Raw genomic sequence first — 66,049 nt, forward strand, 5'->3', positions numbered from 1 at the left:
ATAGACAGGGGGTGAGCGCACCTCTGCCTCTCGTTGGCAAAGGCCCTCCGATGCCAAAGTTAGTATCACGTACTAGCAGTCAAACCCTAATTATCAGTAGGAAAGCAAGAATGCAAAGTATTGCGTACATTTTACCTCTAGGCTTACTCTGTTTTATATAGACATTCGGATGCTTGGCGCCCAAGCATCCCCATTGCCATAGGATTCCCAACTCGTATAGGAAACCCAGGATATCAAGGATTCTCGTTTCCTTTATCAGTTTAATAGAAAGGAGTCCTTTTAGGATTCTTTTTCCTTTACTGGCCGGACATCCCATTCTCATTGGGTATCTTTCCCAGATCCTATATTCCTGGAATCTTATTCCTTAACGGAATACCATTTTTTCTGGATTCTTCCAGAATGTTCCCCATGCTCCAACAATTGATTGGAGTTCTTTCCTTGTTCGGCGATCTCGTTGCCGAACAAACTACCTGGACCAAGGACTTCACATGTAACTTGGTCCAAACGTAATCAGAATGTCTCTTATCTGCCGAACAGATAGTTTACACCAGTGACTTGTCATGTCATTGGCCTTTATTTAGCCGAACAGATTGCATGGACCAAGGACTTCCCATATCATTGGTCCATATCGCTGTTCTTCATACTGCCCGGCGATAAGTCCAGTCGTATTCACTACGTGCTCCCAAACATCACGTGTTCGGCAACTAAATGTATGTACTCAGGAATACCTCCCTACAGGAGGGTTGTTGTCCCACCCAATCGGTATACGTTCTTGAGAGAATCTTATGATATGATCCCTGAAGAACTACATGCTGAACCCTACAACTACAATGAGGAACTAGAAGATAAAGATGCGGAATTTTGGCAAAAGGCTGTGAAATCTGTATTCCTTAATGAAAATATGGATGAACGCATCCACATAATGGAACCGGATGAATTCATAGCAAATGGTCAAGAGCACATGTTGTGCAAGCTCAAGGAGTCTATTCATGGACTCAAGCAATCATCTAGACCTTGGAACATCCGTTTCGATCACCAATCAAGTTTTTTTTGGTTTTGATCATATCCAGCTGAGTCAAGTGTATACAAAAGCATAACAAAAAAGTGGTGGTATTCCTGGTACTATATGTAGATGATATTTTGCTAATCGGAAACGATGTGGGAATGTTGTCTTCGGTAAAGGTGTGACTATCTAGTCAGTTCGATATGAAGGACTTGGGAGAAGTCGGTCACATCCTTAGGATTAAGCTTATGTGAGATCGCAAGTATAGGATGTTGGGCTTATCATAAGCTACTTATATCGATGAGATCCTTGCTCGTTTTAGTATGCAAGATTCCAAGAAAGGGTTCCTCCCTATAGAGATGGAATCAACCTATCCAATGATCAGTGTCGTAAGACATCTGAGGAGATGGAGAAGATGAAGGCAGTTCTTTATGCTTTGGTAGTGGGAAGCCTCATGTATGCTATGCTGTGTACTAGACCTGATATTTACTTTGCCGTTGACATGATTAGTAGATTTCAGTTTGATTCAGGGCAAGAGCGTTGGACCGCAGTGAAACATACTTTCAAGTATCTGAAAAGAACTAAAGATTATATGTTGGTTTACCAGTCAGATAGTCTGATACCTTGTGGGTACACGGACTAAGACTTTGTGTCAAATAAGGATTCCATAAGTATACCTCGAGATATGCGTTTACTTAGGAAGTAGAGCCATAAGTTGGAGGAGTATTAAGCAATCCTGCATTGATTGATTCCACCATGGAAGTCGAGTATGTGGTAGCTTCTTAAGCAACCAAAAAGGCCGTTCGGCTTAGAAACTTCTTGATGGATCTAGAAGTGATTCTTTAGTGCAATTAGCTATTACATCTATTGTGACAATAATGGTGGAATTGTTAACTCTAAGAAGTCATTAACTCATAAGAAGGAAAACACGTCGAGAGTAAGTATCACCTGATTCGAGAGATCGTTCAGCGAGGTGATGTAGCTGTGTCCAAGATCACATCGGTAAACAACCTAACAGATCCTTTTACGAACAGCTTACAGGCTAAGACTTTTGATAGTCATGCAGAGGGAATGAGAGTGAGATGCATGGCAGCATGACTTTGAGTCTAAGAGGGATTGTTAGAAAATTATACTAAAAGTCATGCTTTTGTGTAATGGATTAATATTTGACTGCTATTTACTAACCAGTTTTATCCCTTTTTGATGAGAATCTTTTATGGGCAATGTTTGCATAATATTATTATATGTTGTGCATGTGTGTCTTTTATTTTACAAAATAGCTATTCGGAGTGTAGAGTTGGACTTACACATAGAAGATAAGATCATTGGTTCTTGTGAAATATAAGATATGGTTCACAGTCTTAGATGGAACTGGACACACCATCGGTAAGACTGTAGTACAATGTTTAGCAGGTCTGTCTTGACGATAGGGAACAGTCTAGTTCCAACTCATTGTGCTAGTACACTTTTTGTGTATTGAACGGGACCGCATTGAGGTAATTGTCTTTGTACTAACTTTATAAAATAATTGGAACCTTATGGTTATTATGAATGCTTATGCTTTTAATCTAAAGATAATTATTAGAGGTATATATTTAATGTTGTTGACTTTGATTCATTAAAGAGTGAGATCTTTATACGGTCAATAGTCTTGGTGAGTTGGGTAGCAATATTATGTATATAACAACTATTAATTATTGATGGAATCCACGTCTAGTAGGGATTAATGATACCCTCTTGAGTAAGCTTATAAGTTTCGAATATGTCAAACCCTGCAAGTGGATTTTGTGTCCGACATATCAAATAAGTTAAGCGGATAGTCTCAAGGTATAAGATGTTGATTAAGTGGGAGATTGTTAGTAATTTATTTTAATCAACGGGTATTTGTGATCTTAATGTGGGGAGAATAATAAGTATTTAAAAACATGGAGCTCGAAATATAATTGAGATAAGGACGAGAGTACAATTAAAATTCTATAGTGGGTGAATTGTAATTTGTGTGATAAGAAATAGAATCCTGGTGGGATTAAGATTTCTTATTTACACAAGAAGCCTAGATTTATTTCTCCTTAGGTCCTTGTCCTAGCCCTATAAATATACCGCTTCGTTCTCTAGGTCGAGGACATGTTTTTGAGAGATCAGAAAAGTGGGCTGTAAGAGAGAACAAACAATTATGTAGGGTTTCCACAAACGGGTACGTGATTCGAGGTATAAGAGAATATGACAGAAGATCATAAGGTACGGTCAAACAGTATTCGTGGCATACAACAAGATGTGCTGTAACAAGTTCAACCAGCGTTCGTGACGCGGGAGTTGTGGTAAAACCCTAATTCTGCCTTGTAGGGTTTTTTGCAATTTTTCATTGTCTAATCTATACGCGTCATTACTGGGTTTTGGGGATTCGATTTTCTAACAGATGAAACAGCTATCAAAGAACAGTACGACAGCAAAACATGGGGAGTCATTGGGAAAGGACCCCCAATCAGAAATTATCTGATCTTTTAATAGGTGGTTGCAGGGTTGTGGTTCTGAATTTGTTAGATATTTGGTCTTTAGGCACCACATTTGAATGCCAGTGTAACAACTCCGATTTTTCATTCAATAAAAATCTCGTTGTTATTTGAAATTTCTTAATTTCTCTTGATTGCTCGATGGTTTTCTTATTTGATTTCTAGTAGTTTGTATTCAAGCAATTGAATGCCTTATCACCGTATTCCTCGACTAGAAACCCTAATTGCCATGCCTAGTCAATTTTCAACCAAATAGTTGGTATAACCAAACTAGTTAACCATTTAGTTACCTTTCAATCATTAACCATTGGACAGTAATTGTTAGGGTAATCTTTACCCATTGGACAATAGCTTTTCCATTATTATATCTTGTTGAGTACATGTATATATACACATGTGTATTTGCCTCATGCAAAAGGACATGTAGTCTTTTCTAAGAGCTTAGTTTATTATATAAGTACCTTGTCCTTTATTATCCCTTGGTTATTAACCATTAGGGAATTTATTACCCATTGGTCAATAGGTTAGTCTTGCCAACTAAGTACTAGGCCTATTAAACTAATCCTTTATTAAGATTCCCGAGAGTACAAAGCACACTATTATATTAATAAAGTACTAGTACCTTTTGTATTAGTATAATGGGAGAATCTTGACCTTCCCACCCTAGAATCTTAGTACTTATGTACTTGCTTATATATTATTATTATTAGTCTTCTTTAGTACATATATATACATATATATGTGGGTGAGTGAGATATAGAGAGAGAGAGAGAGAAATTCGGCTAGAGAGAGAGAGAGAGAGGGGAGTCTTGGCCTATAAATAGAAGCCATTCCAAGCTTCAAACTCACACCTTCAAGCCTTGCTCTTCCTTCTCTCTAGAAATTCGAAGTGTTTTTAGTTCTAAAGTTCTTGTTTTCTTGTGTTTCTTGAGAGAAACCACCAAACCACATCCAAAACCACCACTAGATCTTTAAAAGTAGCTTAGATTAGTTAGCAAGTTGTTTCTAGGAAGAAAAAAGTTCATCTCTCTTCCTTTCGAAGCAATCCGGAGCCGTTACGCCGCCGAATCACAAAATCGACAACCAAATTCTCCATAGCCGACCACCGCCAAGAAGTAAGGTAGGAATCCTAGTCCACCAACTCTATGCAATGTATAAGATCGTATGTTGGAGAATAGAACGTCATTAAAAAGAAAACTTTGATCATTCTTTCGAAAGTAGATAAGGTTATCTTTTGATGTCGAAATGAAGATTTGTAAACTTATTTCGCTAATGGATGTATAAGCATGCTAAAATAATCTAGAATTGGATGATCTTGTTAGAATAGTTGTGAATTTTTTATGAATGCTTGTTTATGTGAAAAGTTCTACCGCGGAAGTTTATGCATGAAAACGAGACACCTAAACCAAGAAAGTTAGAGACATGACGCTTAGAGTAAGGTTAACGAGGAAGAAAATGTGTTTTCCGAGGAAGGAAATACTTTGAAACTACATAATGACCGGTTTTGGTGGCATTATGTGAGTTGTGCGTGTGCGTGTGTGTGCGCCAATGGGAAACCGGTGCGGCGGAACCATTTTGAGGATACTCGGGAGACCGGCGCGGCGGAACCGAGGTTGGGTGTGTGGCTTGGTTATCCGTGGAGAGGAGCCAATGCAATCGTGTGCCAATGGGAACCCGGTGCGGCGGAACCATTGTGAGGATACTCGAAAACCCGGAACAGCGGAACCGAGGTTGGGTGAGTTAGAAAGGTGTTTTGGAAAAGAAAAGTGGAAATAATGACACGGTCTACGACGAGTCAGAAAAGTCAACACTATCGTTAGTTTGAATAAGGAATGTGGATTTGATTAACTGCTTGTCAATATGATTGATTTATGTAGAATCGTTGTTATTATGATCTCTTGTTCATAAGTTAAGGGTTAGTAAGTAGGATTATACTATTGAGCCCTATAGCTCATGGTGTTACCTTTTGGTGACCCTGACATATTATATGGGTGGCGACGCCGGTATAATATGTCAGATCTGATAAATGAACAGGGCGAACTCTTCACTTTGGAGGCGTTCCGAGCCGAAGATCTCGCTAGGATGGAGGAACAAGCGGAGCAGTAGTTAGGAACCCTAGCTTCCTATTTTTGTGCTTAAAATACTCTTACGAGAGTTATGTTGTAATAATGAGCAGTGGCTCTCTTTAAGTTTTGTAATAAATTATCCCTTTAACGTACCCAAAATTCGGGGCGTTACAACTTAGTATCAGAGCTTTAGGTTCAAAACCTCGGCCATGGGTAGAATGGGTAGAACCACGAGATAAGTTTGACCGTTGCACAAACATGAATTGAGTTTAAGTTTACCGTCCCAATTTGGGTGGAATTCTGTCAAAACAATCTTCGGATTGAAGCAAGGCACGGAAATTGGCAGTACGGCCGAGCTGGGAATTCCTGAACAATTGGATGATGACTTAAATCAAGAATCGAATGTGGAACGTAGAAACCTGAAAAGTTTTCTCTTAGTTTTACTAAAACTTCCTTTCAAAACTTGACTAATAGAATTCTTTCATTGTAGATGAATCACTTGAGTTCATACCAAGTTAACCTTCTAGCTGAAGCTCACCAACTCGCAAGCACCCTAAGATCAATGACAAGCCAACTAGTGGAAGATTCTTACTTTCCCTATGCTTTTCCCTACACCAACGACTTCTATTAAGAACATGGCACTCTTGTACTTCCCAAGAATGATGAAGAGCTAGATGAAGCCGAAGCAGTACCTGTCTTAGTCCAAATAGCACCCCCCAATGATGTACTCCTAATAGAGGGAGGAGACGCTGAAGCAACCCTCGCCCAAATTCCAATGATACCGCCCATCAACATGATTGCGGGAGAACCCGAAGAGGAACCCGAGGAAGATCTGAAAGAAGATCCCGAGGAAGAACCTATGGAAGAACCTGAAGAGGACCCCGAGGAGTTCAACGACTCCCCAATAAACGAAGCAGATTGGCAGCACATGATGCAAGCACCAAATCCCGATTGGTTGTCCGACGACGAGGAATTAGAGAATTGGGAAGATGAGGGTGGAGAATCTGACGAGGAGGAAATGGCATTCCTAGGAGCGGAGCCCGAAGTCATGGATATAATCACTGACTCCGGAGATGTGCCACCACCACCTTACGAATCCGACATAGGCGCATATAAGATGGAATTCCCAAGCATCTTCTAGGACGATTGGAATGACTATATGAACTTTTTGTTGTAATTGGCAAGTAGTAGGATTAGGCTGTTATAAGCCTTCTATGTTGTACTTGTTTATTAAGTAATGAAAGATTTGTGTTCTCTACTAGTCATGATCACTGTTTATGTATAATTATGTGCGTGCAATTTCCTCCTGCCATCTTAAGTCTAATATATAACTTTCCTTATTGTAGATATGGATTGCCGTACCCTTGCTACCTCAATCACCGTAGCAGACCTGCTATACTACAAGACCTTGCTAGCACCCGAGAGCCCCATTTCCATCCCACACTTGGGAGTCCGCGACCCCGAGCCCGGTGAACAGTTATACGAGATAGTTGTGATGACACCCTTCACCAGTGAGGAGCAGTACTTGACACTCGACCCTCAGGAACCACTGTTTAGGGAGTTGGCCGAGAAGATTCGCCAAAAAGGAGAGCGTTGGCTCGAGATAAGAGAGAAGGAATGGATGGAGCAGCTGAGAGAGTTATTCAGACTCATTCGTCAGTAGAGTAGTAGCATTAGAATAAGATTCTGATAGCTTGAGTTGCCCTAGAAGCACTAAGGCTAGAAGGACCATGTAGTAGGATCGTCTCAAACTTGTATTAGGAATCTTGTTTTCAGTCTACTTGTTTTATAGTAGAACTCTATGCTTATTATTGTAATTTCTTGCTTATCTATGAAAAGCTTGCTTTGTTTTAAAAAATATTGTTGCATATTATTTGATAAATTGCATTTACAAAAGGAAATTATTTTTTTTTTGACTAAATCGCCCCCAACAATTTTTACTCGTAGATGGTGAACCGACGCAGTGGACTAGGATACGAGAATGGTGAATCCTCTAACACTAACACCAACCTAGCTCAAATCATGCAAGCACTTGTAACTGCCTTGAACGCTAACCGCCATAACCAAAACCGCGACGATGGACCGATGACCCGAACCCGGGCAATGAACGAATTTTGCAAGCGCCGACCCCCGACCTTCAACGGAGATCCTAACCCTACCATGGCTGAAGCTTGGCTGAAAGAAACCAAGGTGATCCTGGACACCTTAGAGATTACTCGGAACGGAGACCGTGTGGCCTTAGCCACTTACCAGCTGAAGGGAGAAGCCCGTTACTGGTGGGAGTTAATGGAGGCCACCCATGCCATAGCCACCATGACATTTGCCGAGTTTGAAACCCTATTCCTCGACAAATACTTCCCTACACCCCTTCGCCTAGCCAAGGAGCAGGAATTTATGAACCTGAAACAAGGGACGATGACCGTGACCCAGTACGCGGCCAAATTTGAATAGCTATCCCGTTACGCCCCAACTGCTGTGGCAACCGAAGACAAGAAGGCAAGAAGATTCGAGTGGGGGCTGACTACCACTCGAAGGGCCGTAGTGGCACAAGCCTTTACCACCTATAATGGTGTGGTTCAATGTGCTCTCTGCCTGAAAAGCGAGGAGGCTGACTTCAAAACTCGATGGAGGAAGGCAACGGGCAACACTGGCGGGCTGATCCGAACCCAGCCACCCAACAACAACCGCCGACCCTACCCAACCAAGCCTTTCACCCTAGCGCAAAACAACCAACCCTGGAGGACTGCTGCATCCTGGCATGGTGAACCGCAGAGGGGCAGCCAGAATAAAGCATCGGTGCAATGCTTCAACTGCCAGGCCATGGGCCACTACAAGCGTGACTGCCCCCAACCTCAGAGGGAAAGGAATGGAAACTTTGGGAATCAAAGAATCCAACAACCTGGACAGGCTCGCTTTATGAAGCAAAACCCTGGAGGCCCACCGCAGCAGCAGAACGGGCAAAACAAGGGAAAGCAGCCCATTGGAACCCATCAAGGCACTGGAGGACGTATCTTTGCCCTACAGACTGAGGAGCAGGAACAGGATCCCTCTGTGATCCAAGGTACGCTATTATTGTACAGCACCTGTGTACAAGCTTTATTTGATTCTGGAGCATCGCATTCGTTTATATCTACTACTTGTGTAATTGCCCTAGCACTAGAAACGGAACCCCTGAGCAAAAGTACGAAAGTAGTATCACCAATGGGAGGGAGCATAACTGTTAATCTAGTATGTAGAGGGTGCGAGTTAGAAGTAGCCAACCTGCGCCTGACTTGCGATCTCAGAATGATCGACATGGTGGATTTCGACGTAATTTTGGGCATGGACTGGCTATCGGCTCACCGAGCAGTCATAGACTGTCATTAGAAGACAGTGACGGCCTACGCTCCGAAGGGAACTCGTTTCCGTTTTAAGGGGGGATAGAGAAGCAGCGAGTTTGACAACGAAAAGATCTAGGTGGCAGAATCAACTATTTGGATGGCTAGCTAGTCTCCAAATGGAAGAAACTGACAGGATGGAGTTAGGATTACCTCACATCGTGTGCGAATACGCTGATGTTTTCCCTGAGGAACTTCCTGGCTTACCACCTCCAAAAGAGATAAACTTCTCCATAGAACTTCAACCAGGAACGGCACCAATCTCGATGGCGCCATACCGAATGGCCCCGGCCGAACTAAAGGAACTCAAGACCCAGTTACAGGAGCTGTTGGACAAGGGATTTATCAGGCCGAGTACTTCACCATGGGGAGCGCCTGCTCTATTCGTGAAGAAGAAAGAAGGGACGCTGCGATTATGTATCGACTATAGGAAGTTGAATCAAGTCACAGTCAAGAATCAATATCCGTTGCCTAGGATCGATGACCTTTTTGATCAATTAAGGGGAGCAACCTGGTTCTCTAAAATCGATCTCCGATCAGGCTATCATCAATTACGGATTCAAGATGAGGATATTACCAAGACAGCTTTTCGTACCAGATACGGCCACTACGAGTTTGTAGTGATGCCATTCGGGCTGACCAATGCTCCGGCAGTATTCATGAGTCTCATGAACAAGATCTTTCAACCCTACTTAGACAAGTTCGTAGTGGTGTTCATTGATGATATACTGATATACTCTGCTAACAAAGAGGAGCACGAAGAGCACCTTCGGATAGCGCTACAAGTACTTCGAGATAACCAACTCTATGCCAAGGCAAGTAAATGCGAGTTTTGGCTAGAAGTGGTTAAGTTCTTGGGACATGTAGTATCCAAGGAAGGGATTTTAGTGGACGGAAGTAAGATCGAAGCAGTGCTGAACTGGAAACAGCCGACCTCGGTGTTCGAAATCAGGAGTTTTCTAGGATTGGCTGGGTATTACCGAAGATTCATCCCAGACTTTTCAACCTTGGCCAAGCCAATGACCAAGTTGACTCAGAAAGGAGTGAAGCTGGATTGGAATGAAGCCTGTGAGAAATCCTTCCAAGAATTGAAGAAGACACTGACCAACGCACCGGTACTTATCATCCCTGAACGAGGGGTAGATTATACTATTTATTGCGACGCTTCGAGAGATGGTTTGGGATGCGTGCTAATGCAGAATGGGAAGGTCGTAGCCTACGGATCTCGACAACTTCGACCGCACGAGAAGAATTATCCTACCCATGACCTAGAATTGGCCGCAGTAGTGTTCGCCCTCAAATCCTGGCGATACTATCTGTGGGGAGAACAATTCGAAGTTTTCATCGACCATAAGAGCCTCAAATACCTGTTCACTCAGAAGGAGTTGAACCTGAGGCAGCGCCGATGGATGGAATACTTGGAGGACTACAAGTTTACGCTCCAGTATCACCCCGGCAAGGCCAACGTGGTAGCTGACGCTCTGAGTTGAAAGGACAGAGCACAGAAGGTCAAGACTACCATCAAGGAATGGGAGATGGTGGACACCCTTAACGAGTTCAACCTGCAATCATCATCAGAGAGCGAAAACGCTCGACTGTACACTCTAGTTACAGAGCCAGCACTTCTTCAGGAAATCTTACTAGCCCAAACCTTCGAGCAGAATTGTGAGTTCGTCCGGCATTGAATCCGAGAAGGAAAGGCGGTGCCAGGATGGACTATCGAAGAGAATAACAGCCTGAGATTCAAAGGAAAAGTATTCGTGCCTAATGTTGGAACCCTTCGAGAAGACGTACTCCGAGTAGCTCACCATTCGAACTTCACAGTTCACCCTGGCGGTACAAAGATGTATCACGACTTGCGAAGAACATACTGGTGGGAAGGAATGAAGAAGGATGTAGCACGGTTCGTATCTGCCTGTTTGGTGTGTCAACAAGTCAAGGCCGAGCATCAGAAACCTAGAGGAGATCTTCAACCTTTACCAATACCGACCTGGAAGTGGGAGCACATCTCAATGGATTTCGTGACGGGACTGCCAAGATCTGCCAAGTCCAACACAGCCATCTGGGTGATCGTAGATCGACTCACCAAGTCTGCACACTTTCTGCCTGTCAAGATGACAGAAAACGTGGAGCAACTAAGCCTGTTGTACATTCGAGAAATCGTACACCTCCATGGAGTACCAATCTCGATAGTATCTGACAGAGACCCACGTTTTGTATCACACTTTTGGAAAGGATTGCAGAAAGCATTGGGAACGGATGTGAGGCTTAGCACGGCCTTTCACCCACAAACAGATGGACAAACGAAGAGGACTATTCAGACCCTGGAAGATATGCTGAGAGCCTGCGCCTTGGATTTCTCTGGAAACTGGGAGCAGCATTTACCGTTGGTGGAGTTCGCCTACAACAACAGTTATCAAGCAAGCATTGGGATGGCACCGTACGAAGCTCTATACGGTCGACCCTGCCAAACTCCAGTCTGTTGGACCGATGCTGGGGAAACAGGATTGATAGGGCCTGACATAGTACGGGATACCACGGAGAAGGTCAAGACTATCAGACAGAGGATCCAGACAGCTCAAAGCCGACAGAAGAGTTATGCGGATAAAAGGAGCCGACCTTTGTCTTTCGCAGTAGGAGATCATGTATTCCTGAAGATCAGACCAAAGAAGGGAGTTATAAGATTTGGAAAGAAGGGGAAATTGTCTCTGCGCTACATCGGACCATTTGACATCGTGGAGAAGATCGGGAAGGTTGCATACCGCCTGGCACTGCCACCCCAGCTGGACCGAGTGCATAACGTGTTTCACGTTTCCATGCTTCACAAGTATCTAGCCTTACCCACCCATGTTCTCAATTAGGAAGACATCACTATCGAAGAAGACGCGACATACGAAGAGGAACCGATAGAGATTCAAGACCGAAGTGAGAAGACCATGAAGGCAAAATACCCTCATTTGTTCGAATCCTAGCATCCACCTAATTTCGAGGACGAAATTGTTTAAGGGGGATAGGTTGTAACAACTCCGATTTTTCATTCAATAAAAATCTCGTTGTTATTCAAAATTTCTTAATTTCTCTTGATTGCTCGATGGTTTTCTTATTTGATTTCTAGTAGTTTGTATTCAAGCAATTGAATGCCTTATCACCGTATTCCTCGACTAGAAACCCTAATTGCCATGCCTAGTCAATTTTCAACCAAATAGTTGGTATAACCAAACTAGTTAACTATTTAGTTACCTTTCAATCATTAACCATTGGACAGTAATTGTTAGGGTAATCTTTACCCATTGGACAATAGCTTTTCCATTATTATATCTTGTTGAGTACATGTATATATACACATGTGTATTTGCCACATGCAAAAGGACATGTAGTCTTTTCTAAGAGCTTAGTTTATTATATAAGTACCTTGTCCTTTATTATCCCTTGGTTATTAACCATTAGGGGATTTATTACCCATTGGTCAATAGGTTAGTCTTGCCAACTAAGTACTAGGCCTATTAAACTAATCCTTTATTAAGATTCCCGAGAGTACAAAGTATACTATTATATTAATTAAGTACTAGTACCTTTTGTATTAGTATAATGGGAGAATCTTGACCTTCCCACCCTAGAATCTTAGTACTTATGTACTTGCTTATATATTATTATTATTAGTCTTCTTTAGTACATATATATGTGGGTGAGTGAGATATATATATATATATATATATATATATATATAGATAGAGAGAGAGAAATTCGGCTAGAGAGAGAGAGAGAGGGGAGTCTTGGCCTATAAATAGAAGTCATTCCAAGCTTCAAACTCGCATCTTCAAGCCTTGCTCTTCCTTCTCTCTAGAAATTCCAAGTGTTCTTAGTTCTAAAGTTCTTGTTTTCTTGTGTTTCTTGAGAGTTCTTGAGAGAAACCACCAAACCACTTCCAAAACCACCACTAGATCTCTAAAAGTAGCTTAGATTAGTTAGCAAGTTGTTTCTAGGAAGAGAAAAGTTCATCTCTCTTCCTTTCGAAGCAATCCGGAGCCGTTACGCCGCCGAATCACAAAACCGACAACCAAATTCTCCATAGCCGACCACCGCCAAGAAGTAAGGTAGGAATCCTAGTCCACCAACTCTATGCAATGTATAAGATCGTATGTTGGAAAATAGAACGTCATTAAAAAGAAAACTTTGATCATTCTTTCGAAAGTAGATAAGGTTATCTTTTGATGTCAAATGAAGATTTGTAAACTTATTTTGCTATTGGATGTATAAGCATGCTAAAATAATCTAAAATTGGATGATCTTGTTAGAATAGTTGTGAATTTTTTATGAATGCTTGTTTATGTGGAAAGTTCTACCGCGGAAGTTTATGCATGAAAACGAGACACCTAAACCAAGAAAGTTAGAGACATGACGCTTAGAGTAAGGTTAATGAGGAAGAAAATGTGTTTTCCGAGGAAGGAAATATTTTGAAACTACATAATGACCGGTTTGGTGGCATTATGTGAGTTGTGCATGTGTGTGTGTGTGCACCAATGGAAAACCGGTGCGGCGGAACCATTGTGAAGATACTCGGGAGATCGGCGCGGTGGAACCGAGGTTGGGTGTGTGGCTTGGTTATCCGTGGAGAGGAGCCAATGCAATCGTGTGCCAATGGGAACCCGGTGCGGCGGAACCATTGTGAGGATACTCGGAAACCCGAAACGGCGGAACCGAGGTTGGGTGAGTTAGAAAGGTGTTTTGGAAAAGAAAAGTGGAAATAACGACACGGTCTACGACGAGTCAGAAAAGTCAACACTATCGTTAGTTTGAATAAGGAATGTGGATTTGATTAACTGCTTGTCAATATGATTGATTTATGTAGAATCGTTGTTATTATGATCTCTTGTTCATAAGTTAAGGGTTAGTAAGTAGGATTATACTATTGAGCCCTATAGCTCATGGTGTTACCTTTTGGTGACCCTGACATATTATATGGGTGGCGACGCCGGTATAATATGTCAGATCTGATAGATGAACACGGCGAACTCTTCACTTTGGAGGCGTTCGGAGCCGAAGATCTCGCTAGGATGGAGGAACAAGCGGAGCAGTAGTTAGGAACCCTAACTTCCTATTTTTGTGCTTAAAATACTCTTACGAGAGTTATGTTGTAATAATGAGCAGTGACTCTCTTTAAGTTTTGTAATAAATTATCCCTTTAACGTATCCAAAATTCGGGGCATTACAGCTAGATTGATGAAGTTCAACAATTCCACATGGTTCATGATCAAAAGATCCTTCATACAAGCAAACAGTGCCGGCTCTGGGCTAAGGCCCAAGAGGCCTGAGCCTTAAGCCCCCAAAAAAGCCCAAAAACTAGGGGCCCCATTTGTTTTAAGTACCTAAGTATATATGTTTGTTATAGGGCCTATTTTTAAACCCAAGGCCCAATGTTCTCCTCGCCCACTGGCTATTGCGAACAGGGCCCAGTTAAAAAGAACACAGAACCAAGGAATAAACAAAAACAAAAAAAAACTGGAATAAAAGGAATCACGAGATTGTTGATCTCTGGGGCCCTTGAAATTTATTCAGTGTGGACCGTGTAGTGAGTGCACTGTGCATCATTACTATCATCTTTTCCCCTTTTGCACAAACACTATCCCATTGCGAACAAACGCAAGAAAGGAAGAACGGACCGGCTAGAGAAAAAAAAATATCTAGAAGAAGAGTGATGTTTAAGTAACAATAATGATGCTTCTGAAATATTGTGATTTATTGTATTTTTTGTGGGATTTTTCGCGTTGAATACATGTATTTAGTTTTTAAAAATTCATTTATCGACTCTTTTTTTTTTGTATACATCTATTAAAGGCCTATTTTTTAAGATCGTCTTAGGCCCACAAAATCTCAGAGCCGGCCCTGCAAGCAAACATACAAAACCACCATATACAAGCTAACATACAAAACCACCCATCGAAAAATGTTCATAAGTGCAAAGGAAAAGGAAAAGAAACGAACACGGCGTTTTCGGATCATGGAAATGTTCACATTCCAACCATACCATATCTGCCCAATGATTCACATTGCAAGAATTTCAAGTGCTGATTCACATTGCAAGGATTTCAGTGCAAAAGAGTAGCAAAACAATTGCAGTAATCTATTGAAATTGAGCAAACAAAAAGTTGTATGCAATGTGCTTTAGTCGATTACCTGACCAAACTTGTTAGCTAAATGTTAATTGGAAAGACAGAATTTACTCTGCAGAAGAATGATTGTGAGAATCCACCGAATTTCCTCTGTCCAATTCCCCAGTACCAGAATCAGCCCCAACCCCATGAAACGACTCACCGGAAACCAGCGCTTGAAGCAGCTTAGGAGGTGGTGGGACACCGACTTCCACCACGCCTTCCAACATTTTCATCACCATTCCCATTGTAGGCCTTATCCCCTCCTCATCTTGTATGCACCAAACTGCCACCAATCCTACCCGCTCCGCCTCCACCACATCATACCCGCCTGCAACAAGCCTTTCATCCACCACCGCCGCCACATCTCCCTCAATTATCCTCTTAGCCGCCCAAGGTGGAAAAAACCACTTCTCCCCCTCTCCACCGCCACCTCCTCCACCACCCGACAGCGGCCTCACCACATTACGCCGCCCACCTATCAATTCTAACAAGGTCATTCCATAGCTATACACATCTGCTTTTGCAGTGATCGCCACACCAGAGATCCACTCGGGCGCGACATAACCCCACGTGCCCCTCATTGTAGCCAAAACCCCACTAATATCTCTTCCAACAAGCTTCGCTAGTCCGAAATCTGATACTTTAGGTGAAAAATCTTCACTTAGTAGAATATTCTCAGGCTTAATATCACAATGTATGATACAATCCCTACACCCCTCATGTAAATATGCAATGGCTCTTGCTGTCCCAACTGCAATCCTAAACCTAACATCCCAACACAAATTCTGCCCATTCCTCTTCAAGTACATACTTAAAGGACCGTTTGGCATGTAATCATAAACCAAGAGCCTATGGGAATTTTCTGAACAAAACCCTCTTAGCCTTACCAAATTCACATGCTGGATATTCCCAATTGTGCACACCTCTGCCCGGAATTCTCTCTCCGCCCCGCCCGGCCTTTCGAGTCTCTTGACCGCCACAGATGAAGAACTACCCGGTAATTTGCCCAGGAAAACCGCACCAAATCCGCCATGCCCTAGTTTCTCTGAAAACCCCCTAGTGGCGGCATGAAGCTCTTTGTAGGAAAATACCTTCAAATTTGTGACCGGAAAAACTGCATCCCCTTCTTCCTTTTCTCTTTTCACTCTCTTAGTCCTTACCCGTCTTAAAAACAACAATGCTGCAACTACCATAACAGCAGAAATCACTACTACAATCCCACCAATCTTTCCGATCAGAATCATTGTTCTTTTCTTTTTCTTCTTTGTTACACCTTCTTTTGGAACCCTAATGTACAATATATCGTCAATGGTGGAATCAGATGTCAAGTTTTTCAGATTCAAGAGAGACCCAAATAGGGCTTTACACAAATTAGTCCTTGAATTGTGAATCAAACCAACACAAGAACAGTTACTTAAACATGTGCTATCACACTCACTCCTACCCCCTAAAAACGACTTGCTAACAGCTCCGTCAAAGCTCACCGCCCCAACCTCCTGAAACCCATCATCGCTGCTGCATTTGGCAGCATCTTGGGGGCAACAACCGCTGGAGAAGTCACCGGAGTCCCATGCACCGCTATCAACCGGCTGAAAATTAGCAATGCAATTACAAGGAGTCAACAATCTAGCATTACAAAAGCCAAAATTTCCACAGTGCCCATACACCGTACAAAGATTCTCCGGCTGAGACCAGAACTTGTTCCAATTCTTTGCCTGCGGCGACCACGTGTACTGCCGGAGTTGGCCAGAGGTGTCCAGATGGAACCGGGTTAGCGGAGGCCGGACGCCGCTCTCCAGCGAAGTTTCCGTGTACCCAAACGACGCCGTGGGTTTGAACGGATTGGTGAAGTGGAATCTGTTCATAAGAAACTGTGTGAATACAAATATAACAAAATTCCAACTATTTCTTTCAATTTAATCTTCTAATAAATGGGTTGCTGATTAGTAATCTACCAGATCAGTCCATCCGTTGAACCAAAATGGCATTGTCAAAGCATTTTAATTTCATTTTACGGAAAAATAACAGAATTGCTACTTCAGCATAACCACCTCCCCCTGCAACCATCTTTCCCACACTATGAAGGTGGTGTGGCAAATTTGAAAATTGTCAAATGTGGTACCAAGAATGACATGGTCAAAATTTATCTTTGCATTTGGCCCAAAAACTAAAGAGAAAATTTTCACTTTTAATGCGAAATCTTAAATTTTGGCATGGTATTTGGCACGTGTGGAATCAGATCTTTTATACCATTATATCTTCTGATTCTGGAACTATGTCACATAATGCATGTGCATAAATATGAGTGGGAGCGCGAGCCTAAACGCGAATTTGTTAGTCGAAACATCTCATGCTACTAAAATTTGCGAAATTCAAAATTGAGAACAGAAGCGTAAAACGAGAATTGAGAGCACGAGGTTCTGGAGAGAATTCGTCAACCTGTAGTACAATGCTTAGTTAAAATTTACGAGTAGTTGAAAGGAAATGATAATGCCAAAATTGCTTGCTTTTGTTTGTGTCAAAACTCTAGTGTATAAAAGCCTCATGCCTTAAACATGGTACAAAGGTTCTATGCACAACAGTTTTAGCACAAACAAAAACAGTTTGGCAGAAAATCCAATACCTATAAATGTAGGGTATGGTCATTTCCGGGACACCGGCAAACGCACTCCCCGTCCACTTCCCAGTCGACCAATACGACTCCGTTCCATCAAACACGAGCTCCACCTCACCGTACTCCGGCGGCTTCAACCTCAGAGAATACTTTCCCACCCCCGGATCACCAAACCCCCTCCAACTCGTCAGAAACCTATCCCCTGTCAAATTCATCCCCGGCAGCCACGTGTCCGCCGGAAAATCAAAGCTCCGCCACACGACCCCTCCGTCGCCGCCAACCAACACCAGATTCCCTTCCTCCAACAGCCTCGCCTCCACTGCCTCCATAGCCGCCGCATTCCCCGTCGTCCACACGACTTCCCCACCACCAAGCTCCACCGCCAGCTCGCCATCGGCCGTAATCACCGCCGCCGCAGAAGATAAGTTCCTCGCCGGAGCTCCCCTGTTTGCGACCCAAACGTAGGTCGGCGTAGGAATTGAAGCGTACCTGTTAAGAAAAGTGAATCGACAAGAAGCTAGTTTTAATTAATGTATCCTTATCCTTAATTGGATCTAAACGTAACCCTAGCATGCATTTATAAAAGCTACAAGTGACTAATAAACCTAAACCAATCAAGAAACATGCATAATAAAAAAAAACCAAGACTAAATATGAAGCATAATAAAACCTAGATTACATGATAGCAAGTAAATATTATGCTAACAGTACCAAATGCCCAGGTACCATCTGGGTTCATCATCGCCATGAGGATTGAAAAAACCCAGCTCGAACGTTCTGTTCTCGCTAAGAATCGTCTCGTTTCCTTTTATAATCACGAACCCAGCACTGGATTTTGTTTTTTCGAGTCCGTTGCTGGGGTTTGAGCTTTTGTTACTCAGATTTAAGGTTGAGTCGAGCTGGGTCGTGGTTGAAATGAGTAGTAGCAAAAGGAAAACGAAGATGGTAATGGAGGGTGACATTTTGATGGGAATATCAGTGGAAAGCAGAGCATTATTGTTGGCGAGCGGACATGGGAGCTGTGGGAATTTGTTAGAGATTCAGAATCTCTCTCTCATATGATTGAGGGGTTTTGAGAGAGAGAGGGAGAGAGTAAGGGGGCGTTTGGATGGTGGCTTTTCTTATTTTTCACTTCTGATTTTTGGCTTTTGGCTGTTTGGCTGGCAGAGGGAAAATAGGTTTTCCGGAAAATGGGTTTTCCATTTTCATGTTTCTAAGACAAAAGCCAGAAAGAGCTCAGAGGAGCTTTTCTCATTTTCATTCTCATTTTTTCATTTTGTTCTCTTGCCATGCCAAAAGACATCTCTTCCCTCTCCTTTTTGAGATAATTCCACAAAGCCCTGGTTTTGTCCCCTCTACTGATTTCCTTCACATTCTCACAGTTCTCACATACCAGGAGAATACGAGAAGAGAGAGGCCGGAGCAGACGACTGGACCTTCGACCAAAGTGGGGAAATCGTTCACCTCTTTCACACTTCTGCATCTCCCACCACAAGAACGGGAAGAATTTCTTCTGGGTTAGAATTATGGTTTCCATTTCGATCTGACCATGGAAGAACCCAGAACATAAAATAGACTCTGTATCTTCCATTCCAACATACAAATTTTGACAAAAATTAAACCCATCAAACATGACAAATTGTATTGTTTCGCTTGTTTTTTTCCGTTTCCAAAAATCAAACCCACTACACATCCATCTACTCCACTAAAAACTCTAAAAAACCCACCAGATTCAATTTCGAAACCCTATCCCAGATTCGCCCCGATGATTTTGATTTTGTATGAGGGGGAGGGGTGTCTGGGCTGTTGATTGTTTAGGAGGAAAATGGGCTTTTGATTTGCAAAAATGGAGGTTGGGTATGGGAGGAGGAGAGAGAGAAATGGGTTTGGAATTGGTTCGTGCGTGGGTGAAAGAGATAAATTTTGGTTTGTCTCAAAACAAGGGCAATATAGTAAAAATACAACTCATAATTCATTTTTATCACATATTTTTCAAACACTACTCTTGCGGTAAAATACATTCTACACATTTCATCCAAACACTCTATCAAATTTAAAATACATTCTGATCAAAATTAAAAAAACCAAAAAGTTAAAAAGTTAAAAATGAAAAGTCAAAAAGTAAGTTCCCAAACACCCCCTAAGTGGAGATTTGGATAGGGAAAATTACCCACAGGCGATGTGGACCGGAAAATATCACCAATCCATGGTCCCAACTCTCAAAATCACCACCCTCATGACATGAGGGGAAATATTTACCAAAACATGGTAGGCCTGGTTGAATTGACAATTATACCCTCCCATATATTATCTGTAAAATGCCCTAATATTCATTCCCTTCCAAATCCATCGCTTTCTGATTTCAAGCCTCTCATCCGCTCAGTAGCTCTCGACCCTCTCTCTCCAAGTAGCGCTCGCTCTCTCTCTCTCTCTCTCTCTCTCTCTCTCTCTCTCTCTGGTAGCTCTCTGTCTCTCTCTCTGGTAGCTCTCGCTCTCTCTCTCTCTCTCTCTCTCTCTCGTAGGTGTGCTGTGTGTGCTGTGTGTGCTGTGTGTTCTGTGAAAATCGAAGAAAACCTCACTCTAAACCCCCCCTTTCTTTCTCACACACACAGAGTCGTAGTATTCAGACATTGAGACAAATTTTTGGTTGTTTTATGCAGATTTTGGCCCACATTGTTGTGTGAACCCTGATTGAAGGTTTGACATAAGCTACTTTGGTCGAGTTGGTGAGTTTGCTGTATTATGTCCATATTTAGGTCACTGTGTATGATTTTGTTATTTTGTACTATCTCTTTAGTTCATGTTGTTGTTTGGCATGTGGGTTTGTTTACAAATATCGTGTTAACCACCTAATCTGAACAGAGTTTATGGTTTGGAATGTACTTTTATGATTCCCAACCTAAACTACCATGAAAACATTTAGAAATTGGCGTGCAATTGGAAAAATTAGGATGGACATTGGAGCAAATAGGGATGAAATTGAGTATAGAGTCTGGAAATATATAATTCCCCTCCCCTTCGTTTGAATCTCTTGAACATGCATTTTCACAAATACATTGTAGGCAAAAGCATGCCTTCTCAGCCAGGTATGAACCGTGAGCAAAAGCAGAGAGGGAAGAGAGCCAAAAGGGGCATATATCAGTTGCAAATGAGTTGCGGTGAGGGCCGATGAACTGGTGGTGGTGATAGAGGAGGATGGACTGACAAATTGGTGGTCGGAGATCCCAAGAGCACTTCCCCTCTTCCCTCACAATGCCTCTTGCTAAGCTGCATTGAAAAAAAAATTAACCAAACCTTATTTCCTCTTTTGCTAACCTGCATTCAAATCATCACTAAATCTTTTTTTGGTAAGTTGCATCCAAACACAAAACTCGTATCCAACCCTCCAAACCGAAAAAAACTAGACTTTTGAATAGGGGGGAACAGTGGTGTTATGTCACTATACATTGAGTGATATCGGAACGGAGAGTACACTGTTTGTGAGAGAGAGAGAGGTTGTTCGGAGGAGTTGGGGGCCAAATTTGGGGCCTTGGATTTAATGTTAGTTTTGTAATTAAGTTTAAAACTATGGGCACTTTAATGAAAAGAGGACAAAGCTTCTCAAACCTTGGATCAAATGATTCTCAGCCATTATAAAAAAAATGTGTTTGTATCGGTCCACACCCTCATGTTTTATTAGGTAGATATTTATTTTTTACTGATACTCTACTGAAGGAAGAAGCCATGTTTATTAACTTTACTTGCATAGTTTAACTTAATTAATAATATTGAAGATGAATTGGAATATTGTTGGAACTCCAATAATTAGATTATTCTCACGCCTAGTCATTTTTTTAATGGTAGGGGAGTCATGGCGTGTAGTTCAAATAGTGGTACTCCAAGTCCTTTGAGGATACGACTTTGCGACCACGGCAAGGAAGCGGTAGTGCACACCTCCTGGACCGATAAAAATTCGGGTAGGAGGTTCTTTTGCTGCCCTTTCTGGGTTCCTGGTGCACCAAAGAGGAATGGTCCACATTGCAACTACTTCGAATGGTTGGATGGTGAGATAGGTGAGCAAGAGAAAGTGGCTCGCCGATCTGAAAGCAACACAAGATCACTCCATAAGTGTATTGAGGAATATGAGAGAATGATGGGGGAATATGAGAGCAAGATGGTGGAAAGAGAATTTAAGTGTAAGGAACAAGAGGACAAATGCAAGGAGTATGAGAGAAAGATGAAAGAAATCGAGAAAAAGATTAATGATTTGGAGGTGAAGGTGTGGAAAAGCACCGAAATGATGTGGGGGGCATGGGTTGCATGTTCCATTTTGGTTGTCATCATTTTTGCTATCATCTCAACTGGACGTGGGTTTGAGAAAAAGTATTTGGGAAGGCCTCGTTGAATGAAGGGTCGTATGCTTTGGTTTTTGAAGTTTAGAAAGCGGGACTACTAGGTGGTTCCTTTTTGTAAGAAGAACATGTTATGAAAACTGACTGTGGAGACAGTTAAGATGGTTCTTATATGTAATATGTGAATAAAATATTAAGTATTGAATTTATGTATATTATATATATATATATATATATATATATATATATGTTTCTATTGGCATTTATATTTGTCCTCTCCTTTTCATTAGAATCGTTTGCACTTTGCATTCAATATATTACTTAGATAAAACCTTATATCTTGAACCATCCAAGTAATGGTACAAGTCATAATATTGGTCAACTAGAGCTCACAAATGGTAACTTTTACACCAGTGTAGTTTAGCTGAGGACCAGCTAGTGAAATGAAAGAACTTTATTTAGTTCGATCATGCAAGAAGCCTGGTCTCAATAGTATCAGAATGTTAGTTAATTACCAAATCGAACCAAGCATTACGTCCCAACCCTTTGGGGTCTGCTAAATGTTGGTTAATGTAGTGAGAAAGTATCTTATAAGTAGTGTTCTAACAAATTCAATATCTGTAGATAGGCGACCAGTGTTGTGGCTCTCATGTAACCAAACCAAAAAATGATTAGGTTTTTTTTGGTGTTGAAATCATGAGGAAGTTGTACCATGAGCTCAACAAGAAAATTTTAATCGTATCGCGTAGGGGAAAAGCACACGATGTATACATGTTCAGTATGTTGTTGAGTTGGGTTGACTAATTGTGGTTGGCATACGTATTACTATGATTGAATCCTCCTGGTTCTCTGTCATTGACTATAGGCACTTGGATGCATTATGCCCTGTTCTATAATCAGCTCAAATAACAAGAGACATTGTTTGGTTTATGGGAGGGAATGTTTGTGAACTGTAATATGTTAATCATAGGTTTTCAGTTTGGAAGCTACATAGCCTTAAATTTGCTTTGTTGGATCCGTATCTTATCTCATCAAAGGCGTCGAAAATATCAATGCTTGGTTAATGAATAGTGCAAACCATTGTCCTTCCTATAGCAACTATATTCGTCACTATGCCCATGACTATTGCCGATGCTTCAGCATGTAAACCTGATGTAGCCTCATCCATGAACATTATGGAAGGATTGAAAACAAGCTCCATAGCATTTGTTAATCTCTTGCGCTGGTCAGTTGAAAGACCACTTTGCCCTGGAATTCCAACAAAAGAACCTTTGATGCCATCAAGCTCAATTACTTCAACAACTTGTGCTACAAATTTCTGCATTTTTTACATGTGGGGAAATAGACAGCCTCATTTTGTTATATTAACTGTAAACAGAATTTATTTGTCAGTGGTCTATGTAGTATTAAAGACTAGGAGTAATTAGTTGCTCACTTCTTACATGGTTTATGTCTGATGTTCATGTATGTGAACATCTATTACAACACAAGGCTAATTTATTGGTTTCATTTGTTGTAATTCAACTGTGTCAAACCCTACCGGATTTGCTAGAGTTGACGTGCTCGTTATACAATAAATATGTGGTCCACACAGACATAGAGTGTAGTCTTTTAGCAATATGGACTTGGTCTTTGTCTTCAAAGAAACACCAACTAATACTGAATTTATGTATTAAGAACCCAATTTTTGTCAAATTAACATTCCGTCCACAAATAACCTTGTATCATTTCATTGAGTATCAATTGTGTTGTAGTTATATAATGAAACCGGAATATGGTTGTGCAGCCATGTCGACGACTCCTCAAAAGAAGTTGATGTGCTTTTGTTATTCCGGTGGTGAACGCATGGTGAATGCGGATGGTGTGTTACGAAAATATTTGGGTGGTGTTTCTGAAGCTACAGTCATCGAAGAGGGCATATCATTTGACGAGTTAGTTAAACAAGTTTGCTCCCGTATGGATATTAGCCACGACGGGAAGACTTTATTTTATAGTACTTCTAGGGACAAGTCAAAGCATTTGCGTATTAGGGATGAAGATGGTGTTGCTATGTTGTTCCATTTAAATGATGATGCTGTTGACATTTATGTACAAGAAGAGACTGTTAACCATTTGCCTTGCAACATCAGCAGCAGGTATGTAAGCTACAAATTTCATAAGTATATAGAGAGATATAGTAAGATTTTCACATGTGTATTTTTGTCTTTCATTTACGTGTTTTCTTTGCTTTCCTTCTGTAGGGAGTCAAACTTGTTAAGTAGCAGCCCCTCCACAGCTGGTGGAGGAACTTGTTCGCGTAGTGAAGGTAGCCTGGCTGTTTGCCACGAAATGTGTTTGGTGCCATACTCCCAACAACGAGGTGAAGACATCCTAACTGGGGACGGCTAACTGTTTGACAACCCTAGCCTCTTTAAGAAGGCTGTTATTCTATTTTCTGCATTGAACAAGTTCACATTCAAGTATTTGGACAATAGTCATTCATATTATAGGTTGGTATGCGTCATTGATGGTTGTCCATGGAAGCTAACGACTAGATCGCAAGGCAAGTCTGAACTAATTAGAGTGATCAAGCTGAACAACGAACATTTGCACACTGCACACGACACGACTTCTTTCAAACCAAGGATTCGGGCAAAAGAGATGGGTATGATTTTCAAGGACAAACTACTTGTGCAGCCCGAGCTCCTCCCAAGGAGCATATGCAACGACTTTGAGTTAGCGTTCCATAGTCCCCTAACTTACTCGCAGGGATGGAGGACTAAGGAACGCTCCCGTAAATTGATAAGTGGGCCAATTTCGATGACATATCACTTAGTGCCGTGGATGTGTGAACGACTTATACAATCAATTCCAAACACAAGGGCAGTTTGGACTTCGAATGTGGATGGCAAGTTCAGCCAACTTTTTGTCGCTTATGGTTGTAGCATTACGGGGTTCTTGTCGGAATGTCGACCCATGTTGTTTATCGATGCCTGTTTCTTGACTGGTCCTTATCGAGGTAGTTGCTTGTCTGCAGTCGCGTATGATGCGAATGATCAGTTGTTCCCCGTTGCATATGTTGTTGTATCATCTGAGAATTATGAGGATTGGCTATGGTTCATGTAGAATTTGAAGGAAACAGTTGGAGATAAAGCAATTGTGTTAGTCACCGACCGCAACAATTCGTTGTTGAGGGCAGTGAAGGAGGTGTTTGGTGAGGAATTTAACGCATGGTGTGTTCGCCACGTGAAGGAGAATTTTAGTAAGTTTGCCACCGGGAAAGGATTGAGGGGGAACCCAAAGAGTACCGCATTGGACCTTTTCACAAAAATTGCGTATGCAAGAGATCATCGACTCTATGGGGTGTACATGACAAAATTATTTGGTGTGTCACCTGAGTTGGCAAAGTGGGTTGAAGACAATGGCCCACAACACTGGTCAAATGCCTTTTTCCCGTACCGGAGGTGGAACAAATTGTATATGAATATTGCCGAAAGCTTCAACAATTGGATATTAAAATTGAGAGACTTGGACATCATTCAATTCATGAAGGGGCATGTGAACATAACTTCGGACATGTTATTTAGGAGGAAGATGGAAGTCACAAAATGGCATATCCCTTGCCGGTTGGCTGTAACATTGACAAAAAGATGCAGGAAATTCAGTTAAAATCTCAGGGTTTGACTTGTCGGCAAAGTTCTCCTACAGAGTTCCTCGTGTACAACGGTGATTGGAAATCCCATGCGGTGAAGCTCCACTATGGAACTTGCAGCTGCTTGTTATGGCAGATGAAAGGAATCCCTTGCAAGCACGTGGTGCGTGTGATACAGGGCACCCCATACAATATATATAACCTAGTGGACCCTTTCTTTAGGGTGGAAGCACAACTCATTATATACACGACTGTAATGTCTCCTGTTCCTCTTCATGACATGCCCTCTTCTACTGATATGGTTCCACACGTTAACGAGATTCAGTTTGGTTGCGATCTACTTGATATAGCTACGTCGTCTTCCACACCCATGCCAGCATTGCTGCCTCCCGTAGCAAAGCGACCAGCCGGCCGCCCCAAGAAAAAGTGGATTGAGTCCCAATTTCAAGACAAGCAAACAATTTTTTGTGGACTTTGCCACGAGCCTGGACACAATCGAACCACGTGCAAGTCTCCTTTGCTGGAATGATCGTTGGAGCAATAGCTTGTTCAAACGATATTATTATTATGTTTTATTGATCTATATGGTACTTTCATTCAAGCATTTGGTTTTTTCGTGGCATGCATTCGAAGTGGTACTTTTTATTCTAATGCAATGTATTTTACCTATTGTGTCTGACTTTGGGTTTTGTTGAATGTAAGAGACGTATTCTTATTAGGTTCTTATTATAATGCAATGTAATGCATCTGTGATTGTAATGTTCCCATGGTCTATGTGTGACAATTTTAAGGGAGGGACAGGCCAAATGACTTTGACATTGTAATGGGAACATATAATATGGTTGATGGTTCAGTTATTATCCACATTGCTTTTCGTAGTGTTGGAATTGTTTATTTCAGAACCAAAATGGGCTGTTTTGTGGTTGGATTACTAACTGTGTAGTATTATTTTCGTGGTCATGCTGCTTGCCTGGAAATGTATAGGGTATAAATTCACTTGCTGTTAGTAATTTTAGCAGGTGGCTATTTTTATACTTGTGTTGATTGTTGTTTGATGGCATTGATAATTGTGGGTAGCATGCCCTTCAGAAATGGAGAAATGGTAAGGTTCCAACAAGGTACAACAATTGAGAAGCACGATGGTTAAGAGGTACAACAAGGTACAACAATTTAACATAACCTCCACCTAACTAGACATGAGTCTTTTCAAAGAAGTTTCGTTTCTTTCAACCTAAGATAGCACTTGGGTGATGAACCAGTCGTACCCCGTGTGACTGATAACAGCATCGAACCCATTGCCTTCATGCCAATGAGGCTCCATTTCAAAGCTGTAGCTCTTGTATGCGAGCAAAACATCTCCATGGCTCCCGCCGCCCATAGAGTGAACATTGGTAAATCGCATGTGACCTAAGGGACCAAACTTCTCGTGGCGCTGTTCAATGTTGGGTGCCCCTACAAGCACAACAATATCTGGGTCGTGAACACATACAAATGCACGAACCGTGAGAATGACTTCCTTTGTTGTGCACCCACAACATTCCCATACCATTATTTGCATACTAAGATTGTCTGGAATGTCAAGCAACTTGACATCATTTCCCCACTGGAGCATCGACCGGACATCAGCATCAGCTTGCTCCTTTGATTTTCGGGTCTCCATTTGCATCCTATGCCACCTTCCTCCGTTCCATTCCGGTGCAATTTGTAGCACCATGTAAAGCTCCTTGAAAGTGTAATTCAAGGTTATCAGGTGCGCATCATTGGAGTCTGGAATTAGGTCAAACTGTAACGGCGCACTTGTAGCAATGTCATGGTGGGTGATTGGGGGATTTCCTTATCTAGGTATTGCTTCCTTTAATGAGTTATGAGTTAGGTGTGATGAATTTATAGGTGAAGAAAACAGGGGGAAAATCGGGAAAATATTAGTCTGCTTGGCTTTCTAACTCATCCTTTATTGGGGTTGATGTTGGTTGAAAGCAATGGACCGTTCCACCAATCTACCATGAATATGGTTGTAATATCATTAATATGGGATGTCCTGTCTGCAATGCATTCATTATGTTGTCCCATTGGACTGACCATTACTATAGGACAAGGGATAGGAAAATGTCCAGAAGCCCACCTTTCAAAGTCATAGGGCGAACTACCTTTCTTCCAACATTTTCAAAGTGACATGTTATATTACATAGTCTATTAAAAGGACAAAAAACACTTATTCTCATTCAATATCAACTAACTTTCCACGCATGAGTCTTTTCAAAAATTGGACGTGGTCTTTATAAAATAATCGTGTGGTCCGAAGATAAATATAGTGTAGTCTTTTTGCAATATGGACATGGTCTTAGTTTTCAAAGAGCCACCAACTAACTTTCCACGCTTTACCACTTGTCCAAAGATTGAACGTGGTCTTTATACAATGATCGTGTGGTCTTCGGATTAATATAGTGTAGTCTTTTTGCAATATGGACTTGGTCTTAGTCTTCAAAAAGCCACCAACTAACTTTTCACGCTTACCACTTGTCCAAAAATTGAACGTGGTCTTTATACAATGATCGTGTGGTCCGAAGATAAATATAGTGTAGTCTTTTTGCAATATGGACTTGGTCTTAGTCTTCGAAGAGCCACCAACTAACTTTCCACGCTTACCACTTGTCCAAAAATTGAACGTGGTCTTTATACAATGATCGTGTGGTCCGAAGATAAATATAGTGTAGTCTTTTTGTAATATGGACTTGGTCTTAGTCTTCAAAGAACCACCAACTAACTTTCCACGCATACCACTTGTCCAAAAATTGAACGTGGTCTTTATACAATGATCGTGTGGTCTGAAGATAAATATAGTGTAGTCTTTTTGCAATATGGACTTGGTCTTAGTCTTCAAAGAGCCACCAATTAACTTTCCACGCTTACCACTTGTCCAAAAATTGGACGTGGTTTTATACAATGATTGTGTGGTCTGAAGATAAATATAGTGTAGTCTTTTTGCAATATGGACTTGGTCTTAGTCTTTAAAGAGCCACCAACTAACTTTCCACGCTTTTTTGTTTTTTAAGCGTCGATGAATGGGTTCTGCGGGGTGTAGAGAGAGAGAGATAGCGAGAGAGAGAGTGGAAACACGACGGGGAAGAGGAAAACTGCTGGGCAGACAGGCATGGGAAATAGGTTGAATCAATTCTCCAAACCCAAGTTCCGTAACCTACCACACACACGCCTCCTTCTGGTGGAATGGTATCCATATTTTTCATGCATCATCCCATGCTTCACTTCATTTCAATAATACATATTGTACAGTTGCACATGTATACACAATTCTAATTGTTACAATACGTGTTAGTTGCTCACTCCCATCTCTCTCTCTCTCTCTCTCTCTCTCTCTCTCTCTCTCTCTCCCTCTCTTCCGACCAATCTATTGAATTTGGTTTTCCCATCGTTTAGGGGACTTGTTCTTTTGCACTGTCTGTGAATTTCAGTGAACTTTTCTAGCCATTGAAGGATGGATTATTTTGGTCACTGGACTTCAACCATAGAAAAGAGGCACATACAATGATATGGTACACAGTTGGGTCATGATATGGATACCTTGGCACCATTCACAAGCTGCAATTAACGGCCTGCAAAATGGGTTAAGCTTGGTAACATTTTCTTACACTTACAGACCTATTCTTTTTATGAGTCTATATACAATCATGCAGAATCACATGAAAACCAAGTGAACATTTCATTTTTTGGGTCATTCAGTCTTTCTCTTATCTTTTTCTTAAACCATTAATATACAATTATAAATGTCAACTGCATGTATATAATTATATTAGGTATGTGACAGAAGTGTTCCATAATCATCCCTATAAAAAGGGAACTGATGGGTACAAAAGAAAAAGAGAAAAGGTTTACTATAGCGGTGATCTTTACTGTGACTGAAAGTAAGAAGGTGTTCTCCTTGTTAGTAGTCGAATCTCGTTTGTTAACTGGATGATAGAGTGCTATTGAGAACCATGAAAATTTAGACTTTGCCTGGTATGGATTTCATTACATGTTACCTGGTAATTGCTTTTCCAGTTCATGTGACATGAACACAGGGTAAAGGTTTTTTGATTAACTATGTCAACCTTTTTTGTTTTAATGAGTTTAAAAACTGTAAATTTGAACAAGTCATTTACCCACAAAACTGTGGTTTACCAAATGCAAGTTGTGGGACTATAGGAAGTGTAGTGTTTGGAGCTTCAAACCTGTAGGGTTTTGTGGTTCAAAATTGCCATTTTTTAGATCCAAAACTGCTATTCTAAACGGTTATAACATAGCTTGACACTAGCACACAAACCACAAACAAAGCTTCATAACATAGCACACAAAAACTGCTAGTACTCTCATGCATTTCATAACATAGCTTCACACCAAATACAACGGTTTTTTACCATGGGTGTGCTTTACACTTGACATTAGCACACAAACCACAAACCACAAACACAACGATGACTACTACAACAAGCGTTGTCAAATTTGTTAGCCTATTTGTTGTCCTCCTTGGCCCAGTCTGTCCTACTAGCTTGACATTAATCCTAGTCAACTCTGCTAACTTCACGAACAATGCATCATTTTTTTTTTCCAATTTTTGTATTCCTCTTCCCAACTCATTATTCATCATCTTCAAGTCTTCAATTTGTCTCTCGAGTTCTTTCTTTTTTGCTTGCATGATCTTAGCATATTCCAACCCTCTTTCGCATGTTTGTGGATCCACCCATACGAAGAAATTGCAGCCATTCTTTTTCTGAAAAATTTGAACTTGTCAGTAAACATACAAAACAATAGCATTTAGGAAACACAAAATTATATAGACAACAAAACATTCAACTAAATTACCTTATAGTTTACACAACCAATGAACCTTCTACCTAGATTTTTCACAGTTAATGAGGGTCTCATCACTGCTTTTCGTCCACAATCGCATCTTTCATCTCCATTGTGCTGCTGCATGTAGTTGTTGGTGTAACTAGAGCTACTACTCATTTTTTGGGTTGGGAATTTAAAAGGGGCTTTTAAAAAGGGGATAATCTGGTTGGGTTTTTTTTTTGGGTAACTATCTGGTTTGTGTAGAGTAAATGGAGGACAGGCAGGAGGAAAATGGAGGTAAACAGGTGGTGTATTGGTGGGGAGGAAGGGAAGAGGTAGAGGTGGAGAGAACCGTGGAGGTCGTGAGCGGAGGTGGTGAACTGTGAAAAGTAGGTTTAGGGTTTTTTGGTGGGGTAGAGGGAGGACAAAAACCGTGGAGGAGGTGAAAGGTTTAGGGTGGTTTTCTGGTGCGGGGTAGAGAGAGGAAGAGGCAGACTGTGTATTGTAGAGGGAGAGAGAGAGAGAGATCGTGTACCTGGTGTAGAGCAGAGGCCTGGTGTGGAGGAGGAGAGAGAGAGAGAGGGTGGGGTTTTTGAAAGGAGTATAAGGGTATTTTGGTATGTTAACTTATTTTTCCATCCACTTTTTCAATTTTCCATCCAAATCCCTAACAGAATTGGACAGAAAATGGGTGAGGGGGTCAAGTTGCTGGAATTTGATAGTTAGGGGGGGTGAAGTTGCTCGAATTTAAACTTGCAATTAATCCAATTTTGAAATCAAAACACTTTATTTTTCAGGCCGCCCCGATCCACCCGGGGCTGTGGTAGCCCACACACAACAAAATCAAACTAAAAAACCCATCAGCCAATTAAACAATCCACCCAAAGCAGTGGTAATTTTCGTTCTATACATCGTGCTGAGTCAAAATAATCCCAATGTCCAACTCCAAAGCTGAAATCCCACTTAAAAATCAAATCTTGGGCAAAAAAATTTTTAGTTCCAGACAACATATAGACAAGAGTGTAACCTACATTAACACACCTTCATGTTCATAAAACATTCACCACAGATGGCTCCTTCATTTTCAGTAGCAGAACGTGAAAATGTAGCAGTGTATATTCTTCACAAACATCATCAACTCCATGTATCAGCATTGTATAGATGTGACTCCAATCCCAGAATACTACAATGACGACAAGGAAGGGACATATCCAGGACCAGCCCAAACCAAAACCAAACCCAACACCTCCCTGCGATCCAACCAGGACACACTACTCACAAAAAACCAAGGAACACACAAAATACAAGGAACAATATTCCCTCCCCTGAAAAGGCCAAAACCAAAACCAAGCAGTTCATTGTACCACCAACCAGCACCTAGTACCACCTATTATCATCTCGATAAAACATGCACTAACTGACTTACTATAGTGTAAATTGAAACACCAAGTTACTGGACAAAACACAGTTTAAATATCCAAAAAGAAATACAATGCATAAGAAATCCTTTCATCTACTCCTTCAGTACCATTTTATAACCACTTTTGCTTCCGTTTCTATTTTGATCTTTTAGTTGCCCTTTTTCTCTGCTCCACTTGCTTTCCTCTTCACGTGCACTAGAAATGCAAAGTAAGCAACTATATTCAATTCAGAACTGTAACATCATACGTTGAATTAAGTGACAGGTTATTTTAGACTTCTAGTGGTTACAGTAGCCTGACTTCATACTCCTCTTTGCCATAAATGAATATAAATGCAAATACACAACAAAGTAACCATTGTCAACATGAAAAACCATTGCGAAATAGTCAGATTTCAAAGTCAATCCTAATGACCAGTACTGGTCGTTCAGATATTTCAAAAATCAAAACCAATAACCTTATTAATTAACAAGTTTGGTGCAACGCCAATGCGTTCCCATGATCTGCACTTCTCCTCAGTTAATACTACTACAATTTATGAAATTTAGTATTCAGTTATGAAAAAGCATTCCCAACCTTCATGACGAATGCAAGGGTACCCGGTAAATTTATCTGCACTTCTGCAGTACATCATCTCGCCTGTTGTTGTGCGGGGATAATATAAATCGTATGAGTAGCCTCTTTCGCATATCAATACCCATGTTACCCTGTATAGTACAACATTTGTAAATATTGTACACAAATTTTCAGGTGCATATGGTTGATGAATAAGTGATAGGGTAGTATTTAACTCTAGTTCGCGTGTATTCATCCTTCCCCCAGTCCAGTGCTCCATAAACCTTAAGGTATAAAACCCACAATCGAATCTGCCCCCATTTAAGTGTGTCCTATTTATAATCATGCAAACAATGTATGGAAAATGGAGATGGTGTAGCCACTCACATGTTATTTTGTTGTGGGACATCTGGGTGGTGGATAATCCAATTCTTCCATGGTTAATCCATGGGCCTTGTCTGCTTCAAAATAGTAAACAGCGCCGATACCTGACCAGAACCAAAAAAAATCAATTACATAGTCACACTTAAACTCAAATGTCCCCACAAATGATAAAACCATTGCACGACAAACGTTAACTAAAAATGTGCTTACCACATCCGCAGTAGCTAAGGTTTTTTCTTCAGTTTTTAGCTTCATCGAATCAAGCATATCAATACGCTTGTCAACAAGGTTTATAATAACACAAAACTGTGGGCACGCGCCCCGAAAATCCTCGATTTTTTGGTTTCGAGGTAAGGTGCGGCCCTCCTTGGAAAAGAGCGGCGAAACGCTTCGATTCAGAGTCGCCACTCTGGTTTTAGCGGTGAAACACCCAAAGAACCGAACTCGAAAACGTTTGCCACGTTTGCTTGATTTTAAGAAAGGCTTGTAGACTGGTCCGTCGTCACCTTCGATATCTGAGGTTCGGGAGCCAGGTTACGAGAGGGAAAGGGTTTTATGGCACCCCTCTCGCCCAATCCAGAGATCGGTCTCTACTCGGGCATTTTGTAAAACATTTGCATTTTTCTCTCATTAATCAATTTTAGCCAATTAGGGAGGGGGAGCAGTTAATGGGGATTAAAACTGTAACAAGTTGCAGTTATGTGACAAAATGGTTATGGATGATGATTTGCTTTGCAATGATAAACATAGATTGAGAACAAGCACTGAGCAACCCGAATGAGCTAGAGTACGTTGCCCTGAAGGGACGTGAGCAGGCTTCGCACCAGCATGCACTGGCCACACCACTGCATGCTAATGAGACCTGCACACGCCACAATAAAACTGGCGTACTCCACTTATCTAGTCTCACAGTCTTTGTTTGCAACTCTCTGGGCTCTGGAAAGGACCAGCACACACCCAAGACAAACCACGCAATTAATAGAGTAGAGCATATACAGTTACAGCCAGATAAAATGGCTTCAAGCCACAAAAGACAACAGAATATCCCAAAAATAGTGTGGGGACATAAAAGAGGCCAAGACTAAGCTAAGATGCAAGGGCCAACCACTGGATCTTGAGAAAGACTGCCGTACGCCAGTTATTTTCCTTACCCAGTGCTTGGCTTTGCACCATCTGGGCTTTGGAACATGACTAGAAAGATCCCAGAGGCCTTCTAAACAGATAAGGAGCAAGCATTAACTATTACAGCTAAGCAACTCTAAATATACAGAAAGCAGTAGACTGGTTATTAGCATGCTAAGTTGATTGACAGAAATGTAAGCAAGCGAAAACGATGATCAATGATCCCCATGCCAGTAGTGCGCGTACTGCCATGACTGGCGTACGACATTATGTTACTAGCGTGCGCCATTTGTTCATCTCACACGTTTGTTATATTTTATCGGTTTAAGGCCAGGACTAGAATTGACTACTAGCCTGGACCTTACTGGTTCCCCTCAGGGGTCAAAAACAGAAAGAAACACAAAGGTGGTATACCTTTGGATGGGATGAATGGATGATTTGAGCTTTGATTTGGAGAGATAGAGATTGGATGGTGACAATGTAGGGGGTTTATCAGTGGAAAATATGGCTGAAAGACTCCTTTCCTTCATCTTTCAATGGAGGAGAAGAGGGGGGGGGGGGGGGGGGGGAAAGAGGGCTTTGGGCTCTTTATGTGGTTAACCCCTTGCAAATGAATGCAAGGGGGGGATTTATAAAGGAGAAAGAGACTGAAATCAAGCTGTGATCAGTTGGGTTAAGGCTTGGTTAGGTTAGGAGGAAGCCTCCCATGCATTAAATGCATGGGACTTGGCTTGATGGAGGGTGTAGGAGAGAGGGGGAACGAGCCAGCCGAATGTAATCATCAGGGACTGTAGCCCACGTCAGGGTGGCATAAAAGTCTCGTCCATGTGGCTGAATAAAGTTGATTTGACTGGGCTTGACTGGCATACGCCATGTATTGACCGGCGTGCGCCAGTAATAACTGAGTCAACGGTCGATGACCGACACGTGGCAGTCAACTGGCGTACGTCGGCACAGTACTGGCGTAAGCCAGTTTGGGTTTTGCTGGGGCCGTTTGGTTCTGGTTTGAAGGGTTTGAATGAGGTTCGGAACGCTCAAAGCTCAAACACACCATCGTCCCCAGACTGTTCTTGATCATAATCATCATTGGGGAAATAAAAGACCGTAAAATAGCGTTATCTGGATGGTCCAGAATGGGGTGTCTACAAAAACCAATGGTCAGCTGTCGCCAACAAAATCGGCAGAAACAGCTGCATCGACAATTCATTTGAAATCAGTAAAGGACCCCAACCATAGAAAATAACATTACAAAATCATTAACAAAAATAAATAAAATGTAAGACTTGCCAAATTGCACATCGCGACATCATATCCAAGAATATTTGGATCAACTCTGTCGGTCAACACATTCTGCTTCTTTAATGTTCTTATATTTCGCAAATTTTCCTACAATGAATGGAAACATGGTATAAATTTTCACAAAATTAAGTAAATGAAGAAGTTCAGAACTTTGATCTAAGGTATCCATTTTGAAATACCACAAATGTGCTTGAGAACATGTGTCGTCTCGGAATGGAGACTCCGTATTTTTTTGGAGACCTCTCTTTTTCCTCTTTCATCAACCAAACAATCATGCTATCCATGACCTGATACACAATGGAAACAAATTGGAAATGGGACACGAATACATGTAATGAACAGTAAATGTGTTAAAAAACCACAGGTTTTGATTAGTGGACCAGAAAAGCCCGACTTATCAATTTTTTCGGTAAACTACTAGGGGGTCATGTAGCCCATGCCGGATTAATTATATTTTGGGGTGGAGCGATGAACCTATTTGAAGTGGCTCATTTTCTACCCAAGATGCCTATGTATGAACAAGGGCTAATTTTACTTCCGCATAGCTACGATCGGTGGGGGGTAGGTCTTGATGGAAAAGTTACAGTCCCCTTTGAAGTACACAAATTTACAAGTACTATATTAATTACCAAATTCGACATCCGACCCCTTTCTTTGAAGACATTCCGTAAATCAGTTCGCGATGGTTTGAATGTCATGCCATCCATACTAACAACATCCGCCCTGCAAGTAAAAAATACACCTAATTAGTTTATTATACCTTGATGACCAAATAGAAAAACACAGCAGACTGCTTTTACAATGTACAGGTTAGTAGTCATACATATCTTCTTTTTTCCGAGTTGGTTTCATAACATATTCAATCAATTCACTTTCTTCTTTTGTGAACTTCGAATCTTTCACCTCCGGTTCTGCCACAGACGGGGTCTTTATAGCTTTACTTGCTTTGACTGTCCTATTACCCCATTTCTTTGATGGTCGAGTCAAAGCGTGTTCTTCTACAACTCCTTCATCCACCTATACTTGAACTTGAACGTCGTCACCTTGTACGTCACCTTTCCCTTGGTTTTCCACAACGTCTTCCTGTTCCACTTGTACTTCTTTGTGTTGGTCAATTGTGACACCCCGTCTGACTTCCACATTTTTCCATAATGGAGGTGTGTACAACTTCCTCCATCATGTGCTCTGGCGTGTACAACGGCATGTCACGAGCATTCTGAACATTTTTGAAACAGCTTATCCTATCCTCATCCATTTCATCTGTGGGAACGCCTTTACCTGCCTTATTCAGAGTAGAAGTGGAAGTTGACGGAAATTTGTGACAACCATCATCGTCTAAAGGACTGTCCATCTCGCTCACATCCTTCCCTTTTTCATGAATTTTTTGGGTTGTTGTTTCAGAACCTTGACCTATAAAGGCAGCGTCCATGATGATGATATTTTGCAGTTGTTCAACAAATGATTTCTTCAAGGTATGAAAAGCCTTTTGCGCCTCCTATTAACATAACATAAGGTCAGGTAAACTCTACGAATTGAAATGACATAAATGGTTCATTGGACATAACAAGATTAGGTTTTCTCACCGGATGCAGTAAACGAGGCTCGGGAAATTGGCCGGAAATGGGATCTACCAAGTCCAAATTCTCCTCTTTCGCAATTCGTTCCATTATAAGATTCGTCGTCCAAGACTGAATCAATGGAACACCAACCCTACCAACATTCATTCCCATCTCCTCTTTGTCAAAGTATATAAGCTGCAAGGGAAAAATTATATTTTCATAATAAATGATTTTACAAAGGTCATACAAAATTTTTTTGAATATGAAAATGGGATGTACATTACCAGTAGGAGCAACACACAGCCAGACACGCCGGGGGCATCCTTCTTATTATCAACCTCCTTCACATCTCTCTTCTTAAACTTAGTTATTTCCTTTACCAACCAATCCAACACAAATTGTGGCCATGCATATGACGAAATCTTCGTTAAATCATACACGGCTGGGTAAAACTTTGTGGAGGCCACATCCTTTGTGGTAGGACACAATAACGAAGACAACACAAACAGGACATACGAAGTCTGAAACTTCGCATCTGCTACCCCCGACTTAAAAACTTCTTGCATCATTGCAAAGGTTACCCCTCTCTTTAATTGTTCATTCCCTTCCACAAACATGGCCCGAATGTGTTCAAAGTGGAACGCTTCACACTTAGTCAGAACTAGTACAGTTCTAAGGGTAGCCCTAATGCTCTTCCAACATCAGCTGGCGTGATTGAATAGACTTTCATCCTCCCAAATTCCAAGGTCTTTTTGATAGGGTTGAAGTGGTGAACCAATTTGGATATGAATTCACGCTTAAGAATTTCACATTGTAGTGTCAGCATTGAACCGAAACCAAGTCTTTCTACAGCAGTTCTTTGATCTTTGTTTAAGGACGCATTTTGTTTAACCAATGCCTTGGGTGAACATCTACTCCGAAATATCGGCTGCACATGCAAATAATATAACCATACATAAAAGGTTGGATATGGTCGTAAGGGTGGGATATTTCATACAACCATGATTCGGACACAAATAATATTTTCAATGTAATAATTAACTATATAAAGAACCACAAATGCGAAGCCATACCAACATAGGCGCCTTTTTCTTTATGGGGAGTTTCTTCTTATTGCGTGCCTTCTTTCGTTGGCCATGTCCAAGAATGGTGCTTTCTCAACATCAGACATATTGTTCCATGCTGCCGCAGCTACTGAGCTATGCTGCATAGTTCACAGGAAGATTGAGACCCAAAACATGAAATATGTAGACAAAATTAAATAATTTGAACCACTGAAGTTTAAATATCATAAAGTTGACGACTTAGAACTGCAATAACTCTAACCTGTGTTACAAAAAACCTCGGACCAGTCTCTGCCGTTCTTGCTTTTTTTAAGTAGTCGTCACTGCATTTCAAATCGTACAAAATGTTGTTCAGCTCAATACAACGTGGAATTGAAAACATTATCCACTTAACTACATTGGTGGTAAACATACGTACAGGAATAATAGATAAGGATTGCTGTTGGTACTTTCCATTGGTGCCTTCGTCCCACTACTACTCCCTTTTTCAGTTCGCGGTCGCTTCTGTCCTCATTTCATCCTTCATTTACAAAAAAATAAAAGAAACTTCAATCAATTAAGAACCAGTAGTGGCAATAAATTCTAAAGCCGTACATAATGTTGATTAAAAGATAGACAAAGAGAGACATAAAGAAGATAATTAACTGAAATACATAACTCGCACAGTATTTTACTGGAATCACAATAGAGGAGCCATATATCAACCTCAGTGCTAGTGCATCTCATAAGGACAATGGAGTAGAAGAATAACAAATTATCTTTCAGACAATAGCAGTAACACTAAACGCCCTGTTCAAACATTAGTAAGATAGTAATATGCAACATTCGTAATCTGCTTCAGTTCAAGCCCCTATGCAGACTGGATTTTTGCAGTAATGCACATCCAAATTGAAGAAGCTCTTCAAATTCTTGGATGTCCAAATTGCAACCTAATTGAACTTTTCTAGCTAAATGTTCGAATAGGAAGGGTATTCGATAAAACTTCTTCAGGATTTGTAGCTGATGTGTTTTTCCAACATGAAAAGTTGAAATTATGCTCAAAAGGCCTAAATTTTTGCAAGATTCTTCGAAGTGGTACTTTTTGAGCTTGCTTTTGTTGAAACAATTGAACTCAAATGGGCCAAGAGCCCTTAACACTTGAATTAGACAGAAGATAAAATCAAATAACTATGCATAGATTTTAAAATAACTTGTAGCTTCTGCCATGATTGCTTCTAAAAGATAAACAACATAATACAAACTGGTCAATATAAATGAGGAAAGGCAATGTATTAGGGATTAGTGGAGTATTATTTAAAAAGGTCTTATGTGTATAAGATGAAGATATATTAAAAATAAGACTTGCAGAAAATAGTTCATACAACAAATGTTTCCAAAACAGATATACCGTGCGATGTGGATGATGCAAACAATGTATCATGGATGTAAGAAATGTTGAGAGAAGACATAATAGGTCTAAGTCAGAAGCCATCTTTTTCTTTTCAATTTTTTTATTGGGACAAGCTAAATATTCAGTAGGCAAGAATCTCAATTTTTCTTTTCATTTTTTTCATTTTTTATTGTCTTGCCTACCATTTCGCCTATTTGTCTTCTTTCCTAACCTTCAAGTTTCCTGCTCAGTTTATCTTTTGGGTCAAGCAATGCATTACTTTTGCTATGTATTCAGTGGTAATAAATGGTGAGTTGGCAGGGTTCTTTAAAGGAGAAAGGGGCTGAGACAAGGCGACCCAATTTCCCCATCTCTCTTCGTCATGGTAATGAAAGGGCTTTATTCTATTCTTTAGAGAAGAATTGCTCAGAGCCAGTTCACCTACCATCCTAGATGTGCCAGTCTCTCCATTTCTTACCTTGCTTTTGCTCATGATCTATTCATCTTAGCTGGAGCAGATTATCCTTCAGTAAGGGTTCTTAAAGAGGCTTTGGATTAATTTTACTATTCCTCAGGATTGGAGCCTAATTTACAGAAGAGCGAAGTTTTCTTTTCTGGTGTCAATGCTACAACTAAAATTGCTATTCTTTAGATGCTACCTAGGAGTGCCTCTCATTTCAACTAAACTCAAATATGAGGACTGTGTGCAGTTGAAGGAACAAACACAACAAAGAATTAATAGCTGGTCTAATAGAATGTTGTCTTTAGGTGGTAGGGCTCTCCTCATTCAACCAGTCTTATTCAACATGCAAACTTTTTGGAGTTCCTTGTATATTTTACCAAAGAATATTTTGAGAGAGATTGAGGCTATCCTTAAGAATTTTCTGTGGTCTGGTCTTAATCTCAAAAGAGCAGGAGCCAAAGTCAAATGGTTGGCAGTGTGCACCCCAAAAGCTTAAGGTGGACTGGGGTTAAAGTCTCTTACTATTTGGAATAATGCTACTATGATGAGGCACTTGTGGCCTTATGTAAAAAAGAAGACACTTTATGGGTGCCATCATATATAGGTTTGAGATTTTTTTAAATGGAGGTAAACGTAAAACAAATAGAATGTAGCAAAGCATGCCATCATATTTTTTGTTTACTTTGTATTCTTTAGGTAGTTATGTAAATATCGAAGCCTACAAGCCATGATCAGGACGGTTTGTTTTGGACTAGCGATTCTACCAAGTTTGTTTGAGAAAACATCATCATACTATATAAACAGTTCATCAAAAAAGTTTTTATTTTTTCCTCATTATTTTATTTTCTAGAAAAATGAATCTTTTAAGAAGTATACATTTGAGGTCCATTTAATATCGTTGCTTAACAGCGACGTTTTAACATTTTGTGAACTACTTAGTGTTGTTCTCTGCCTTAAGATTTTCCCAAAACTCCTCTCAAAGAAGTTGAAATATCCTAGTGGGAGATCTTTCGTGTCCCAAACATGACATTAATCATTTTCTTTTCTTTTTTTATAACCAGGTTTTTGGCTTCATTTGTGCGCAACCCAACTAATTAATTTCGGGCTCCTACAGTTAATGGCCGGACAAATTCCCCAATGGCTTCAAAGTTAGGAATGTTTGGGCTTCCGTGGGATTCAAACCTGCAACTACATAAAGAGAAACTACTTAAATTCAATCAAAGTTATGAATGCAATTTTTTCTACTTTGGGTTGCATACAACACTTCCAAATTAAATCACAGGATTCTCACTACAGATCAAGTAAACTTTGCAACACAAAACCCAATAACACAACTACATACATCGAAAAACACACACATCTCACTACAGATCGAGTAAACTAACCTGATGAACTGGCGATGGCGATGGCAACGTTCAAAGCTTGGATGATTAAAGGTTGCATCTCCAGAGTAGACGATTAAAACAGAGGCGAAGGAGGGAGTTGGGGAACCACGTCGGCTGTTGAATGGGAGAGAGTAGGGAGAAGTCTTGAGAGGCTGGGGAGCACAGATGAATTTCCGCCGGACCAAACCCTAGACTGCTTTGTATGTCAGGAGAATGGAAAAGAGGGAAAAAAGAGAGAAGGAAAAAGGGAAAGATTGGGACGAACGGGAAGGGAATGGTGTCGTTTTTTAATCAAAGGGCAAATTTGTCCACTCACATCATGCTTAATACCTCATACCATGTGTAGTGGGCCAAAATATCCGAGGAATAGGCAAGTCCAAATGGGTCGCGCCTGCCTGAGCTCACCACGTAGTTGTCTCAGTTCATCTGTGGATTTACACGTGAGTTGGTATGGTGGATGTGGCCATTTCCCGAAAGATAAGGAGGTCTTTATACTCTTCGCCGAACGTGGAATTATCCGAGGGGTATGAAGGTAAGGTCTCCTTCGGTAATTTGTTCAAATGTTCGGTGATAACTATGTTCGGATAGAGTTTCTATCGTTCGGTATCAAATTGGTTTAATTCACTCGGGAGTAAGTTTGTTCGGACATCGCTTCAGTGGAATCTTTTAGAAGCTTCCACTGATATTTGGGTTGTCATCTCTGACAATTGAAATGACATCTCTATATGATGTGACTTTTCTGACACTGACAAACGCGGCTCTGCAACCTACAGAGAAGTGATGTCTAGTAAATACGCTAACATGTGACGTCATTCGAACGTAGCACACCACGTGGGTTGAAAAGCCAGCCTGTGCAACACTCAACATCTCTGACTATAAATACAAGACCATCCCCTCATGGGAAATGGTCTAAGAAAAAAGGAAGGAAAAACATCTCTCTCTCTCTCTCTTTCTAGCTCAATCTTTCCATAACCTTCTTGCTAAGCTTCTCCTTTCTCCACTTACTGACTAGTCCGTCGGAGTATCTTCCCGGAGGAACACCCCCCTTCGGTTCTGCAGGTACACAAAGATTTCAACAGCCCCACGGATTCCAGAAAAGGGGCTCGAGAAGGAAAGGCATGGTGAAATCAGCCCCCCACAATTGGCGACTCTGTTGGGGACGCGGGTTTCAAGAGCGCATTCGTTTGCTCTTCTTAAGTAAACAGTGGAATTGATATCGCTCTAGATCGTGTTCTTTCACTTCTCTTCCCCAATACGGAACAAATGGCACATCGACTTCCACCGCCGGGCCCAAAGAACTTCACTCTTGGTTTGGCTGGGTTCGGCTCTATCAATCTTGAACCCAGTCAAACCACTAGGACGGTTCCTCCGGTTTCTCGCCAACTTTTTTTTCCTCGAACCGAGTTGGACATCGCCTTGGCGGAGCAAAAACGCCAGGCGGCGGTTATATCCATGCTCCAACAACGATTAGAGGATCGGGATGATGGTGTGGTCGCTACGCCAAATCACATCCATCACGCCGAACCTAGTCAGCCGAAGAAGCCACGAAAAAGAAGCAGGATGTCCCGAGCAACAAAGACAACCGAGCTTATACCATCCGAACGACGCAACGTGTTCGAGCGCCTCGAAACTGAACGTCAAATCCCTATGGCTACGCGCCCCAGGCTTGCGAGTGTCATCTACGCCGAAAGCTCAAGGTCGTCGGCTATGAGCTCTACAGCTGGCACCAATAGGGCGGCGTTATCAAGCCCAACGTGCCGCCTCCCACGGCAAGATGTGGAATCAACGAAAGGGAAGCAGCTCATGAACTTGAATCACCCACCGCGGTATACCCAGACTGGGGAATATCAGGGACGATCCGAACGCTCGAGATCAAATTTCGAACGCCATCATGAGGAACGGCGTTCGGTCCATTCTAAGGATCACTAAGGAGCAATTAGCAAGGAACGCCATGTAAGGCAGGATAATACAATAGTCTTATATGATCAGTACACGGGTTTGCCGACTGTTTATCGACCCATCGACAAAGATGCCGTTCCGCTCAACGAACACCCACCGGGCTCTAGAAGAGAAGCCCAAAGACATTCGGAAGAATGACGTCATCAACACCAGGGGGAAAGCGAGCGTCCACGACATCATCCCAAAGAGCGCATGAGGATGCCCAAACCAGGTGTTTCAGTACCTCCTGTTGTTCGACCGAATCCCACTCCCAAAGATAATTCGAAGCTCGGAAAGGCAAAGGCTTCCCCGTTCATTGATTCAATTCGACAAGAAAGGCCGCCCGAGCAATTCACTATGCCGAAGCTAAAGCGATATGAAGCAAAGGAGGACCCAGTCGCGTTCGTTTGCCGCTTTAGACAAACCATGAGCTTGCACAATTTCTCTGACGCGCTCATGTGTAAGATTTTTCCCCTTACGCTGAGTGAGCCAATCATGCTCTGGTACAATCAGTTGAAGCCCAAGTCAATTACGTGCTTCAACGAGTTAGAATTAAAATTTACAAAACGATTTGTGACGAGTAACGTCCAGCCGAAGACATTGTCCATGCTTGTGAACATGAAAAGAGCGGTGGGAGAAACCCTTCGGCTTTATACGAAATGATATTGGGAGGTGTACAACTTGATACCCGACTGTGATCAAGGTGTTGCGGCCGAGTCATTCATGAATGGGTTGGATCCATCTTCGGCAATGTTTCGTGATCTCTCACGAAACCCACCGAAGACCATGGGAGAACTGATGACGATTATCGAAAAAGACTGTGTTCACGAGGAGGCAATTGCCGAGCGAAAAGTTCCAAAAATTTAAGACTCTTCTAAAATGTCTCCGGCTGTCAAGAAACAGGTCGCCAACATAAGGGAAAATCAAACTTCTAGGAGCATGCAAAGTAACAAGAATGAGCAGCAGTCATTGCGGCAAGACAAGCGGGAGCCACGACCTGATGAATATGTTGCCGAACATACCGCATTCACGGTACCAATTTACAAACTCTTAAATGTTATTGGCAAATTACCATTTTTTGTTTGGCCCACGAGGTTCTTAGGAACCGCAGGGAGTGCCCCTGGGATGTGTACCTTTCATAAGGAACGAGGACACTACACTACTCAATGTAGGCCATTCAAAAAATATCTGGAAGAACTTACCGCTGCCGGGCATCTCAATCCATGGATCGATACTAGGAAAAACCCGCTGCCGCCTCCACCACCGCGCATCGAAAACCTAGTGAGCGTTATTCAAGGCCTCGTATCCAAAGAAAGAATTCCCGAGCTACAATCCGAGATCGATAGAGCTGTCACCGCTCTCTCGGTTTGTAATATTGGTGCTTCGGCTAAACGCAAATGGGAGGATCCAAACTGTAATGGGCCGATAACCTTTACATTCGAAGATTTGAAAGGAGTCCAACTCCCTCACACAGATGCTCTCGTTGTTACCCTGGCAATAGACAAATCAATTGTCCAGCGAGTGTTGATTGATCAAGGAAGTTCGGTTGACGTAATGTTTTCTCGACTTTCAAAAGCCTCGAACTCCTTCCTACGCAGCTCTGAATGGCATCGACTCCCCTGGTGAGCTTCACTGGTGCTCCGGTCTGGCCACTCGGCTTGGTAACCTTAGCCGTGTGGGCAGGTTCCCGAGTCGTTGATGTGGAATTCGTGGTGGTAAATTCGCCGAGCCTCTATAACGTCATCCTCGAACGGGCTTGGCTTCACGAGATGCAGGCGGTCGCTTCCACTTTTCACCAAGTTATGAAATTCGTAGGGTGGAATGGAAGACAGGAAACCCTCCGAGGAGATCAGGTGCAATCAAAAAAAATGCTACATCAGAACAGTTACCAACAAAGCTTGCTTGGAGGTACAGTGTGTTGAGTCGGCTGACGTCCCAATGCTTGACGATGTGGGATTGCCCGCCGAGCAGAGGTCAACGGAGGAACTTGTCAAAATGCCGATCACCGAAGACGGAGAGCGATACTTCCTAATTGGCAGCTCTTTGAGCGAAACCAAGCGGTGGGAACTGTTTGACTTTCTTATGAGGAATATCGAAGTATTTGCTTGGACTCCGCAGGAAATGCCAGGCGTGGATCCTTCGTTTGCATCACATTCGTTGAACGTTGACCCGAACAGGAAGCCAGTGGTGCAAAAGGTTCGACGTTCGGCGGTGACACATGTGGAAGCAGTTATGACGGAGGTAGATCAACTGTTGGCAGCTGGAGCAATTCGAGAGGTTTTATATCCAACTTGGCTCGCCAATCCTGTCGTAGTGCCAAAGAAAAATGGGAAGTTAAGGGTTTGCATCAATTACACGAACCTCAACGATGCGTGCCCGATGGATCGTTTCCCGCTCCCTCAGATAGAACAGCTGGTGGATGCTACAGCGGGATGTGAGCGGATGAGCTTCATGGATGCGTATCGGGGTTATCATCAGATTGCTCTGGCGGAGGAAGACCAAGAGAAGACCGCTTTCATATCTCCTCGGGGAACCTACTGCTACAAGGTTGTTCCGTTCGGCTTGAAGAATGCAGGGGCTACTTTTCAGCGCACTATAACCAGGATGTTCCCCGGGATGCTCGGGCGAATATTGGAGGCCTACATCGATGACTTGGTATGTAAAAGTAAATTCGCTCGGGACCACCTTCGGGATTTGGGCGAAGTTTTTGCCGTTCTAAAATGGCAAAAACTACGCCTTAACGCGGAAAAATGTGCGTTCGGCGTTAGTTCCGGCAAGTTCCTTGGTTAGATGGTGAGCCGTTGAGGAATCGAAGCCGACCCAATCCAGCTTACGGCCGTGCAAAACCTCCGAGCTCCAACAACAATCAAGGAAGTACAATGTCTTACCGGAATGGGGGCCACCTTGAATCGTTTTATTCGACGCTCGGGAGACCTTTGTCGTCCATTCTTCCAAGCCATCAAGACAAGTCGACGGCGGTTTGTGTGGACTAAAGAGCGTGCAGAGGCTCTGCAGTCCCTAAAAGAATATATTAGCCGTTATATTAGGCTCTGCACGACGAAGCCAATAAATTAGCCGTTGCTGCGAAAGAAGCTCGAATTTCCGAAGAAGATGTTATGGAAGACCGGCTCGCACCTAATGACGGGCCCTTACGTGCTCGGTATACTATGGGTGTCAAAAAACCCAAAAGGGAATGGAAGCTCTTCTCGGGTGACGCGTGGCGCATGACGGTCGACAGAGCCTCAAATATCAATGGAGCAGGGGCAGGCGTTGTGCTCGTTTCCCCTAGTGGAATGGTGCACGAAAATGTCATTTCCATTGGGTATCCGGCGACTAATAACGAAGTAGAATATGAAGCCCTCATCGCCAGTTTACAACTCGCCCTTCGGCTCGACGCGGATTCAGTCCACATTTTTTGCAACTTTCAGCTAATTGTCGGCCATTTAAATGACAATTATCAGGCAAAAAACCAGCGCATGAACGCTTATGTTAGCCATGTGCTGGCCTTGTTCAAACGATTTGGCCGTGTTGAAGTGGAATGGATCTCCCGGGAGCACAACGCGCATGCTGACGCCCTCGCTGGATTAGCTTCGGTATACAAGACTTTGGGTCATCGCACCATCGTGTTTGGTGAAGTAGAATCTCTTAGTTTCGAGTCTGCTTTCCGACCAGTGGCAGCGATCACGTTCGGTCCAAGCCAGATGGACCCCATAGTTGCGTATTTAAAGGATCAAATCCTTCCGACCAATAGAAGAGAGGCCCACAAGATCTGTTGCCGAGCAGCAAATTACTTTTTGGATCCGAGCAATAACCTTTACCGAAGAACCTTAACTGGGCCTGACCTGCGAGTCGTTCACGAAGATCAAGTGCAAAGCGTTTTGGACGAGCTTCATCTGGAAGCTGTGGGGCACACTCGGGTGGACGCACTATGGCTCAACGGGCGGTGACGCAAGGTTACTGGTGGCCAAAGATGGTCAAGCAGTCGGAAGAATACGTGAAACGCTGTGTTCAGTGTCAGAAGCAAGCTACTCTCATCCACCAATCTGCCTTTCCTCTCAAAATGATCACCAGTCCGTGGCCGTTTGCGGTCTGGGCTTTTGATATTGTCGAAAAAATGCCGAAGGCACCTGAAGGATTTGAGTACCTGCTCACGGCTACCGACTTGTTCACCAAATAGGTGGAGGCTTCCCCATTGGTCAAGACAACGGCAGGAGATGTTGAGCGTTTCATTTGGAAGCACATCATTTCCCGGTTCGGCGTACCGTATGCCATCCTTTCCGACAACAGCTCTCAATTTGTTGCTGTTGCCATCAAGGTTTTCTATCAAAAATGCCACATCACTATTCACAATTCATCTGTGGCGTATCCTCAGGGGAATGGACAAGCCGAAGCCTTAAATAAGACTATCACTCGGGGGCTCAAGCGTCGTTTAGATCGCAAGCTCGGCAGATGGGTGGAAGAACTCCCGCACATTTTATGGGCCTACCGTACTACTCCTCGGCGATCCACTGGCCGCATCCAATTCTCCATGGCTTATGGCATGGAGGCCGTACTCCCCCTATCCACGCTGATTCCTACGGTCCGCACGGAAAACTTTAACCCCGTGGTTAACAATGCCCTCGTCAGTTCCGAGTTGGATTTTGCCGAAGAATTACGGGATAACGCAAACCTTCGGCATGCAGCGTATTAGCAGGAAGTTGCTCGGGGATATAACAAGAATGTCCGGGCTCGGCCCTTCAACGTTGGGGATTTGGTTCTCCGCATGGTTACCGAGGCGGCAAAACTCACCAAGCTCAAGGATCCCTATGAAGGTCCTTACCGGGTGGCAACAAAAATTGGCCATGGCGTTTATAAACTTGCCGAGATGGATGGAACGCCAATTGCCAACCCGTGGAATGCCCAAAAACTTAAGAAGTTCCACGGATAGCTTCCCTGCCATTCTTTCCCTTTTACTTCTGTATCTTTCTCGCTTTTTCATCGCTTTTGTCGGAATGTATCTTTTTGGGCATGTTGTGAATAACATTGATTTTTCTTTGTTCTTCTCGGCGTCACTTTAGTTAAGCATTCTACCTAGCCCAGGTTCTCGCCTTTGAGGCCCGGCCTTTGTATTCCATATGCCTTCGATTGTGCTAATACTTTGTATGTTCGGGCGAAATTCTCGTAGCCCACGTTGGTTTTTATGTTCGGGCAAAATTCTCGTAGCCCACGTTGGTTTTTATGTTCGGGGGAAATTCTCGTAGCCCACGATGGTTTGTTTGTTCGGGCGAAATTCCCGTAGCCCACGTTGGTTTGTATGTTCGGGCGAAATTCTCTTAGCCCACGATGGTTTGTATGTTCGGGCGAAATTCTCGTAGCCCACGATGGTTTGTTTATTCGGAGGAAATTCTCAAAGCCATTGATACAAAGTATGCTCGGGTGAGCTTCTCGTAGCCCAAGTCTTCTCCTTCGGATGGACCACTCGCACTTTCAGTATTGATGCCTGATGATTTTATTGTGTACCCATTTGTTTGCCTTACTAGATTCTCATTTTTACACTATGACCATCCACTAAGACAGGGGGCTTATACCTGGCTACACACACTTGAATCCAATCCGAACAAAAAGACTTGGCAGATTTTTCACAGTAAAGACATATACCGAAAGGAGTTAAAACTAAAGAGATTTGCAATTTTTTTATAAAAGTCATCATTCACCAAGGTATGGCGGTCGTAAACCTTTCGGCGCCATCCAAAAACCTTTTTTAATTACATCCCATGGTTCGGCAAGGCTCCAATTGTTCGGTGCCAACCATATTAAAAAAAAAAAAAATAGGGGAAAGCCATTCAAGCTAAACTAGACAAAATTCAACTTGTTGCAGGAGCATCTGTAGGGGCTGGTACGGTGGTAGAGTCGGCAACGTCAACTGTTGTCTCTTCTGCTTCAGCTTCGGCAGGGGGGAGGGGAGGTACTTCCACCAAAGTCCTCCTTTCGTTGTCAGGCTCAACTCCTGCGTCGTCGAAACCCCTGTTATACCCGAGCATGAAGCTTTCCTTGTGCTGACCTTCCTTAATCTCAGCTTGAACTTCAATAATTTGATCAGCCACGTCCTCCTCGACTTGGGCGTACCCCTTGTCGTACCCCTTATCATACTGCTCCTGCAGCTTCTTCTCCATCTCTTTCTTCATCTCCTCCCGCCCAAAGGCTCTTCCTTTAGATAGGCCCTCTTCTTTTCCTTCGGCCCTTGTACGCTCGACCGAATCCTGGAGTCCCTTTATCAGGTCATTCAGATTTGAAATCTGAACTTCCTGGCCTTGACGCACAAGCTCGGATTGATCCAAGCTCTTCTTGTAGTCCTCTGCAACGCTTTTGTTATACTCAATCGATTGCTTCAGCAGTCTGGACTTCTTGTCATGTTCAGTGAGATAACACTGGGCACTCATGATGGACTAGATGGCCTGCAGTCAAAGCAAAATGAAAATTATCCAGGGAAACTAGGGCGAGTGTACAAAAAATCATTGCAAGTACGAGAAATCTACTTACTCTTCCAACATGAAAGTAATACTCGCTTAAGGCTGCTTTTAGAGACGGGGGGCTCTGTATATCCCTCGGTAAGGCTAGCCCAGAGTGGAGAGTAAAAGCCAGGGAGGGGTTCTCCTTCAGGCTGTCTGATTTTAAAACTTGTTTCTTGCTCGGGGTGACAAAGTTAGGCACCCACGGGGTGTCGAGGTCCGAGGACAGCTCTATCCTTTCTTTCTCTCCCTCCCCCTGCATCCCCTTCGGTAGCTCTACCTCCTGGCTCTTCCCCTTCGGAGTTGTTTTGGTCTTTTTGCTCGCGAGTGGATCCTTCGGGGAAAAAGGGGTGTTCAGAGGGCGCTTTTTAGAGGGGGGGGGGGGGGGGAGGGGGGTTTCTTGCTTGGTTTGGAGCCCGAAGCACCCGGAGCTCCAGCCCTCCTAAGCTCGGCCTTTTCCTTCTCCTTTTCCTCTAACTTCTTTTGGAGAACGGCCTTGATACTCCTGGGAGGCATCTCTTCTTGGTCACGAAAAGGCTCTTCTTCGGTGGGTAAGCGGATTGTTCCTCGGAGAGGTTTATCAGGGCTCGGAAGAAGTTCCTCTGGAATGTCCTCGGAGCTAACTTCAGAAGCTTGCACACGCTCGTCGGTCACTTTTCGTCGGATATGACCCCCGTACGTAGCTTTATACCTAAGAATTGTTGGGGCATCCCTTTCCTCCGCTGGAATGGTAAGGAGAGAATCAGCTAGACCACAGCCCCTTGCCGCCCTTAAGAGAATTTTGTTGAGCTTGGTAGTATCTGCCGAAGAAAAGCACAGCAAAAACAATAGATATAAGTATAATAAGAACAACAGTAGAAATAGCACCAAGATGATGAATAACTGTTCTTACTCGAAGACCCCCTTCGTGTGGCGATTTCGAACTTTCCGTACTCTAGTTCGGGGAATTGGAAATTTCCCCGAACCTCAACGTAATCAGAGGCCCATTTCTCTGAGTCGTACATACCCTCGGGAATGATTTTTTCAATCTTCCTTCGGGAGCACAGGTAGTATCGGGAATACCTAACGTTTTGCGACATCATGTAATTTTCAAAAAAGTGGTAGGCCTCGAGTCTGAACATCTTTACCTCAGCAAGCTTGATTACCGAGTGAATTATACGGTAAGAGTTCACACTCAACTGGCATGGAGTGAGGTTGAAGCGGTGAAGGATCTCTCTCAGGACTTATGCATCGGGAACCGAAGACCCCCTTCTGTAATCGCCATCAAGGGTACGGTGATGTGTTCGTCACTATATCTTATTCGGGAGCCCCGGACCGGCGTGATAACAACGTCGTCAGGAATGTCGTAAATTGCTCGAAAAAGGTTTAAGCTCTTCTCGTCTTGGAAGCATTCCAAATAAGGGCAGGGATCCCTCCCCGTTCGATCGGGAATTACGTCGAGATCCAACTGAACAATTTTCCTCTTCACCCTTGGAGCTTGCGACGAAGACTCTCTGACAACGCCGGTTTCCTCGTTCGTTCGGCTTGACGAAGCAACAGGAGTTTCTCTTTCGGATTCAGCTTCGTCTGCTCCCTCAGCGTCTTCTTCCTCTTCCACTTCGTCGTGTGGAAGTTCTCTATCAGACGATTCCTCGTCTATATCTATTATATTGGGGTCTGGCCCCATTGTTCGGAGGAGAACTACCTTGGCGGGATAGTCGATCCCTTCTACTCCTTCGGGAACCCCACCGCTCGACCCCGTTCGATAGCTCCCGGCGAAGTCTCTGATTACTTCGGCTAATTTAGGATCAACTCTACTGAAGTCCGACGCTCCGGTATTGACCGATTGATAAGATTCACCCGACGAGGTTGATTTCGAGGACTCCATACCTAGAAACAAACAAGTGCATGGGATAAGACCGTTAGCGATTTGCATGGCCATGAGTCAAGTGCCTATGTCCGGTGTTCTATGTTATTCTGAGATATCTTTAGTCTACTCAGTTACTTCCCGAACGATCACCCCTTCGGCATCAATTCTGAAGAAGGGATTCCCTACCGCTCAAGGAAATGATTGGGAACCCTACATGTCTCCAATGAAGAAACCAGTGGTTAAGAGGCTTAATACGTATTATCAAGCTTCTTAATGAGTATTCCTTTGCCAAAAACTCATGCTTAGAGGTACCCTCGTGTTCGGAAGAACACATGAACATGTGGGAGATTAGGCGACTATTTCAGTCAAAGCGAGAAAGAAAAAAGCCAACTTTAAGGGGGCTAGAGGCATTCGAAAATAACCAAAATGCATCAACAAGTGTTAGAACTCGAGAAATACCTGAAAAATTGAGAAAAATCTCTGATCAAATCCTTCAAATCTGTAGATTTCTGGCGATTTCTGGTTTCGAACGTCGCTTGAACAGGGAAAATGATTGAGGATGGGGGGAAAAACTGATTTTCTCTTTCCATCCCCCGTCTTTTTATACTAAGTGCGGAATTCGAAGCGGTATTGAACCCCGGCCGTTGGATTGGAGCGGGAGATTGATGTGCCGTTCGATAGCTGACACCTGTCATGTCATAAAACGTGCTGTATCGCCACCCAGTAAGATCATGACGTGTGGCGTTCTCCCAAACGGCGGTTACAGATGCATTAAATACAGATCAGAGGAATATACAGTGAGCCCAGGCAAGCTTTTTATTTTTGTTTGTCTTTCTTTAACTATTCAACAAGCCGCGATCCCCTCGGAGATACGTTTGTTCGGCCGTTTTATTCTAATTCTCCTTCACTTCCGAAGGAATGTAGAAGAAGTAGAGGGGCTATTGTAGTGGGCCGAAATATCCGAGGAATAGGCAAGTCCAAATGGGTCGCGCCTGCCTGAGCTCACCACGTAGTTGTCTCAGTTCATCTGTGGATTTACACGTGAGTTGGTATGGTGGATGTGGCCATTTCCTGAAAGATAAGGAGGTCTTTATACTCTTCGCCGAACGTGGAATTATCCGAGGGGTATGAAGGTAAGGTCTCCTTCAGTAATTTGTTCAAATGTTCGGTGATAACTATGTTCGGATAAAGTTTCTATCGTTCGGTATCAAATTGGTTTAATTCACTCGGGAGTAAGTTTGTTCGGACATCGCTTCAGTGGAATCTTCTAGAAGCTTCCACTGATATTTGGGTTGTCATCTCTGACAATTGAAATGACATCTCTATATGATGTGACTTCTCTGACACTGACAAACGCAGCTCTGCAACCTACAGAGAAGTGATGTCTAGTAAATACACTGACATGTGACGTCATCCGAACGTAGCACACCACGTGGGTTGAAAAGCCAGCCTGTGCAACACTCAACATCTCTGACTATAAATACAAGACCATCCCCTCATGGGAAGGGGTCTAAGAAAAAAGGAAGGAAAAACATCTCTCTCTCTCTCTCTCTCTCTCTCTCTCTAGCTCAATCTTTCCATAACCTTCTTGCTAAGCTTCTCCTTTCTCCACTTACTGACTAGTCCGTCGGAGTATCTTCCCGGAGGAACACCCCCCTCCGGTTCTGCAGGTATACAAAGATTTCAATAGTCCCACAGATTCCAGAAAAGGGGCTCGAGAGGGAAAGGCACGGTGAAATCAGCCCCCCACACCATGTATTGGTAATATTGCTTCCAGGTGCCATGTCTTGGTAATTTGGAAACTTCAGACCATGAAACTGGTGATATTTTCCGGTCCGCACTGCCTGTGGGCAATTTTCCCATTTGGATATCTGAAAAAGCTGCAGCTCGCGGACATGGTTTAAAGAGAAAAGTGGCACGGGGGGAAACGGATGGCACAATGACGAAAATGACCCTTTTGGGAACATTGATCAGGGATTCAGGTTCCGTGCCGTGGGATGCCCGCATGCTGTGGAAATTTCTACCGACTACGTACACAACAACGGAAGGGAATGGAAGAAGTTGTAGGGCACCTATTGCACTATACTGTATAGTGCGGTTAATTCGGCTATTCATTTTAGTACGAACGGCTCAGATTTAATTCGAGCTCTTATAAATTATAGTCGTTCATTGTTCGGATTAAAATCCTAGCTGTCCATTGCCGAGATGGACAGCCGGATTGACCACACTACACATGTAGTGCGGTGGGTGCACTACAGAACCCTGGGTCCCATAACAACCCGGTGTGAGCTCTACATGTATGCGAGAGATTATGGAAGGTGTTTTTTAGTTGTGATCGAATTGTTGTGAGCTGAGTTTTTGTTTTGACTTAGGGGTGTTTTCACACACCAAGTTGTGGACCATAACTCACGTTTGTTAGTTTTGCACCAAATTTTTATGTATTATTGGTTTGTCTTGACGACAAAAATCAAAAAAGTGAAAAATTATGATTTTTACACAAATATATTTAAAAATATCTAAGAAAAAAAAAGACTTTCTGAGATTTTCCTTGGATAATTTGTAAAAATCTTTGTTCGCCTTAATTTTTTTTTACCTCTATCAATTTTGCGTTAATTTTTTTGGATTAATAAAAAATTAAAAAAGGCAATAATAATTCCGTCAATCTTGATATATATTTTTTCATCTTTGATGAACTTTTTAAGGTTTTAATCATAACTTTTTAGTTTTTTTGGACTTCTTTTTTCGAGACAAACCATTAATGCAAAATTAACAAATGCAAAAAAATTGAATAAAAACAAAAAAAATATTTTAAATTGTTAAGCCAAAACACCATAAGTCACATCATGCGAGTGCATGAGCAGTTGTAAGCAAGGGTGAAGCTATATAGATGTTATTTACACTAATGAAAGTCAATTAGACACTTATCGGTACTAGAATAAAGAGGGTGTTTGCGAAAAATTATTTTGACAGATTTTTAAATTATAGTTTCTTAAAATTAGGTTAGAATGTTTGTCAAAAATTTTACATAACTGATTTTTAGAATTTATAAATTTTGAGAACCTGAAAAATGAAAGAAATTCTCAAAATTTCAAAGCAGAGTTTAGGTAGCTTTTGGGATTCTGCAACACAAATTCTCAACAAAAAATGAGATTCTCATAATCTCGCAGCTGCTCGATTTCAATACCTAGGATGACACGTCTTAAAAGAATTTGAACAGTAACTTTGAGTTTGGAATAAAAATGAACAAGAAATATGCTCAGATTGTAGGGCTTTTGCATGAGTTGTTTTAACCAGCCTAACAAAATGAATAATTTTGTTTAAATTATTATCGAGTTCGATTTTGATATGATTGACCCCTCGCAACATGGGCGCTATTCATGTAACACGATATCATAATTAAGGACTCTTCGTAAGAAATTCCAATCTTAGAAATTTTATTGATATCTCAGTGTTTGAATAAACTTATGCGCTACTTGATTTATTACCTAGCTCGCAGATATAAGATGAGAAAGTCAACGCAAACAAGACAAAATTCGGGACACAACCCTCCTACGAAAGGGGAATACTACCCATGTATATGCTATGAAGATTGAAGTGTCAACTGAGGTTATTTAGGTAAACTTCAGTCTAATAGAAAAAGAAATCCCTGTGGAGAGTGATATGGTGGTAGACAGAAGGACCCTTGCTTTTAGGGAAGCTTAATTATTCATCCTAGAAGCCTACCAGATTTATGATTTCGTCCTCCCATTTACAGCTATTTATGATTCCATCATCCTCTTAGTTATTATGCCGCTTCTGCCCTTTTTTAGTTGTTTTACCTATTATATATATTATATATAGAGAGACTTGAATTTGGGGACGAGATCCTAAATCTTTTCGTCCTCGGGAGATTTTCGTTTCTTCTGGGAAGCAGTTCTGCGAAATCCTCGCGTCCTCGTCCCGAGATTGTCGTGATTGATATCAATCGACATATCCATCCTAAACGAAAACAATACATTCGAATTTGGGGCTGCAAGTTTTTGAAAAACCCTAGTTGGTATAAATCCAAACCAGTCGGAGAACCCAATCTCGTCTGTCCTCCATTTTTTCTAAATACTAGCGGTGTCCCAACGGCGAATGAACTCCCCCGTCCTTTTCGAACGAGGTTTTAACCGGAAAAATTCGCGACGGAAAAAATCAATCAAGTCGTACGTGGTTGAAGAAACCGGCAGAGAAGAAGGTGACAAAACCAACATGACCAGATTTCGTAAGTATATCCCTCAAATCCCCTTTTGTTCTTCGGTTGTTTTGTTTGGTTTGTCTAGTTGGAGCTAGGTTACGCTTATAGAACTGATTTTTTTATGCCCATTGTGCTAAATTTGTTGTTGTGTGTCACAATAAGGCATGAATCAGTTGGCTAATTGGCCGTGTTCACTGAGATTGAAGCCGATATTCATCAATTCATGATTTTGTGTTCCTAATTAAGCTTGAAGCCGATATTCATAATTTCATGATTTCGTGTTCCTAATTAAGATTGAAGCCGATATAAAAAAAACAACCTACTATGATATATTCTTTATCCTTTAGCGTGCGAGTCGCATTCCATGATTTCAATGTTAACAGTAATCTATTGTCCTAATTGGTATGGTAATGTTACCATGTATTGTCTTGGTAATTTAACCATTTAAAGGATTGAGTATGTGTTTTTTTTTTGTTGTAATTTAACCATGTTCCGTGAAACAAACTACATGGAAGAAATGACTTTTTGTTGTCTGGTTGGCCAATTTGAACAATGAAGAAAACTCGGATCGAAGCTAGATTAGGAGCGGTAATATATCCTAAAATTGTTTATGTCATGTGTTTTTAAAATCGGATCGAAGTTATTTTAGGAATGGTAATGTAACGTTGTAATCGTTATGGTAATTTAACCATGTAACGGTTTGATTATGTAATGTTATTTCTTGTTTTGATGGTAATTCAGCCATGTATGTTGAAACAAGATCAGTGGGAAATATGAATTTTTGTCGTTTGGTTGGCTAACTTGGTCAATGAATAAGGCATGCAAATATGGGGTCAAGTTATCATGTTGTAATGGTCAACCGTGAAGTAAATTTGACAACCTGAATTCATTGTCCAGTGATGCTAGTAGGTGATAAATTTGCCATTAGCCAAGACCAGTCTATTTGAAACTAGCCAATAATTATTTGTTAGTGTTTACTTAAACATGGTCACTTTATCATGGTCAGCGTATCATGTCTGGTTGGCCAAAGTAATCAATTATTGCTAAAATATTGGCAGAACATTTTTGTTGCAAATAATTGATGAAATCATAAGGCATTTTCAGCAAGAACGGTTCTGATTTGATCGTTTTACATGAACCGAATACTTCCATGAACAATTTAACTTATTCAAATCGTGCAAAATTTTGTCAACTGAACATGAAACAATAGCCAATACTAGTTTTGATGGTAAATTATTCATGTTTCATAAATTGTCCAGTATTGAGAGGTCATGAAATGGTCGTGATTAGTCACGGAATATTCCATGCTTCTTCTGAAATAATGGTTTATTTATCATCATCGCAGGAGTTACGCCTCGTGATGTGGAAAATGGAGCTAGGTTGAAACAAAGAAAAGTGGCTATCTCGTGATGTGGAAAATGGAGCTAGATTGGAACAAAGAAAAGTGGCTCTAGATGATGCAATAGTTGAGGATACGCCTTCTTCGAAGATAGTTTAGAGAAGTAGTAAAGGTACAAGAACACAAGAAAATCTTGACGTGGAAGGGTCCTCAAGAGACGCACAAGATCTGAGAGTGTAGCACGAGGGGTTAAGGCAAAACAGCCTCGTTCAAGGAAACCTCGAGATGAAAATAAGGGAGAAATATGTGAGACAGCGTATCGGGCAAGTCTGGATGTTATTTTGATATTTTGCATGTACCTAACTGGAGTCTCCATTAACTTATGGATGGATACTTTTCAATTAGTATAATATAATATGTGCATGTGGTTTTGTGTAGTTGTTTCACAACTATTTTGATTGACATTTAAAATGTATTAATTTGATTAGTGGCATTTGAGATATGGGCATGTATTGGCCAACGTTTCATGGTTAATATGCCACCAAAACTTGTAGGTAACATGGTTAATTTACCATGTAGGTAACATGGTTAACAATATTCTGCAATGATGGATAATGCTGAAATGTTCATGTACATATTCGATACATGTTGCACGGTGGAATCACCAGAACGATTCATGATGAACAGGGCTTTGGCCATCTGGTTTGTGGAATATAAATGGAACGAGAAATCAGTGGGATTTTCTTTGTTGGAAATTTGAAATTTTGAAAATCCTCATCTCTTCCCCTATTATATCTTACCTAATTCCATAGATACTTCCATATTCAACCCATCTGTTTCCCACAGGTTTAGGAAACAGTTTTTATCCCCCTTATAAATGTGTAAATGTATGTATATTTAATATATGTATATAAAATAGAATAAAGGGTAATAAAGGTAATTTACATATTGCAATGATGAAAACATAAGCATGAAAAAATGGGGGGGATGAATTCTTACATAGCATGAAAAAAGAGGATGGATATTTAAATATTCCTTGCTTTTATCTGTGCCAGTTTGATAAAAAAATAAAGAAAAAAAGGAGGAGGAAGGACCTTCAAGTCCACACGACTTTTTTTGTTTTCAACAAAAACGACTATAATAAAATACTTGTATACTTCCCAACAAAAGAATGAGAATTGATATTCACACTCATTTTTTTGTTATTTATACTTATTTTTTTGGTCTTGTAACAAATAAATAAATAAATACACTTTCAACACTAAAAAAAAATAGTGTGAATAAAAAAAGAGTATGAATATCAATTTCCAAAAGAATTTAATAATTATCTGTGCATTTCCTCAAATAGTTTTCTTACTTTCTAGAGTAATTTACAATACGCCCTCTTGAGCTATCAATCTTTTTTTATCACTTTACCCCCTTAAACTATCACTTTTTAATCTAACTGGTGTTGAGAAACTAAATTTCCAAGACTCAGTAATGACGCGTACAGATTAGACAATAAGAATTGTAAAACCCTATAAAGCCGAATTAGGGTTCTACCTCAACTCCCTACGACACGAACGCTGGTTGAACTTGTTATAGCACGCCTTGCTATAAACCACGAATACTGCTTGACTGTACCTTACGATCTTTTATCGTATTCCCTGCACGTCTAGAATACGAACCAAGTGTGGACTCTTTCGTGATCTATTTGCTCTCTCTAAGCCTGCCTCTATTTACTGAACAATAGAAAAACATCAATCTGACCTAGAGAGCATAACGTGTATATATAGGGCTACGATAGAGACCTAAGGAGTAATAAGTCTAGGCTCTCCATGTAAATAAGAAAAACTAATCCTACCAGGATTCTATTTCTTATTTAACTAATTATAATTCACCACACCACAGAATTATAATTGCACTCCCGTCCTTATCTCAATTATATTACGAGCTCCATGATATTAAATACTTATTAGTCTCCCCACGTTAAGATTATAGATACCCGTTGATTAAATTAAATTACTAACAATCTGCCACTTAATCAACATCTTAACTTGAGGCTATCCGCTTAACTTATTCGATATGTCAGATACAAATATCCACCTGCAGGGTTTGACATAATCGAAACTTATAAGCTTACTCAAGGGGTATCATCAATCCCTACTGGGACGTGGATTCCATCAATAATTAATAGTTGTCATATACATAATGTTGCTACCCAACTCACCGAGACTATTGACCGTATAAAGATCTCACTCGTTAATGAATCAAAGTTAACAACATTAAATATACACCTCTAATAATTAATTTTGGATTAAGAGCATAAGCATTCATAATAACCATGAGGTTCCAATTGTCTTATAAAGTTAGTATAAAGGCAATTACCTAAATACGGTCCCGTTCAATACACACAAAGTGTACTAGCACAATGAGTTAGAACTAGATCATTCTCTGTAGTCAAGACAGACCTACTAAACATTGTACTACAGTCCTACCGATGGTGTGTCCAGTTCCATCTAAGACTGTGAACCATATCTTATATTTCACAAGAACCGATGATCTGATCTTCTGTGTGTAAGCCGAACTCTACACACCGGATCATCTACTTTGTAAAATAAAAGACACACATGCACAACATACAAAAATATTATGCAAATATTACCCATAAAAGATTCTCATCAAAAATGGATAAAACTGATTAATAATTAAATATTAATTCATCATATAAAAACATAACTTTTACATAATCTCCTAACAAACTCCTACTAAGAGCAAGTTTACCAATACTTAGTTAAAAAAACTTGTGAATAGTGCACATTTTTCATTTTTCCTACTCATATTTCTTTCAATACTACACCAACACCATCTATTTAACCTATTCTCTATTAAAATACACATTTTTTCAACTTTTTCTTTTATCCTATTATTATAATATGAAGGGGGGGGGGGGGGGGGGAAGGGAAAGGGAGAGAGAGACAATTAAATAATCAGATAAAATTGAATTCCTGATGAACAGTGGTTCTCTATTAATACTTAACCAATTCTTGAAATCTATTTTAGCTCCCTTTTTACCTCTTCTACTACAACCTGTTTTTTCTATTCTCCTTAGGTAAAATAGCTAAAAAGCTATTTTACATTATCTGATAAACTTGCTCTAAGACTCAAAACCATACTGCCATGCATCTCATTCTCATTCCCTCTACGTGACTTTCAAAAGTCTTGGCTAGTAAGCTCTTTGTAAAAGGATCTGCCAGGTTATTCGCCGATGCAATCTTGGTCACAGCAACATCACCTCTCTGTACGATCTCTCGAATCAGATGATACTTACGCTCAGTGTGTTTGCCCTTCTTATGAGTCCTTGGCTCCTTCGAATTAGCAACTGCACTGCTATTGTCACAATAGAGTGTAATGGCTGATTGTACTGAAGGGACCACTTCCAGATCCAACAAAAAGTTTTTAAGCCAAACAGCTTCCTTGGCTGCTTCAGAAGCTGCCACATACTCTGCCTCCATGGTAGAATCAGCAATGCAAGATTGTTTGATACTCCTCCAACTTATGGCTCCACCTCCCAAGGTAAACACATATCCTGAGGTAGACTTTCTGGAATCCATATCTAACATAAAGTCTGAGTCTGTGTACCCATGAGGTACCAGACTATCTGACTGGAACACCAACATATGATCTCTAGTTCTTTTCAGATACTTGAGTATTTGTTTCACTGCAGTCCAATGTTCTTGCCTTGAATTAGACTGAAATCTGCTAACCATGCCAACGACAAAGCAAATATCAAGTCTAGTACACAACATAGTATACATAAGGCTTCCTACTGCCGAGGCATAAGGAACTGCCTTCATTTTCTCCATCTCTTCAGGTGTTTTAGGACACTGATCCTTGGATAGGTTGATTCCATGTCTAAAAGGGAGGAACCTTTTCTTGGAATTTTGCATGCTAAAACGGGCTAGAATGACATCGATCTAAGTAGCTTGTGATAAGACCAACATCCTATTCTTGCGATCTCGTATAAGCTTAATCCCTAGGATGTGACCAGCTTCTCCCAAGTTCTTCATTTCGAATTGGCCGGATAACCACACTTTCACTGAAGATAACACTCCCACATCGTTTCCGATGAGTAGGATATCATCGACATATAGTACTAGAAACACTACAACTTTTTCGTTGCGCTTCTTGTACACACATGACTCATCCAGACATTGATCAAAACCAAAAGACTTGATTGCTTGATCAAAACGAATGTTCCAAGATCTAGATGCCTGCTTAAGCCCATAAATAGACTTTTTGAGTTTGCACAACATGTGCTGCTGACCTTTTGCTATGAATCCATCTGGTTGCACCATATAGATACACTCATCCAGATTTTCATTAAGGAACGTGGTCTTTACATCCATTTGCCAAATCTCGTAATCGAGATGAGCCGCAATGGATAAGAGAATCCGGATGGACTTAAGCATGGCTACTGATGAAAAAGTTTCCTCATAGTCGATCCCTTCTTTCTGAGTATACCCTTTCGCAACAAGCTTAGCGTTAAAGGTATGTACCTTCCCGTCCGCCCCTCTCTTGTTCTTATAGATCCACTTGCATCCAATGGATTTAATCCCTTCAGGTGGTTCTACAAGATCCCAGACCTGATTAGAGTACATAGACTCCATCTCTGATTTCATAGCCTTTTGCCAAAGTTCCACATCTTTATCTTGAAGTGCCTCATTGTAGTTACAGGGTTCGGCATGTTGATCATCAGGGATCATTTCAAAAGACTCTCCCAACAACGTATACCGACTGGGTGGAACAGTAACCCTCCCACTACGACGAGGTACCGGTGTGTCAATAGGTGCCTCTATAAAAGTCTCTTGTGGCATTTCCTCTTGCACTATTGGTGGTAAAGAAGTTTGTGCCGGTCTCTCTCCTCTCAATTCCTCTAGAACAATTTTACTTCTGGGTTTGTGGTCTATCACATAATCCTCTTCTAAGAACCGGGCATTAGTGCTAACAATGACCTTCTTATCCGTAGGACTATAAAACAGACCACCTATCGTTCCTCTAGGGTACCCTACAAACAAGCAAACTTTCGTTCTCGATTCCAATTTATCTGTGTTCCCATTCAGCACATGTGCTGGACTACCCCAAACCCGAACATGCTGCAGACTAGGTTTGCGCCCAGTCCATAGTTCTGTGGGTGTAGATGGTACTGACTTAGATGGTACCAAGTTAAGAATATACGCTGCTATTTCTAGTGCATGTCCCCAAAACGAAATTGGTAAATCTGAATAACTCATCATTGATTTTACCATATATCCATAAGAGTCCTATTCCTCCTCTCTGCTACACCATTTTGTTGTGGCATACCTGGAGCTGACAACTGGGATGTAATCCCTTCAGCTGACAAGTAGTCCCTAAACTCTCCCAATAGGTATTCACCACCACGATCAGATCGTAGTGTCTTGAGACATTTACCCAAACGCTTTTCCGTTTTCGCCCTATACTCCCTGAATTTGTCAAAGCATTCGGACTTACGGTGCATCAAATAAATGTATCCATACCTTGAGTAATCGTCAATAAAAGTGACAAAGTACTCAAAACCACCTCTAGCTTGGACATTCATAGGCCCACACAAATCAGAGTGAACTAATTCCAACGGCTCTTTGGCTCTATATCCTTTTGCTGAAAAAGGCCTTTTGGTCATCTTACCTTCCAATTAGGATTCACAGACTGAAAGTTCCTTAACTTCTAATGAACCTAAAGGTTCATCTCTAACCAGTCTAGAAATCCTATTCAGATTAATATGACCAAGACGTAAGTGCCAAAGATACGTGTGGTTCAATTTAGAAGGCTCTTTTCTCATACATGGCAAATTATTAGTGTTATTCAATTCATGCAGTTGCACTGTAGAAAATATAGGATTAATAATGTAGAGATCATCCACCAATGAACCAGAACAGATAAAACGTTTATTTAACTTAATAACCACAGAGTCACTAAAATAAACCAAATATCCATCCTTTATTAACTTAGAAACTGAAACCAAGTTTCTTCTGATAGTAGGAACATAAAGACAATCTCTCAAAATTAAACTCCTATTACTACTAAAATTTAAAAAAACATTTCCTACTACAACTGCTGCCACTCTTGTAGCATTTCCCATATGTAGATAAATCTCCCAATCACTGAGTCTTCTGGTTTCCTGGAACCCCTGCAATGAATTGCAAACATGATTAGTGGCTCCCGTATCTACACACCAGGTACTGGTAGATGGCACCACTAAAATGATTCAACAACTAGTGAAAAAGATTTACCTTGTTTGTTCACTTTATTGAGAAAAATCGGACATTCCTTCTTCCAGTGTCCTTTTTGCTTGCAGTGAAAACACTTGCCCGTAGGCCTTTTCACTCCACCTTGAGGCGCATGAACTGCCTCTACAACCTTTTTCTGAGACTTATTATGCTTCTTCTTGCCTTTCGGCTTAGAAGTAGAAGTCTTCTCTGCCACTAGCACTGATGATGGTTTCTTCCCAACCAAAAGACCCTTAGCTGTTTGGAGTTCCTTAAGAAGTTCCGCCAAAGATAAATGCATTTTATTCATAGAATAAGTCAGGCGAAACTGCTTAAAACTCTCAGACTGCAGTGAGTTAAGAACAAAATCGATCTGCGTTTCCCCATCAATTTCAGCTCTAAGGATCTCTAGTTCATTAAGAAGAGCTATCATCTTCAGAACATGATCCCTAATTGGGGTCCCTTCAACATGGGTGATGCTCACCAATTCTTTCATAGCAACTAGCCTTGTTGCCCGATTTTGATCCCCAAACATTTCTTTGAGGTTCAGCATCATATCAGAAGCAATTTCCATAGTTTGATGCTGATGTTGCAATATATTCGACATAGAAGCCAAAATATAACACCGCGCCATCTCATCAGCCTTAACCCAATCTTTATAAGGCTTTGCTTCCTGTTCTGTGGCATTCTCTTCAGGTATAGGAGGGCACGCCGTAGATAGCACATATTTGTGGCCCTCAGCAGTTAACACAATATTCAAGTTTCTTTTCCAGTCAACATAGTTTGGTTCCGTAAGTTTATTTTCTTTGAGAATAATGGCAAGAGGATTGAAAGAGCCCATTTTTTAATCTGAGAACCAAATAACATAACAATCAATTATGAAGGGCAATAAAAATTTTGAATTTCATTTTAATATTGGTTCCCTCTACCACATGTTAAAAGAAAAACATTGGCAACCCCTACACACCGTGAAGAGCATGCCTCGATGGGAAGTCTCTACTCTTTATCATTCGTGTAGATAAGCACAACCTTTTAATTTTACTATCTAGACATTATACCGTGCCAGTAAAAATAAATAGCCAATATAGTTTCGGTCCTATAAATAATAATAGTGACTCAGATGGTGAGGATACTATTATTTACAGCTAAGTGTATACCATTACCTAGCCCCATGACCCATTGTTCCGTTATGAATTACCTCAGATGGTGAAGTAATTCACACAACAATTATCATAGACCTATCCTTTAAGGAAGTCCGTACCGATGAGGCCATAATAAATTTTGCCCGATGGGGGGGAAGGTTCTAAAACCATCACACAAAATTAATTACATCATCTACATACTAGTAATGGAGACCGTGGGATTTATAAAAATAAACTCCCTCTCCCACTTAGTTATTTAAAAAAAATTTGTGGGGGGTATCAAAATTTTTGAGTTTGCAAAAAACGTGATCTAGGTCAAAGGCCATATATTACCATGTTGTCCCAATATGGTAAACTATCACATATGCAAACACTCATAGAAACATATATAAACATAAATAAGGAAACATAATAAAATATGCATCCCAACTATTATAGTCAAAGATGCAATCATTGAGTAACAAGGAATCCTTCCAAACTTGAAATCCTTAAGCAATAAGGAGTCCTTCCAAACTTGAAATCCTTCTGCTATACTTGTGTAGAAGACTTAGATAGTTTGAATCAATCAAGGAAACCAAAATCCATCCGTGCTTAGACAAAAAAATTCGGATTTGATGTATTCCCGCGTAAACTGCACAGCCTTCAGTATTTTGGCCATATCTTCTTCATCTGACGTCCAAATGAAGTGATTCAAATTGGGTTGGATTCGAAATTCAATTATCTACAACTTTTGTGAAGAACAGATTTTCTAAATCCAACGTTTACTGGGTCGAAATAGCCCTGCAATCAGACCCTACGAATCTGGAAAAAATTTGTTGCGAGCCAAACAACTTGTATCTTTTGTATCTACCATCTTCAATCTCCAAATGACCGTCGAATGCTATTACAATCGAAGAAACATACAAACATCGATCTTATGCCTCCATTGGAGTTCACATGCTACGTTAATTATTACAATCACGAAAAATAATCATGGTACCCAATAAATAACAATAACCACGAAAAAAATTATCGTGGGATCCAATCACATAAAATCAATAAAAATCATGTGACCATAATAGTTGGGTAAGAACCCTGCAAAACAAGGGTTAGTATAGTTCTACGTTCTACCCTCTATAACCTACGGACAACATGGCTTGTTTAATCCATACACATGATTACAGCCTGCTTTGTTACCACTGTTGAGAAACTAAATTTCCAAGACCCAGTAATGACGCGTACAGATTAGACAATAAGAATTGTAGAACCCTATAAAGCGGAATTAGGGTTCTATCTCAACTCCTTGCGACACGAACGCTGGTTGAACTTGTTATAGCACGCCTTGCTATAAACCACGAATACTGCTTGACCGTACCTTACGATCTTCTATCGTATTCCCTGCACGTCTAGAACACGAACCAAGTGTGGACTCTTTCGTGATCTGTTTGCTCTCTCTAAACCTGCCTCTATTTACTGAATAATAGAAAAACATCAATCTGACCTAGAGAGCATAACGTGTATATATAGGGCTACGATAGGGACCTAAGGAGTAATAAGTCTGGGCTTCCAATGTAAATAAGAGAAACTAATCTTGCCAGGATTCTATTTCTTATTTCACTAATTATAATTCACCCCACTACAAAATTATAATTGCACTCCCATCCTTATCTCAATTATATTACGAGCTTCATGATATT

At 41.4% G+C, this 66,049-nt stretch overlaps 5 protein-coding genes and 1 long non-coding RNA gene across 8 annotated transcripts; 2 read left to right on the top strand and 4 right to left on the bottom strand.

The window, feature by feature from the left end:
- Nucleotides 1–8,399: 8,399 nt before the first annotated feature.
- LOC131330251 (uncharacterized) lies at nucleotides 8,400–8,945 on the top strand. Its single transcript, XM_058363764.1, has one exon. It carries the CDS (start codon nucleotides 8,400–8,402, stop codon nucleotides 8,943–8,945), a length of 546 nt encoding a protein of 181 aa, XP_058219747.1.
- Nucleotides 8,946–14,944: 5,999 nt separating this feature from the next.
- On the bottom strand, nucleotides 14,945–18,837 carry LOC131325904 (G-type lectin S-receptor-like serine/threonine-protein kinase SD2-2). 3 transcript variants are annotated; one of them, XM_058358406.1, is made up of 4 exons: nucleotides 18,434–18,837; nucleotides 17,732–18,211; nucleotides 15,131–16,965; nucleotides 14,945–14,986 (listed from the first exon to the last, which is right to left on the bottom strand). In XM_058358406.1, the coding sequence occupies exons 1-3, from the start codon at nucleotides 18,682–18,684 to the stop codon at nucleotides 15,174–15,176; spliced, it is 2,523 nt and encodes an 840-aa protein (XP_058214389.1). In that variant the 5' UTR covers nucleotides 18,685–18,837; the 3' UTR covers nucleotides 14,945–14,986; nucleotides 15,131–15,173. The 3 variants fall into 3 exon arrangements, with proteins under 3 accessions (XP_058214389.1, XP_058214381.1, XP_058214374.1); XM_058358398.1 differs by having other exon boundaries at nucleotides 14,945–15,021; XM_058358391.1 differs by having other exon boundaries at nucleotides 14,945–16,965.
- Nucleotides 18,838–20,307: 1,470 nt separating this feature from the next.
- On the top strand, nucleotides 20,308–22,272 carry LOC131325976 (uncharacterized). The gene is made up of 2 exons (XM_058358504.1): nucleotides 20,308–20,448; nucleotides 21,566–22,272. Exon 2 carries the CDS (start codon nucleotides 21,573–21,575, stop codon nucleotides 22,104–22,106), a length of 534 nt encoding a protein of 177 aa, XP_058214487.1. The 5' UTR covers nucleotides 20,308–20,448; nucleotides 21,566–21,572; the 3' UTR covers nucleotides 22,107–22,272.
- A 10,605-nt stretch (nucleotides 22,273–32,877) lies between these two features.
- On the bottom strand, nucleotides 32,878–36,321 carry LOC131330259 (uncharacterized). Its single transcript, XM_058363790.1, has 5 exons — nucleotides 36,116–36,321; nucleotides 35,922–36,015; nucleotides 35,472–35,579; nucleotides 35,277–35,379; nucleotides 32,878–32,975 (listed from the first exon to the last, which is right to left on the bottom strand). Exons 1-5 carry the CDS (start codon nucleotides 36,142–36,144, stop codon nucleotides 32,878–32,880), a joined length of 432 nt encoding a protein of 143 aa, XP_058219773.1. The 5' UTR covers nucleotides 36,145–36,321.
- Nucleotides 36,322–36,403: 82 nt separating this feature from the next.
- Nucleotides 36,404–37,508, bottom strand: LOC131330268 (uncharacterized). The gene is made up of 3 exons (XM_058363803.1): nucleotides 37,136–37,508; nucleotides 36,876–37,046; nucleotides 36,404–36,787 (listed from the first exon to the last, which is right to left on the bottom strand). The coding sequence occupies exons 1-3, from the start codon at nucleotides 37,466–37,468 to the stop codon at nucleotides 36,404–36,406; spliced, it is 888 nt and encodes a 295-aa protein (XP_058219786.1). The 5' UTR covers nucleotides 37,469–37,508.
- A 465-nt stretch (nucleotides 37,509–37,973) lies between these two features.
- Nucleotides 37,974–38,434, bottom strand: LOC131308293 (uncharacterized). The gene is made up of 3 exons (XR_009194398.1): nucleotides 38,334–38,434; nucleotides 38,178–38,238; nucleotides 37,974–38,055 (listed from the first exon to the last, which is right to left on the bottom strand). It is a non-coding gene; the product is annotated as an uncharacterized LOC131308293 (long non-coding RNA).
- Between the last annotated feature and the right edge of the window lie 27,615 nt (nucleotides 38,435–66,049).

This window comes from Rhododendron vialii, chromosome 1a (assembly GCF_030253575.1).
Source record: "Rhododendron vialii isolate Sample 1 chromosome 1a, ASM3025357v1".
Lineage (NCBI taxonomy): Eukaryota > Viridiplantae > Streptophyta > Magnoliopsida > Ericales > Ericaceae > Rhododendron > Rhododendron vialii.

Bases quoted from the DNA above. Each gene is read 5' to 3' on its own strand.
- LOC131330268 (XM_058363803.1), bottom strand. From the start codon at position 37,468: ATGTTTGTGGAAGGGAATGAACAATTAAAGAGAGGGGTAACCTTTGCA. The intron at 37,047-37,135 runs GTAATGTACATC...TTTCCCTTGCAG, and splicing joins GCTGTGTGTTGCTCCTACTG to CTTATATACTTTGACAAAGA. The intron at 36,788-36,875 runs GTGAGAAAACCT...TTATGTTAATAG, and splicing joins AGCCTCGTTTACTGCATCCG to GAGGCGCAAAAGGCTTTTCA.
- LOC131325976 (XM_058358504.1), top strand. From the start codon at position 21,573: ATGGCGTGTAGTTCAAATAGTGGTACTCCAAGTCCTTTGAGGATACGA.
- LOC131325904 (XM_058358406.1), bottom strand. From the start codon at position 18,684: ATGTCACCCTCCATTACCATCTTCGTTTTCCTTTTGCTACTACTCATT. The intron at 18,212-18,433 runs GTACTGTTAGCA...TTTTCTTAACAG, and splicing joins AGATGGTACCTGGGCATTTG to GTACGCTTCAATTCCTACGC. The intron at 16,966-17,731 runs GTATTGGATTTT...TCTTATGAACAG, and splicing joins ACCATACCCTACATTTATAG to ATTCCACTTCACCAATCCGT.
- LOC131330259 (XM_058363790.1), bottom strand. From the start codon at position 36,144: ATGAAACCAACTCGGAAAAAAGAAGATAT. The intron at 36,016-36,115 runs GTATGACTACTA...TTTTACTTGCAG, and splicing joins ACTCGGAAAAAAGAAGATAT to GGCGGATGTTGTTAGTATGG. The intron at 35,580-35,921 runs GTAATTAATATA...ATTGTGTATCAG, and splicing joins GGGGTCGGATGTCGAATTTG to GTCATGGATAGCATGATTGT.
- LOC131330251 (XM_058363764.1), top strand. From the start codon at position 8,400: ATGGGCCACTACAAGCGTGACTGCCCCCAACCTCAGAGGGAAAGGAAT.